General features: G+C 38.5%; 1 long non-coding RNA gene and 1 other non-coding gene across 2 annotated transcripts; one reads left to right on the top strand and one right to left on the bottom strand.

Moving 5' to 3' along the window:
- The first annotated feature begins 49,655 nt into the window (after nucleotides 1–49,655).
- Nucleotides 49,656–49,763, top strand: LOC121213036 (small nucleolar RNA R71). The gene has a single exon (XR_005908405.1). It is a non-coding gene; the product is annotated as a small nucleolar RNA R71 (small nucleolar RNA).
- Nucleotides 49,764–54,726: 4,963 nt separating this feature from the next.
- On the bottom strand, nucleotides 54,727–59,952 carry LOC121212740 (uncharacterized). Its single transcript, XR_005908117.1, has 3 exons — nucleotides 59,544–59,952; nucleotides 54,877–54,951; nucleotides 54,727–54,769 (listed from the first exon to the last, which is right to left on the bottom strand). It is a non-coding gene; the product is annotated as an uncharacterized lncRNA (long non-coding RNA).
- Between the last annotated feature and the right edge of the window lie 12,137 nt (nucleotides 59,953–72,089).

Here is a 72,089-nt window from a genome sequence, read left to right as displayed (position 1 = left end):
GTGTGCGATTTCTTCAATCCATGTTCAAGGCTGTTAAATAGGCATGGGCTTGTGGTCTACCAGTGTAAATCATGCTCGATTCTGCAAAAAAGACACGGGCGTGTGGTCTACCCGTGTAAGGAAGTCCAGGCCGTGTTGATTTCCCATGTTGGCCTATTTTCTCTGTTTTCGGCCCGTTTCTCGTTCCTTTTACTCTCCTGTGCTCACCTAAGTATAAAACATGAAATTAAAAAATTAGGAGCATCTGATTCACCAAATCTAGAGAGAAATCATCCATAAATGTGCTAAGCATGGGATAAAAATATGTATAAATTACGGTTTATCAGTGATTATGAACAATTGAGCTATATGAGAAATATGATCTTGCAATTGTGTTTTGCCACGATTCATATATATGAATTGGTCTATAATTGTTTATGTAATAAGTTTATTTGTATATGGCTTACTAAGCTTTGGAAAGCTTACTTTGTGTGTTTTTCAATTGTTTTATAGATTATCGAAGCTATCCTGAGCTCGAGGATAATCAAGGATCGTTGCCACACTATCAAACTATATTTTTGTACTTTTGATGTTGTAAATATTAATATATGGCATGTATAGGCTAGTGATGTTATGATAAGTTTTATTTGTATTTCTTACAATGTGATATGGCATGAATATGATTCAGACTATGGGATTTATTTTGGTATAGACTATGTGATGCAAAAATTATATAATTGATGTATATATATGGTCTTGTTTGAATGGCCATCATGGTATGATTTGGTAGTTGAAATGGTAAGGTTTTGATATGATTTTGAGTTTGGTTAAATGTTGTTTAAGACAAATGGATTGGTATGATTTTAGTACATGAAATTGATATGCTTTGATATGAAATTGATTGGTGATATCATGGATTGAATTATGCATGTTTGGGTATGGTTTTGGTTTCCATTTGGTCATGAATTATGCTTTGATTGTTACTTGTACGATGACTTTTTTGGGTGGCATATTGGCTTTATAAATGGCCTATTTTTGTCCACACGGGTAGAGACACCGGCGTGTGTCTTAGCCGTGTGTGACATACGGTCATGATACACGGTCGTGTGTCCCCTGGGGTACCCTTTCGAATTAAGTCAGTATACCCTACAAGTTTGACATAGCCTAGACACACGGGTGTGTCTACTGGCCGTGTGTGTCACACTAATTCACATATGGGCGTGTGACTGATCGTGTGACATAAATCAGTATACCCCCTAAATGGCACACGGCCTAGCACACGGGCATGTGGTTTGCTGTATGACCCAAGTCAGTATGTATGCCCTGTTTTCACCTGGCCTGCTCCACGGGCGTGTCTGGTAGCACATGGACGTGTGACCTGTGATTTCATGAAATTCTTCTAAGTGTTTGGAAATTTTGTATGTGCTCGATTTAGTCCCGACCCCTTCCTAAAGCATGTTTAAGGTCTCGTTGACCTAAATAAGAGACTTTGTGATGATGTTTGACTATGATGCTATAATGTGTGGATGATGTTTTTGAATTGATCATAAAATGTTTCGATATATCTGGTAATACCTCTTAACCCTAGTCCGGCGACGGATACGGGTTAGGGTTGTTATATTTAATTTGTATCAGAGCTATGGTTTAGTCGATTCTGGGACTAACGTAGCTAGTGAGAGTCTAGTTGTACATGGCATATATATTAAACTACGATAGTTTGATGAATCCTGATAATAAAAATGTGTTTTTATATAGTAAATGGATCTCGAAAGAGCCATAGCTGATAATGTAGAAAATAATGCACTCGCTCCCGCTCAAGGGGCAGTGCAATCTGATTCTAGACCTATTACGAGTCGCCACGAGGGAGAGCCTAAGAAAGCCTTCTTCTAGTTGATGAATGAATGGTTTACGTAATATATCCATACAAATTTGGCTTCTCAACAACCTCCACCCTTACCTAATCCTCCTCAAACACTTGTAATACCTCAAGTTATTGATCCAATGAGATTAAATAAGCCTTCCGACTGATAAAATCAGAAAACACAAGGCTAAATATTTCAGAGCCACTGTTGATGACGATGCTGAGCGAGCTGAATTCTGGCTTGATAATACTATTCATATGTTTGATGAGTTACCCTATACCCCTGACGAGTGTATTAAATGTGTTGTATCTTTGCTTCGAGATTCTGCGTATCACTGGTGGAATACACTAGTATTGGTGGTTCTGAAAGAGCGGGTTACCTAGGAGTTCTTTCAGACTGAATTCTAGAAGAAATATATCAGTTAGATATTTATAGATAAAAAACGCAAAGAATTTCTCGAGTTAAAATAGGGTCGCGTGACAGTTATAGAATATGAACGAGAATTTGTGAGACTCAGCAGATATGTCCGGAAATGTGTATCAACCGAAGTAATAAAGTGTAAAAGATTTGAAGATGGTTTGAATAAAGATATTAAGTTGTTAGTCGGGATTCTTGAAATAAAAGAGTTCGTGGTACTAGTTGAGCGAGCATGCAAAGCTGAAGAGCTTGGGAAAGAGAAAAGAAAGGCTGATTTTGAAGCTAGAAATTCAGGAAAGAGATCATCAAGTAAGTCATTTCAGTCAGCATCAAAGAAATTCCTAGATGACTTTAGTCGTTCAAAGGCTACTGCGGGCTATTCCAGAGATGATCGAGACAAACTGCTTGTGAGCTTGAAAGCTACCTCAGTAGCTGGTGTTGGTAACATCTGACCGAACCATCTAGAGTGCAAACATTGTGGTAAACGACATCCCGACAATTTTAGGTTGAATAATCGGGCTTGTTTTAAATGTGGATCATTAGATCATTTCATTCGTGAATGCCTTAAGTTGGTTGAGCAAGACACAATGCAGAATACGGCACCGAGTATCATGACAGCTCGAGGTAGACCACCCAGAAACATAGGTAATATGAGTGGTTGCCAGAGGGAAACTAAAGACACAGTTATTAAATCTGAGGCTCGCGCACCTACCAGAGCTTACGCTATCCACGCTCGTGAAGAAGCTTCGTCTCCAAATGTGATTACCGGTACTTTCACTCTCTATGATACTAGTGTTATTGCATTGATAGATCCTGGATCGACTCATTCTTATGTATGTGAGACTTTAGTATCCAGTAAGACTTTGCCTGTAGAGTCTACTGAATTTGTGATTAGAGTATCGAACCCTTTAGGCCGGTGTGTCTTGGTTGATAAATTATGCAAGAATTGTCCGTTGATGATTCAAAATTCATGTTTTCCAGCCAATTTGATGTTGTTGCCATTCGATGAGTTTGATATAATTCTGGGTATGGATTGGCTAACATTTCATGATGTTGTTGTAAATTGTAAACTGAAGACTATTGATTTGCAATGCCAGAATGGTGAAATAATTCGGATTGATTCCAATGATCTGAATGGTTTACCGGCTGTGATTTTTTCAATGAAAGCTTAGAGTTATGTGAAAAAGGGTTGCGAAGCTTATTTCACTTATGTGATCAATATGAAAGTAACAGAAAAGAAGATTGAATCAGTACCTATTGTGTGTGAATATTCAGATGTATTTTCAGATGAATTACCGGGATTATCACCGATTTGAGAAGTTGAGTTTGGCATTAAGTTAGTGCCGGGAATGACCCCTAATTCGATAGCTCTGTACAGAATGGCTTCGACAGAATTAAAAGTATTAAAGTCTCAGTTGCAACAGTTTTCCGATAGAGGTTTCGCACGATCGAGTTTTTCTCCTTGGGGTGCACTAGTTTTGTTTGTGAAAAAGAAAGACGAAACGATAAGAATGTGTATCAATTATAGACAGCTTAACAAAGTGACTATTAAGAACAAGTATCCTTTGCCCAGAATTGATGATCTATTCGATCAGTTGAAAGGAGCTACTGTGTTTTAAAAGATAGATTTGAGATCAGGTTACTATCAATTACGAGTAAAAGATTCAGACATTTCAAAAACTGCATTCAAAACACAGTACGTAAATTATGAGTTTTTAGTAATGCCTTTCGGATTAACGAATGCTCCTGCAATCTTTATAGATTTAATGAACAAAATTTTCAGACCTTATTTAGATCAATTTGTTGTTGTATTCATTGATGATATATTGATTTATTCACGTAATGAAAATGAACATGCTGAGCATTTGAAAACTGTGTTACAAACTCTGCGTGATAAGCAGCTATTTGCTAAGTTCAGTAAATGTTAATTCTGGTTATGCAAAGTTGGTTTTCTGGGGCATATTGTGTCAGCATCTATTATACGAATTGATTCAAGCAAAATTTTAGCTATCTTAGATTAGAAGCCTTCGAGAAATATGTCTGAAGTTCACAATTTTCTGGGACTTTCTGGTTATTACCGACTATTTGGAAAAGGCTTTTCAATGATTGTTACTCCATTGACGAGATTGTTACAGAAAGATGTTAAGTTCAAATTGTCCAAAAAGTGTTAGAAAAGCTTTAATCAGTTAAAAGCCTTATTGACTGAAGCTTTGGTGTTAGTATAACCAGAATCGGGTAAAGAATTTATGATTTATAGTGATACTTCGTTGAATGGCCTAAGTTGTGTTTTGATTCAAGAAGGCAAAGTTATAGCCTATGCTTCGAGACAGTTAAAGTCGCATGAAAAGAATTATCTGACACACGACCTTGAGTTAGCTGCGATTGTGTTTATTTTGAAGATTTGGCGTCACTATCTATTCGGTGAAAAATGTCATGTTTATTCAGATCATAAGAGTTTGAAATATCTGATGACTCAGAAAGATTTGAATTTGCATCAGAGAAGGTGGTTAGAACTGTTAAAAGATTATGAACTTATAATTGATTATCATCCAGGGAAAGCAAATGTGGTTGCTGATGCTTTGAGCCGAAAATCATTGTTTACTTTATGTGCAATGAATGCTCATTTAGTTTTGTCTGATGATGGTTTAGTTTTAGCCAAATTGAAAGTAAGATCATTGTTTTTACAGCAAATTTGTGATGCCCAGAGAGTTAATAATAAGATAATAACAAAACGAGCTCAGTGTTAATTGAATTCTGATTCAGAATTTAAAGTTGATGATAATGATTGTTTGAGATTCTGAGATAGAATTTGTATTTCGAGAAATCCAAAGTTGATTCGGATGATTTTGAATGAAGCACATAGCAGTAGGTTATCTGTACATCCAGAAAGTACGAAAATGTATAACGATCTGAAACATCTTTATTGGTGGCCTAGTATGAAGCGAGATATCTCAGAATTTGTTTCGAGATGTTTAATTTGTCAGCTAGTCAAAGCTGAACATCAGGTACCATCTGGGTTACTGCAGCTGATTATGATTCTCGAGTGGAAATGGGACAGAATCACGGTAGATTTTGTATTGGGTTTGTAACGCCCCAAAATCTAAGTATTTATTTTTGCATGTTGTGTTACACAAATGCATGTCTACTTCAGTGGTTAAGTGTTCTGGGAAGTGTCTGAGAAGTCTTGGGTTCAAGCCTTGGCTATTACAAAATTTTGTTTTTGCTTGAATAAACCCTATCTTTGCTCTATAGACTCTTTAAATAAATGTGGTTAAAACATGTCAAATAGAGCCTGCTAGTCTAGGGGTAAGTGGCGTGTGGAGTGCGCCTTGGGGTCTGAGGTTCGAGGTTTGGCGATGAAAAAGAAGTGATTATTTTGCTACTATGTCGTCAAGAGGTTGTACGCCAGTGGGATTCTGATGCTATAGACGGTTGGAGGGTTTGAGGGAGTGGGGAGTGTGTAGCCGAATTCTAGGAGGAGATTGTGGAGAGATTTTAGGAGAGAATTAAGGGATGTTGAAGGGTGAGTGAGTAGTGTGTCGAATGTGGAAACTCCATTGTACCAATTCGGTCATAAAACCTTTTACCCTTAGTGCCAAAATTGTGTTTTAGTTTTTGCTTTGCACTGTTTTCGTTTCATTTTTTTTTGTGTTGTTTGTGTGGTAGCCGAATATTACTTGTGACCATTCGGGTATTTTTGGGGTTGGCCTACTTTGGTTTTTTTCTCCAATATCGTGCTTTGGGTAGATTGACTTTCCTCTCTCCATCACTCTTCTTCTCTTAATTTTCTTTGCCTTAGCCAAACCTTCTTTCTCCCCCTCTCCCTATCGGTCATTGACATTCTCTTCTCCTTTTATCTTTGGCGGAATACTCCTCTCCTTCCCCTTTATCGATTCTTTCAGGTTTTAGCGGTTTCACCTTGGTACTGTTGCTGATTAGTTCCTCTCTCCTTCTCCCTCATTATTCTTTCAGTTTTCGACAGGTTCTTTTTCACAGCTTAAGCCGAATATCCTATTCTCTCCTTCTATACTTCCTGTTCTGGACTATTGGTATTCGACCAATCAGGTGTGAGGGTACGTGGTTATTCCTTCTCTCTCTTCTTCTGTTTTCTGTCACGCTAATAGTTTCATCTAACATCTCTCTATGTGGTCGTTGTTTGAAAGGTACAAGGGTTCCATTTTGCCTCTATCACTGTGTACTTCCGGCTCTTGTAGGTGTACGCCAAATATTCTTCCCTCCTAGTTTGGACATTACATTTTTGGTAAGTGATTGTTCAACTAGTTCAAAAGGTTCTGTTATCTATTGGTTGATAAGTTTTATTGAAGTGTAGGAAATCCCTAAGGCCTTGTGATTAGATCTTTTGCAACGGTTCCTGGGTGATCGATCAAAGCAAGTGATAGGTAATTTCTTGAGCAAGTGTTGGCTAAGGTTCTTTTCAATTAGTTTGATAAGTTTTCAACCAAAGTTCTGATTGTGGTAGGCTTGGAATACTTGTGGGCTAGTAGTATATCTTTACAATCAAGTGTGTAGACACTGCCCAATTGCAAATCGGCAAAAGCCGAGAAATATGACTATTATCGCTACATGAGCGTACGCTCGCTCGTGTGGTAAATTGAACGCAAAAATGTGGGCGTTTGATCGTAGAGGCCACCATGAGGGATTTCATGGGCTTAGGCCGTTCTGAGCACGTTGGGCCGAAATGGATTGTGTGGGCCCCACGGGCTTGTGGGCCCCACACAGTTAAACCACACATATGTATGGAGGTTAATGGGCCAAGCTATGTAGTTCACACGGCCAAGGCCATTTTTGGGCTTTATGGGCCACACGGGCGTGTGGACCCACATGGGCCTACATTATGAGCTTTGGGCCCATTTTCACTTTTTGACTGTTAAGGTTGCACAAGTCGCCTGAGACAACTGTAGACCTACTGTTGGGTTAGTAAGCATACTTAGACCCCAAAATTGATAAATGACTGTTATGCCCCTATGAGGTAAAATGACTATTATGCCCTTTTGAGATGTATGAATGTATTGAGCATGCCATTTTATATATGTTGCATACATACATGATATTATGATATGTTGCATGGGGATGGGTTATTAGGATTGGAAGAAGTGTACTGTACTAGCAGCTCTACTGAATTTCTGCTTAGTGCACAACCGGTGCTAATTATGGTGTGTAGGGATAGGTGGGTTGATTTTATCCCCACATGGTGTGTAGGGCTGGACGGAGTGGTGTGTAGAGGCTGGCTGGGTAGGATTTCTGATTGCGTATCTGTACTGTGACCGCTACTGGATTTGGACTAAAGCCCACACTGATTCTAATATAATAATGGGCTAAGGCTCTAACTGAAATTAATCTGTTACGGAAGCGAGCTTAGGACCAGATTGTAAATGGCTACTGTATGACTGACTATTGTTCAGAGATTACACACTGAGTTTTCATAAACTCACCCTTCTATTTTCTGCGCAGGTAATCCTTAGGCGGATCAGTACTGCGAGGGCCTCGAAGGTGGCCACACAACCACATTAGCTTCCATTTTTAACTTTTCATTTTTAAGTAATTTAATTTGGGTATTTGTTTTGTAATAAGGCCTCTTTAAGTTTTTATTTTAATTTGGGATCTATGACTTTGATTTACATCTGTTAATAGTAGGCCACGGGTTTTTAAAAGAAAAATAAACGCATTTCCAAAACACCTCGTTTACACAACATATTTTGAAAGCTTCCACAACAAACATTGTTTTAAAGTATAATAACAATCTATTCAACATTTTGCTAAAATGACTTGAGTCTTAACAATGAACAAGATGTCTTAAATTTTTGTTAAAATCACAAAGAGGTTTTAATATAGAATGGATTTTCAACGAAACTATGTTTTTCAGAAAACACTTCAATGTGACATCGCAGATTCAGCCATAACGTCTAGGCTAAGTTTGGGGTGTTACATTTAGTGGTATTAGAGCTAGGTTGCAAAACTTGGCTGTGGATTTGGGTTTTCCTAATCACTTGAAATTTTCAAAAAAGAACTGTTACAAATGATTAAAGGGTATTTTGAAATATTCTTACTGAATGTGTGGTACACCGAGTCTCCGGCGCCGACTCTGTAAGTTTTCTAAGACTACCATTTGTTTAAATTGAAATACTGAAACTACTATAGGCAATAGACTATACCAAAATAGCCTGTCTAGGTTAACCTAAAGCTGTAGTAAAGACTGTGATCTGCAAGAACAAAACTCTGAATTACTGATAATATTTTCATAAAATATCTTGTAATAACTCTAAAACTATAAATTGATACATAAAATTTCTAACTAAGATAATACACAAATCAATAATAAGCACTAGAGGTACTCGTGGAAGAGGTACAAGAGGCCGCGGAGGAGGCTGTAGAGGTGCTCGGGCTGGGTCTTCGTCATTGGGCCATATGCCTAACGTTGAAGCTAGAGAGGCACCAACTTCACCTTTGACTGAGATTGGGTCTCATGATCGTGTGGCTGAGGATGACGCATTATCCCAAGCTATGTTGTGAAGTCTAGAGAGGGTCGCTGGGCCCAACCCTGGTACTGTGGGCTGTGGGTCGGTTACGAAACGACTCAAGTCTAATGGGGCTAAGATTTTTAGGGGTTTTGTTGGAGTTGCCCCTAATGTGGCTGAATATTGGATTGAGGCTACAGAGAGGATCATGGATGTCCTCGACTGCACCTCCGAGCAGAAATTAAAAGGTGCAGTGTCATTGCTATGAGATAAAGCCTATCAGTGGTAGCTTACAGTTAAGGAGGGTACTCAGCCCGATCGATTGACCTGGGAATTTTTCAGGACTACATTCCAAAGAAAATATGTGGGTGCTAGTTATGTAGATGCCCGGAGGAGAGAGTTTTTGAATTTAATTCAAAGGGATAAATCTTTGGTTGAATACGAGGCTGAATTTTTGTGACTTAGCCGTTATGCGTGTGGGATAGTGGTTACTAAATTTGAGCATTGTGTTCGATTCGAGGACGGCTTCAGGGATGATTTAAGGGTTTTGATAGCTCCACAGAGGGAGCGAGATTTTGCTGCATTAGTGGAAAAGCTGAAGATCACCGAGGATGTGAAGCGCGTTGAGCGCTAGAACCGGGAGAAGGACAGAGGTAGGAACAAGAGGGTTTGAGAGCCCTCAAGTTCAGTTATGAGGCCGAATAAAAAGGCCAGAGTTGACGGGCCACTTAGAGTTGGGGCCCCTGTTGCTGCTACTGGACTGTAGCCCTGTACTGATTGTGGGAGACACCATTAGGGCGAGTGCTGAAGAAGGATTGGGGCATGTTTTAGATGTGGATCTTTGGAGCACTGTATCAAAGATTTTCCACAGAGGCCTAAGCAGAGGAAAGCTACTAGTTTTGGTAATGAACAACCGCTGATGGGTGTTTAGTATCACCGAGAGGCCGTAGCCAGGCCAGAGGTGGTAATAGTATCGGTCATGGTCAGAGGGCACTAGGCAGAGATGCTGGTAGTACTGAGGCGCCAGTTTTGGTTTATGCTGTATGTCGTTGAGAGGAAGGAGACGCCTCAGATGTTATTACAGGTACATTCTTTATTCATAATGTACCTTATATTGCAATGATTGATGTTGGGTCTACGCATTCTTATATAGCATGTACTGTATCTGAGACTTTGGGTATACTGGTTGAAAGTATCATGAGTGAGGTTACTGTGTTGAGTCCACTAGGGCAATCAGTAAGAGTAAATAAATTGTTCAGGGATGTACTTTTGGAAGTTCAAGGAACTATCTTTTTGGCGGATTTAATGGAACTCTCTTTTGGAGAATTTGACTTAATACTGGGTATGGACTGGCTGGTTAAACATCAAGTGAATTTAGATTGTACTGCTAAGTGGGTGGTACTAAAAACTGTGGTGGGTAATGAGATAGTGGTAATTGGGGAGCATCGAAATTACTTGTCAAATGTGATTTCTGCAGTAAGGGCCGAGAAGTTGGTTCGTAAGGGTTGTGAGGCGTATCTAGCCTACATCAGTATTTTTGATTCTGAGGTTTCTTCTGTTAAAGATATCAGAACAGCTAAGGACTTTTAGGACATGTTTCCTGATGAGCTACCAGGGTTACCTCCAAACCAAGAAGTTGAGTTTGGAATCGAGCTCCTGCCTGGTACAGCACCAGTGTTCATCGCCCCTTATAGGATGGCACTGAAGGAGCTAGTGGAGCTTAAGGCTCAGATTCAAGAATTACTAGATCGAGGGTTCATCCGACCTAGTGTATCTCCGTGGGGAGCATGATTTTATTTGTGAAAAAGAAGGATGGATCCATGCATATGTGCATCGACTATTGGCAACTAAATAAATTGACTATTAAGAATAAATACCCCTACTGAGGATTGTTGATCTATTTGACCAGTTTTGAGGAGCTTCAATCCTCTTTAAGATTGATCTCCGATTGGGGTACCATCAACTGAGAGTTAAAGAGGCTGATGTTTACAAGGCAGCGTTTAGGACTCGTTATGGTCATTACGAGTTCCTAGTGATACCGTTTGCTCTGACGAATACACCAGCAGCTTTTATGGATATGATGAACCGAGTGTTCTAGCCCTATCTGGATCGGTTCGTAGTAGTTTTTATAATGACATCTTGGTGTATTCGAGAACTAAAGATGAGCATGATGCACACCACTAAATTGTTCTGTAGAATCTGAGGGAGAAACAATTGTATGCAAAGTTCAATAAATGCAAGTTTTGGTTACGAGAGGTAACATTTTTCAGTCACGTGGTATCTACTGAAGGGATTAGAGTTGACCCTCGGGAAATTGAGACTGTTCCGGATTGGAAGTTGCCTAAAACGGTATCTGAGATTCGAAGTTTTCTAGGTCTGGTAGGGTATTATAGGTGGTTTGTTGAGGGGTTTTCATTGATTGTTGCACCTCTGACGAAGTTGTTGTGTAAGGGTGTGTCGTTTAATTGGACTGAAGCTCAGCAAAAGAGTTTTGAGAAACTTAAGAAAGTTCTAACTGAGGCTCCTGTCTTGATACAGCCAGAGTCTGGGAAAAAGTTTACTATCTATAGCGATGCATCACACATTGGATTGGGTTATGTATTGATGTAGGAGGGTAAGGTGGTGGCATATGGGTCTCACCAGCTGAAGACTCATAAGGCAAATAATCCAACGCATGACTTGGAATTGGCCGCGGTGGTATTCGCATTGAAAATTTAGAGGGACTACCTGTTTGGTGAAAAGTGTATCATTTACATGGATCACGAAATCCTCAAGTATCTCCTCAATCAGGAGTTAAATCTTAGGCAGTGTAGATAGATCGAGCTGCTTAAATACTATGACTATTCGACTGAATACCATCCTTGTAAAGCTAATGTGGTGGCTGACGCACTGAGCCGTAGGGCTATGACGGATCTGAAGGCAATGTTTGCCCTTCTCAGCTTATTTGATTATGGTAGTCTGTCAATCGAACTGCAGGTTAAACCAATGTGGATTGAGCAGATTAAGGGTAAATAGTTGGAGGATGAGTCATTGGGTCCTCGTTTTTGTCAAGTAGAGAGTAGGGGAACTTCAGATTTTGGATTGAATAGCTAAGGGCTATTGTGTTCCGTGGGAGAGTCTGTGTACCAAAGGATACTGATTTGAGGCAGTCTATACTGTAAGAAGCGCATAGTAGTCCTTATGCTATGCATACCAGGGGGAATAAGATGTACTAAGACCTTCGGGAGTTATATTGGTGGCCAAGTCTTAAGTGTGAAGTTACCGACTTTGTAAGTAAATGTTTAACTTGCCAACAGTTTAAGGCTGAACATCAGTTACCTTCAGGATTGCTTCAGCCAGTTAAGATTCCAGTTTGGAAGTGGGAGAGAGTAACTATGGATTTCATAAGTGGGCTACCCTTAATGCCTACTAAGAAGGATTCGGTATGGGTCATCGTGGATCGGCTGACCAAGTCTGCCTATTTTATACCAGTCCCTACTGATACAGAAGCTGGCTAAGTTGTATGTGTCAGAGATAGTGAGACTGCATGAGGTACCAGCTTCCATAATATCTGATAGAGATCCTCACTTCACATCTCAGTTCTGGAAAAGGCTGCATGAAACATTGGGTACAAAGTTAGACTTTAGTACTACATTCCATCCTCAGACAGATGGTCAGTCAGAGAGGGTTATTCAGATACTGGAGGACATGTTAAGGAGTTGTATTTTTGAGTTCTGTTAGCGGAGTTTGCATATAATAATAGCTATCAGTCTAGCATACATATGGCACCTTACGAGGAGTTATATGGTCGAAGGTGTCATACTCCTTATTGTTGGACTGAGTTGGGCGAGCGGCTTGTTTTGGGCCCTGAATTGGTTTTTGATATTGAGGATAAAGTTAGACTAATTCAGGATCGACTGAAGGCAGCATCAGATAGACAGAAGTCATATGCAGATCTGAAGCGTAAAAAGATTGAGTATTCTATGGAGGACTTCGTTTTTCTCAAGGTCTTGCCATGGAAGAAGGTACTGAGGTTTGGACGGAAAGGCAAGCTAAGCCCTAAGTTCGTTGGGCCTTACCACATACTGAAACGCGTGGGACCGGTTGCCTATCAACTTGAGTTACCTCCAGAGTTAGAATGGATTCACGATGTGTTCCACATCTCTATGTTGAGGCGCTACCGCTCTAATCTTATGCATGTTATTTCAACAGAGGAGATTGAGGTTAGACCAGATCTGACCTTTGAGGAGGAGCCAGTTCAGATTCTAGAGCATGAGGTAAAAGTGTTAAGGAAGAAGTCTATCCCGTTGGTTAAGGTACTTTGGTGTAATCACAGCTTTGAGGAAGCCACGTGGAACCAGAGGAGGCAATGCGACAACAATACCCTCATATGTTTTGACCAGGTAAATTTCAAGGCTAAAAATTTCTTTTGGGGGTAGAGTTGTAACGCCCCAAAATCTAAGTATCTCTTTTTGATGTTGTGTTACATAAATGCATATCTTCTTCAATGGTTAAGTGTTTTGGGAAGTGTCTGAGAAGTCTTGGGTTCAAGCCTTAGCTTGTACTAAATTTTGTTTTTGCTTGAATAAACCCTGTCTCTACTCTATAGACTCCTTAAATAAATGTCGTTAAAACATGTCAAAAAGAGTCTGCTAGTCTAGGGGTAAGTGAAGTGTTGAGTGTGTCTTGGGGACTGAGGTTCGAGGCTTGGCGATGAAAAAGGAGTGATTATTTTGCTACTGTGCCGTCTAAGAGGTTGTACGTCAATGGGATTCTGTTGCTATGGACAGTTGGAGTGTTTGAGGGAGTGGGGAGTGTGTAGCCAAATTCTAGTAGAAGATTGTGGAGAGATTTTAGGAGAGAATTAAGGGAGGTTGATGGGTGAGTGAGTAGTGTGCCGAATGTAGGAACTCTATTGTACCAATTCAGTCATAAGACCTTTTACCCTTAGTGCCAAAATTGGGTTTTAGTTTTTTCTCTCCACTATTTCTTTTGTGTGTTGTTTGTGTGGTAGCTAAATATTACTTGTGACCATTTAAGTATTTTTGGGGTTGGCCTACTTTGGTTTTGTTCTCCAATATTGTGCTTTGGGTTGAATGACTTTCCTCTCTCCATCACTCTTTTTCTTTTAATTTTCCTTGCCTTGGCCGAACCTTCTTTCTCCCCCTCTCCTCATCGGTCATTGACATTCTCTTCTCCTTTTATCATTGGCCGAATACTCCTCTCCTTCCCCTTTATCGATTCTTTCAGGTTTTAGCGGTTGCACCTTGGTACTGTTGCTGATTAGTTCCTCTCTCCTTCTCCCTCATTATTCTTTCGATTTTTAATAGGCTTTTTTTTCACAACTTAAGCCAAATACCCTATTCTCTTCTTCTATACTTCCGGTTCTGGACTATTGGTATTCGACCAATCAGGTGTGAGGGTACGTGGTTATTCCTTTTCTCTCTCCTTCTCTCTTCTGTCGCGCTAATAGTTTCATCTAACATCTCCCTATGCTTTCGTTGTCTGAAAGGTACAAGGGTTCCATTTTGCCTCTATCATTGTGTACTTTCGGCTCTTGTGGGTGTAGGCCGAATATTCTTCCCTCCTAGTCTAAACATTACGTTTTCAGTAAGTGATTGTTCAACTAGTTCAAACGGTTCTATTGTTTGTTGGTTGATAAGGTTTATTGGAGTGCAGGAAATCCTTAAGGCCTTGTGATTAGATCTCTTGCAACAATTCCAGGGTGATCGATCAAAGTAAGTGATAGGTAATTTCTTGAGCAAGTGTTGGCTAAGGTTCTTTTCAATTAGTTTGATAAGTGTTCAACTGAAGTTCTGATTGTGATAGGTTTGGAATACTCATGGGCAAGTAGCGTATCTTCGCAATCAGGTGTGTAAACACTACCCAATTGCAAATCGGCAAAAGCCGGCAAATTTGACTATTATCGCTACACGGGCATACGCTCGCTCGTGTGGTAATCTGATAAACCGTAATTTATACATATTTCTATCCCATGCTTAGCACATTTTATGAATGATTTCTCCTTAGGTTTGGTGAATTCGATGCTCCTAATGCCTTAATTTCATGTTTTATACTTAGGTGAGCATAGGAGAGTGAAAAGGACGAGAAACGGGCCAAAAACGGAGAAAACCTAAATTTAGACTCATATATCTATTTACTAAATTGTTTTTAGAATTTTTTGTTAGGCCAATTAGTACAGTTTATTAGTTAAAGTCTCCCCTGTTTCAGGGTTCGACTGCTCTAACCTATGTTTATTACGAATCAGATATCTCTCTATACAGAATTTCAATGACTCATTAAAATTAGACTCAATAAGGAATCTGTACATATAAATAAAACTTCTAATTATTTTTTTAAAATTTATTATGAATTTTTAAAGTCAGAACAGGGGATCCAGAAATCACTCTGGCCCTGTTTCACAAAAATTTAAATATCTCATAAAATATAATTTATATGCCTGTTTTGTTCAATCCACATGAAAATAGACTCATTAAGCTTCAATTTCATAACTTACTCATCATTTAGTTCCATTTATACTATTTTTAGTGATTTTTTTTAAATTCATGTCATTGCTGCAGCAATATTCTATTTTAAGGCAAGTTTCATCTTTTCATGAGTTGTTATGAACTAGATAACCTATTAAACTTCCATGATATCAAACATGATCTAAATTTAACCATCACCATGACTTATCAATATCAAACATTTTCTCAACCAATCATGGCTATATCATAAAATTATTTACACAAAATAAGTATATTGCTATACATGCCATACTTAAGTTTTACAAGCCATTTACCCAGATGAAAGTCCTTTGGATAGTGTGATTGAACCTTCGACCCGTCCCGATTCCCGAGCTGGCTTGTTCAAACTACAGTAAATAAAGAGGAGGGAGTAAGCATAAATGCTTAGTAAGTTCATATGTAAATAACAAGTAACATAACAATACAAATATACCAAACAACTTTAGCATGGTATCACCAAAACATATATCATATTTCTAAACATGATTCATCATCTTACCACCTTATCGTTGTTGTATCTATTATCAACCCGAGGGTTAAGAACATACCTGTCCAAAGTGTCCATTTCACAATACTTACCAAACGTCGCTTGCATCTTAAGTGTTCTTTCATTTCACTAGAAATTTCACCTGTTGAACACATCGGAATACAACTCGGATACACGGATAATTTGCACATAAGTGCCTCATATGTAATCAAGAAATCATGTAACCCGCCCCTAAGTGAACTCGGACTCAACTCAACGAGCTCGGGCATTCGCATCCATAAATGAACTCAGACTCAACTCAACGAGTTCGGTGCCTAGTTACATCTCACGAACTTGGACTCAACTCAACGAGTTCGGACATTCGCATCCATAAGTGACTCGGGCTCAACTCAACGAGTTCGGATGCTCAACCATCCTAGTGACATGTTACTTGTATCCTAATCTATTCCTAAGGTTCAAACGGGGTTTTTCCCTCGATCTCACATTTGTCGTCTTCCATGGAATATCGGAACCGATACTCGGTAACAATTCATATTTATCAAGTAGTAAACATAATTTGCATATTACTCAACATTAACCATAAAGCATAATATTTCACGATTAAAATTCAGCATATCATATAATTAACATCAATAACTTAAAAATAACAATTATGCTACATTATTTACACATGAACTTACCTTGGTACCATAATATAAAGATTTTGTAATTTAGTCCACAATCTTTTCTTTTCCTCGATCGTGACTTGAATCTCATTTCTCTTGATCTATAATACCAAATTAATCTTATTTAATACATACATTCATCAAAACAGCATTTAATACGAACTTTGAAAAAATTACACTTTTGCCCCTAAACTTTTGCATAATTACACTTTTGCCCCTAGGCTCGGGAATTAAACTTTATTCCTTATTCTTATGTTTTATAACATGCTGATCACTTTCCCTTCTATGGCAACATCAAATTCTCACTCTAACATATACTTGTGACTATTAGGTATTTTTGCCACTTAAGCCCTTTTACTCGTTTTCACTCAAAACCGAGTAGCACAAGTTGTCTAACATAATTTAAAACCCCATATTCTATCATAAAACATCAAAATACACAAATTTCACCTATGGGTATTTTTCCAAATATAAACCCTAGGTTGAATTATTGCTAGCATAAGCTTAATCGAGCTTCTGGGATTCCAAAAACGTAAAGAACATTAAAAACGGGGCTTGGAATCACTTACTATGGAGCTTGAAAGTTGAAGAAACCCTAGCTATGGAGAGAGGGAGAATTCGGCAGCAACTAAGGAGGATGATGACCAATTTTGTGTTATTTTTCCCAGTTTATTTCATTTAATATCCAAATGACCAAAATGCCCCTCCTTACTAAACTTTCAAAATTCCTTCCATGTCCTAATTTTGTCCATGAACTTAAAATTGGTCAAATTGCTATTTAAGATCTCCTAATTAATATTTCAATGAAATTTCATACTAAAAACTTCTAGAATGAAAATTTTGCAACTTATTCGCTTTAGTCCCTACTTTCAATTTAAGCACTTTAGGCATAGAATTTCATCACGAAATTTTCACACAATCATGCAATCATATCATAATCATCAAAATAATTATAAAATAATTATTTCTATCCCGAATTTGTGGTCACAAAACCACTATTCCGATTAAGCCCTAATTCAAGATATTACATCCCAGATTGATACCAATGCCATGTCCCAAACATGGTCTTACATGGGATCACAGATCGAAGCCGATAACTTAGCTATGGTCTTACACGATGGCTCATATCGATGCCATGTCCCAGACATGGTCTTATACGAAATCATACATTGATGCCAATGCCATAACCCAGATATGGTCTTACATGGGATCACAGATCGATGCTAATGCCATGTCCCAGACATGGCCTTACATGGGATCACACATAACCCTAATGTCATGACATTTGTATCCTAACTATTCCTAAGGTTCAATTAGGATTTCGAGGTATCAATTCTTTGTCAAATCATCATCGAGTCATCATTAATCAAATCCATAGAGATATTTCATGCAATATCAAAACATCAAATACATAATAACATGATGTTGAATTATTTACATACGAACTTACCTCGATACCAAAATATGGCTAACTATTCGATTTAGTCCACAACCTTGTTTTTTCCTCGGTTTAGGTCTAAACTGTATATTTCTTAATCTATAATAGAAAATTTCACTTATTTAATTATCAAATTGTTCAAAACAGTCCATAAATCATACTTTGGTAAAATTATAATTTTGCCCCTAAACTTTTACATATTTACAAATTAGTCCCTAGTCTCGTAAAATAAAATATACTCATTTTATTTGTTACCCAAACCTAGCTGAACCTATATCATACTTATAACAGCCCACATTTTCTTTCAAATCAGATTTTTATAGCCTATTTTACAACTTTTACAAAAAGGTCATTTTTAGGTGTTTTCATGAAAAATCACTTTGTAAAAGATGTTTACCACACATCAAACTTTCATATTCCTCTATTAAACCTCAAAATACATGCATGTCACACATGGGTAAGTTTTTGAACATGAACCTTAGCTTAAAATAATGGTAGAAATAGCTAGATCGATTGATAACAACTTTAAAAATGCAAAGAACATTAAAAACGGGGCTTGGATGCACTTACTATCAAGCTTGGAAGTTGAACAAAACCCTAGCTATGGCTCCTTGAGGTTTTCAGTCAAGTTAGGAGAAGATGGACAAGATTTTTGACTTATTTTCCCTTTTCATTCTTTTATTAACCAAATGACCAAAATGCCCTTAAGGCCTTTCTTTCAAATTTTTTCTATTCATGCCCATTTTTGTCCATAAAAATAGAAATTGGGAAAATTTATATTTAAGGACCCCTAATTAATAATCCAAATCTATTTCATACTTAAAGCTTTTAAAATCTTATATTTTGCAACATTTGCAATTTAGTCCTAAAAGTTAAATTGGACACTTATTCACAAAACTTCTTCATGAAATGTCCACACAAGCATGCTATCATATCATAGACCTTATAATAATCATAAAATAATTATTTTTACTTCAGATTTGTGGTTTGGAAACTACTGTTCTGACTGGGCCAAAAATTGGGATGTTACAGCCTTTACCCTTAGCTTTAGAAAATTCACCACCCTCTTTAACTAATAACCATGTAACACACAAGATTTCCCACAAAAAAATAAAAAACATAAGAGTTGATAGGATGTAAAAATACATACTTTAAATAAATAAACGAATAAAACATGAGAAGATGGGTAGAGACTTCCTCATATTCAAACCCTTCCAAACACCCAAAAACCTCAACCTTCATCTTTAATGAACATAGATATTTTTTTTTTCTTCCATGGGACTTTTTAAAAACAAATAGATCAAGACTTTTTATTTCATGGGACTTTTTTTTTAAAAAAAAATAGATCAAGACCCTTACCTTCTTTGAGAATTGGAAGATGAAAAAAAATGGTGAGAACTCACTCAAATCTCTCTCCCTCTACATAACTTGCTAAGGAAAAATAGATGGAGAAAAGAATAAAAAATGAAGAAATGTAAAAAAAAACAATAGGTTGATTATAATATAGGGAAAAATAGGGACAAATCCACTTTATCTCACCAACCTATCTTTTCTCATTAAGTGGGAGAAGATTTTTATTCAAAAATGGTAAAATCACCATATTAGCCATCCATCTTCCCCCTACTTCACACAAGCTTCCCAACATCCTTAATTTCTTATAAAAAGGTCTAAAATTCACCCAAATTAATTCCAACAAAACCCAATTCCAAAATAAATTTATCCATCGCCAACCCAGGTCAACACTTGAACGTTGACTCGATAATTTGGGGCCGTTACACATAGTCTAGGCAAGTTCATCAAATTATTAAATATAGTTATATGTTTATAAATTATGTTGTTTTCTAATTGTTTAAATTGAGTTATGATCGAATATTTAGTAATGAAATTTAATTATGATTTGTATATGATTAAGTATAAATTAAAAATTTACTATTCAAAAAATGAGAAATGGTTGTGAAATGTGAATGATATTATCTCAGAATGGATGGAATAAATATATGGTATGTGTACTGATATTATGGAAGTGCCTATGATTTTATTAATATAATTAATTCGCTTTAGATGCCCATTTGAATGCAGTAGCCGATTAGGATACAATTGGCATGCCAATAGGTTTAGAACGTGAGCTTGTACGGGATTGCACTTTGGTGTCTCTGTTTGTACTTTGGTGCCTCTGTTTGCACATTTCTTCCTCTATCTGCATTTTTATGCCTCTGTTACGCATCTTCGATACCTCTGGTGTAGTGTAGTTACTTGAGTATCCGAGTCAAGTTACTATAGTTCATCGGTTCTATGTATTAATTGACTTAAAACTTATTTATTTGCTCAATCTATGTGATAAATGGCACTATAAAATGCTTGTGTATAAATGTTGATAAGTACATTGAGCTATGGTAATTGATAGAATTTCATTAGTTCTTTTGTAAAGTATCATTTATGTTATATATAATTATATACTAATACAATGTGATTTTGCATTTGGTTATCAGGAATTAGACATTTATCCTTTTGATTATCTACTTTGTTAAGGTAAGTTGATATTTAATTCATGAAATTTGGTGGTGATGTATTTAGATGAATATGGAGATGTTAAGTGGCGAAATTGAATAATTAATGGTTATGTGTTTAAAAGTTGTTTGTAACAATATCGAAACGAAGGGAAAGTTTATAGTTATATGCATGAAACACATGCTCTGTAAATGCAATATTAGTGACAGAGTTATGTGTTTAAATATCAAAGAGTGATTTGTTTTGATTTGAACTATCATGGTTTAGGAATTGCTCAATTGAATGCGATATTAGTGACAGAGTTATGTATTTAAATATCAAAGAGTGATTTGTTTTGATTTGAACTATCATGGTTTATAAATTGCTCAATTGAAAGTTTTAGTACTAACAATATATAAATTTTGAAAATGATTGTTAGGTTTAGAAATTTAATGCTATTTTAGTATTCATTTATAGATGGAGGTAAGTTGAATTGAATCTTGAGCTATGAACTTACTAAGCTTCTTAAGCTTACCTAGTTTGTTTCTGTAGTTAACGTTTTTGTGAAATTGATCGAGCGGATCAACTTCAGAGCTCACACTATCCAAACTCTTTCGGTAGCTATTATTATGAGTTGTTATAATTTGTGACATATATATAGGGTTTGATGTTATTAAAATTAGTGTCTTGGTTGAAGTTTGTATTGAACCGTATATAGTAATGAATATATGAGTTGTGCCTCATATTAATTCTTTTTGATATAGCTTATTTTAAGTATTTATTTGATAGGCTTTGTTTTGGTTCTAGTAATTCTTATGGAGATTAAAAATATGGAATGGTCAATTTGGTGGGTAACTTAAGGTAATGGAAATGTTTGAACTATATTAGGTTAAGTTAATTCTTAATGTCATATATAATGTAGTAATGCTTTGAAATGGTAATTTGTTGTGAATAACCATATCTTTGGTCAATTTTGGTTGATGGTTTTAAGAAAGAATGATTAACTATTAATGAAGGTTCTTTCTTAGTTATGTTACTAAATGTGGTGCCAATGAGGGCATATTGGTTTGGTTTATAAGTGTTGTGTTTTGACATGTTTTAGATTTATTTATATGTGATTTTGAGTGGTCAAATATGTTGGTAAATGGTTTGGCTTGGTGTCTAAGAAAGGGATGAAAGTTTGGCTTGAAAATGAAGTCATTTAGTTGCATACGGCTTGGGACACAGGTTGTCACACGGCCGTGTGCCACACATAGTCTCACCATATGGTCGTGTATTAAATGATTTTTGGTACAAGTTTAACACGGTCTGGCATACGGCCTGCGACATGATCGTGTGACCCAAGTTAATAAGCAGCATAGGCGGACACACGGGCTTGGACACAGTTGTGTGTCCATACTTCGAAAGCTCACCCGATTTGGGCTATGTCATACGGCTTGACCACACGGCCATGTGACCCCTGTTTCTTAAATTTTCAAGTTTTCCAAAATTTTTTGCTTTGTTTCAAATTGATCCTTAAATGTGTCTAAGCTATTTTTAGGCCCCGTAGGCTAGGTTTGAGGCCCGTAAGAGTATTTTTACCATCATTAAATTGAGGTATTACATGTTGATATTAAGTTGCATAATTGTTTCAGTTATGGAGTTAAATGTTCTATTTTGTACAGTAATACTATGTAACCCTAAACTAATGACGGAGACGAGTTAGAAATGTTACAACTATTGATTATTATTAGGTAAAATTGTATAATTAAAGTTCATTTATAGATTTAAAAAGTAATTAGAGCTTTTTAGTGAAGAGTGGACGGTTGTATGTGTAAATAGGTGAAAAACTAGTTTAATATAATATTGATTTAATAATAAAATAAGTAAGAGATAATGAAACCAAAAGAAGACATCATCTTCATTAGGTCATAGCACCGAAAGTTGAAGTGAAAAATCCATTGAAAGAGCTTGAGGTTCGGCCAAACAAAAATTTTCATAGAATGGCATGTATATAACATGACATGTATATATATTCTTTTACTATTTAAAAATTTTTATAGTATTCGAATTAATAATCAAATTTTTATAGTATTCAAATTTATTATTTTTATATAGTTTCAATGGACACCATACGAGGATCCGGCAATTCGGGCAGTAATTCCGGATGAATACTTACAAAATCCGAACGCTTGGCACGTGAAGGTTCCATTGGTCAACTTTGCTATTGTGGAGATGCACCAATCAGACAGAGTATTATGGCAATTTGGATTCCGACAACCGATTCCTATGGCACCTGAGGTGTTGGATAATCATCACAAAATCGACTTACGGCAATTGCATACAGATTGGCCGAGATTCTGGTCACACTATATCAAAATGTGGGAAGATCGGTATGATTATATACCTACTCGAGAACCGATCATCGTTCCAGAGTTGGCGTGCGTGCCGGAATACATGCCATGGTTTAGAATCCATGGCAAGCCATATTTACTTTCAGAAGAGGAGAGGCAGTGGCAATTGCGTGTCCAAAGGGAATGACGTGGCCCTTTAAATCCTAGAAGAAGGGACGACGATGCAGGCCCATCAACAGCGCCCACACAATCACCTGGCCCAGCAACATGACCTACACAGTCACCGGGCCCAACAGTTCAACCGTCGACACCCACAGCACAGCCTCTTTAGATGATGCCAGGTACGTATCCTAGCCCTTATATGTTTCCTTTTTCTAGTCCTATGGCAGGTTGGAATGCATGGACCGGTTCATCTCCATTTCCGATTACTCCGAGTGGACCGCTGATCTATAGGCTGCCGTCACACGAGGGATCGCAAGAGGGGCCATCGGGGAGCTCCTCTTTTTACCAATCCCCATCACCTTATGGGTTTCAAACACCTCCACAGTCACTATTCTATCAAGGCGGGTCATCCTCCCAACACCTACAACCAGAATCCTCGTCGGAGCAAGCACAACCCCCGCCGGAAGCTGGACAAAGGAGGAATCCAACGCGTAACCGTCGACGACCTCTATGTGGCACTGAATCCGACCGGTACGGACATTGATTTTTATTGTAATATATTTGTACAAACATTTTGAATCTTTTTATATTATTTCATGTAATTAGATAAAAGGTTGTTTTAAATAAAGTAATTATAATTTACTTTTATATTTTTAATAAAATGGAAATTATTTTAAATAAGGCAACATTTTGAATGTTTTTATATTATTTCATGTAATTAGATAAAATGTTGTTTTAAATAAAGTAATTGTAATTTACTTTTATATTTTTAATAAAATGGAAATTATTTTAAATAAGGCAACATTTTGAATATTTTATATTATTTCATGTGATAATATAAAAGGTTATTTTAAATAAAGTAATTATAATTTACTTTTATATTTTTAATAAAATGAAAATTATTTTAAATAAAGAAATGTTTTGAATATTTTTATATTATTTCATGTAATAAAATATAAATAATACAACATATTGACAATTACAACAATTATCAACTATTGCGATTTGGACATGATCTACTTGTACGGCCTGGGTTCCTACACCATCCACATAACTTCTGTTGATTGGTTGTTTCTTGGATATCCATATTGTTGCGTATTCTAGTCAAGCAAGGTCAACCTTTTGGTTTACGCCGCAACGTCTATCTGGTAACAGCTTAAACGGAGCAAGCGATACAGAGGGCCACTTACGCTCATCTAGGACTGATGGGAATATGTGTCTCCACACGTTGTACATGTATTCCAATTTGTACACATCGTCGACATAGCTCATGGGATCCAGATGAAGATTTTGACAAGCTGCAATTACATGAGCGCATGTGTAACACCCCGTACCTGAGTCCGTCGCCGGAGTCGGACACGAGGGGTTTGCAGACTTAAATCACTTCTTTGCACAATCCATTTTAAATTTTCCAGGCAAGCTGGCTAACTGTGTCACTGTCACCTTAAAAATCATATCTTGAGTTTCACAACTCAAAAATCAGCTTCGTGATTTTTCCCTGAAACTAGACTCATATATACATCTACAAATTTTTTCTAGAATTTTTGGTCGGGCCAATTAGTACAGTTTATTAGTCAAAGTCTCCCATGTTACAGGGATCGACTACACTGACCTTTGCGCATTACGACTTGGATATCTCCCTGTACAGGGCTTCAATATTGATACCGTTTGTTTCTATAGAAACTAGACTCAAAGAGGAATCTATACATATATGGCATGACTTCTAAATGTCTCTGGTTAATTTATAATGAATTTCCAAAGTCAGATAAGGGGATCCAGAAACCGTTCTGGCCCTGTCTCACGAGAACTTTAACATCTCATAATATACTATTCATATGAATGTTTTGTTACTTTCCTATGAAAATAGATTCATCAAGGTTCAATTACATAATTTATTCACTATTTAATTCCATTCCTAATATTTTTAGTGATTTTTCACATCCACATCACTACTGCTGCCAGTATCTATTTTTAAGGTAAACTTTACCTATTTCATGATCCTCCATGGATCAACTAGAGTTTGTCATACATATTCCAAAAGTGATCAAGAAAAACCATTCCCATGGCTAACCGTTACCAACATTTCCATACCTCTCGACGGACAACATACAAAACGATTATAAAGCTATGATCAAAGTAAATTTAAGCCATTTTCGCATGGCTATCCAAATTTACACAAAACCGAAGGGTACATGACCAACAACAAAAGGGTAGTCCTATACATGCCATTTCAAAGTTCAACCAAAAGTATACCAAAAGGAGCTTTGATAGTGTGGGCGACTTCGACTTCAAAATCCTGAGTCCGATAGCTGAAGAACCAAAATCTATAAAACAGAGAATCAAAGAAACGGAGTAAGCATTAAATGCTTAGTAAGTTTTGAGCAAAGAATTTAGACACAACCAAAGTATAGCATTCATGTAGCTAAACGGATAATTTCATATGCACAAATTTTCAATATCATACTTACTTCACATTACCAACCCTTTTATTCATACACAAAGATCAACTTAGCCAAAGGCCGGTAGCTAATTTATCAACTGAGCGAATACTTATTTGTAAGGGCTCAACTAATTCAAAGCACATACGAAACATACCTCAATGTTGGGATGTTACAAGTGTATTAACTGAAATTTTTACAGCAAGATCATTCATTCCCAAATCACGTACCTTCGGAATTTAACCGGATATAGCTACTAGTTCAAATGCCTTCGGGACATAGCCCGGTTATAGTAACTCACACAAATGCCTTCGGGACTTAACCCGGATTTAGTAACTCGCACCAATGCCTTCGGGCTTAGCCCGGAATTAGTATCTCGCACAAATGCCTTTGGATCTTAGTCCGGATATGGTCACTTAGCACAAAGCCTTCGGGACTTAGCCCGGACATCATTCGAATAACCATGCACATTTAACAATAAATCATGACACATTCGTATTTCATTTTCGTTAGCAAAACTCAAACACAAGACACTTATCACTCTTGCAATTTCGGCTCAATAGCCACACACAAAGAGCATGATTTTGATTTGCTTAAAACATGATCTAATCAAATCATAATTTAAGCTCTATTACTCAAGAACTTACCTCGGATGTGGTCGAGCGATTTCGACAGCTATTCGATCACTTTTCCTTTCCCTTATCCAACTATGGTCCTCTAAGCTCTTGAGCTAATTCAAACAAATTTAACTCATTAAAGTCTCATTTTGCTAGCTTATGGCCAAATATGATAAGGAGTTTGATAGGTCATATGGCCACCTTTTAGCTCAAATACACAATGGTCATATGCATTTTTAATCACATCAAGCAATTTAATACAATTCATTCGAACATCAAAAGAGAAGCTCAAGGTACTTAGCCCATATATACATTAGACACTAGAGTCACATATGTACGAAATCACGAATCGAATTCAACATACTAGCTATTATTTCCCCTTAGCCGAATTTTCTAAGTCAAGCTAAAGCCATCAATAGGCTACCTATGGCCAAACATACACATAACTTATGTACTTATTCATGTGGCCGAACATACATGTCTATGTTGGGGCCAATTGCAACACTTAATACATTCTACAAGTATGGTCACTTGTATTGACTAAACACCATTTTGTTTCAAGTTCAAAACTTGGCTAATACACACATCTACACTAGTAAATCAAGCACTAACATTTGCACTTTACCTTACTACCATTTCTCATCCAATAACGTGAACAACAACCATACCATTTCAATTTTTGGTCATGGTTGAACGAGGAACTTAATGTCTCACTCAAAGATGTTAAAAAGAAGATTCAAGAGTCATCAATCCACCATCACATGCATCATTACAAGCTTCACTTTTAGCATGCAAATAACATCAACACAAATCCACCTTAGCCGAATATCATCTCCATGACATAGTAAGGATTTGAACCATGGGCTAGTTAGAACTCAAGCTAACAAAAAAAAAAACATGCATGAATCTCAAGGCACAACATCAAACTTACCTTAATCTAGATACAAGTATGGCCGAACCTCCTCCTAATCCTCTTCCAAACCAAACATGAAGCAAGAACTCCTTCCTTCTTCCTTAAAATTTTCAGCCAAGGATGAACCAAAGGATGAACATTTTTTTTTGTTTTTCTTTCCTTCCACTCACGGCAATGGGGGACAATCACACACATCCTTTCTTTTTTTTTGTTTCTCATCCTACTAACACTAATATTTTATTGCCCATGCTCTTTATTTTATTAATCCTTACATAATGCATTACCCCAACATGTTTATGGCATGTTTTTAGCCATAACATCTTGTCCACCCATGCTCATGGCCGGCCACTACATATTAGGGGGGGAAATTGACATGCAAGTCCTCCCTTTTGATTACATGCACTATTAGGTCCTTGTAGATTAGCCTATCACATTTCAAAAATGTCACCCATAAGTCCTTTTGACTAAATTTACATGTAATTTACTAAATCGAAGCCTAAAACTTTCACACCTTCATAATCACATATTTTAGACAATAAATATCACATTCAAATAATTTGGTGACTCGGTTTAGCGGTCCCGAAACCGCTTTCCGACTAGGGTCACTTTAGGGCTGTCACAACTCTCCCCCACTTAAGAAATTTTCGTCCCCAAAAATCTTACCGGTAAATAGGTTTGGGTATCGCTCTTTCATAGAGTTCTCGGGTTCCCAAGTAGCTTCTTCGATCCCGTGTTTGAACCATAACACTTTCACTATCGGAACCCTTTTGTTTCGCAACTCTTTCACTTCACGAGCTAGGATACGAATCGATTCTTCCTCATAACTCATATCGGCTTGAATTTCGACCTCGGAGGGGTTTATTACGTGCGAAGGATCGGATCTGTAACGTCGAAGCATCGAAACATGAAAAACGTTGTGGATTCTTTCGAGTTCAGGGGGTAAAAGCAACCTATATGCAACTGGGCCAACTCGTTTGGAGATCTCATACAGCCCAATGAATCTCGGACTCAATTTGCCCTTACGGCCAAATCTGAGTATCTTTTTCCAAGGCGAGACCTTAAGAAACACTTTGTCTCCCACTTGATACTCAATATCTCTTCGTTTTAAATCCGTATACGACTTCTGATGATCTGATGCTGCCTTCAGACTTTCACAAATTATTATTACTTTCTGTTCAGCATCTTTAATCAAATCCACTCCGAAAATTTTACTTTCACCGAGATCGGTCCAAAACAATGGGGTACGGCATTTACGTCCGTACAAGGCCTCGTAAGGTGCCATCTTAATACTTGATTGAAAACTATTGTTGTAAGCAAATTCAATCAAAGGTAAATACCGTTCCCATGAACCACTAAACTCGAGGATGCAACATCTCAACATATCCTCAAGTATCTGAATTATCCGCTCGGATTGACCATCGGTTTGTGGATGAAAAGCGGTGCTAAAATGCAGCTTGGTACCCAAAGCTTCTTGCAATTTCTTCCAAAATCGCGAGGTGAATCTCGGATCTCTATCCGACACGATAGAAATAGGTACCCCGTGTAATCTCACAATCTGAGAAATATACAATTCAGCTAGTTTATCTAATGAAAAATCTGTACGTACGGGGATAAAGTGAGCCGACTTAGTCAGTCTATCCACAATAACCCAAATCGCATCTTTCTTACTTGCCGATACTGGCAACCCAGATACGAAATCCATCGTGACTTGATCCTATTTCCATTCAGGTACCATGATTGGCTGGAGTAAACCCGTAGGCACTTGATGTTCTGCCTTTACTTGCTGACATATTAAACACTTCGAAACAAAATCGGAAATGTCTTGTTTCATACCATGCCACCAAAACTGGCGTCTCAGATCGTTGTACATTTTCGTACTCCCCGGGTGAATTGACATTCGGCTACAATGGGCTTCGTTAAGAATCATCGAAATGAGTTCCGAATTCCTTGGAACACACAAACGACTTCTGAACCTCAAACAATCATCATCATCAATTTGAAACTCCGATTCCTTGTTCGGAACACACTCAGCCCGTTTTGCAACCAATTCATCGTCGACTTTCTAAGCTTCACGAATTTGATGAATCAATAATGGTTCGGACTTTAATTCAGCTACTAACACATTGTCGGGTAGAACAGACAAGAGTACATTCATCGCTCGTAAAGCAAATAGTGATTTCCGGCTTAAGGCGTCCGCAACCACATTAGCCTTTCCCGGGTGATAGTCAATGACAAGCTCATAATCCTTTAACAACTCGAGCCAACGTCTTTGTCGCAGATTTAAGTCTCTTTGAGTCATGAAATATTTGAGACTTTTGTGATCCGAAAATACATGGCACTTTTCACCAAATAAGTAATGTCGCCATATTTTTAAAGCGAATACGATGGCAGCTAGTTCGAGATCATGGGTCGGATAATTTTTCTCATGTGGCTTTAATTGTCTCGACGCATAGGCCACAACTCGACCTTCTTGCATCAATACGCAACCTAACCCAAGTAGGGAGGCGTCACTATAGATGACAAACTCTTTGCCTGATTCGGGCTGCATTAAAATTGGAGCTTCGGTCAAATAAGTTTTCAGTTGATCAAAACTTTTCTGACATTTTTCCGTCCATTCGAACTTAACATCTTTTTGAAGTAGCTTCATCATGGGTGTGGCTATCATCGAGAAACCTTTTACAAACCGTCGGTAGTAACCGGCAAGTCCCAAAAAGCTCCGAACCTCAGTAATATTTCTCGGAGGCTTCTAGTTAAGCATGGCTGAAATTTTGTTCGGGTCAACTCGAATACCCGATGCGGATACCACGTGGCCCAAGAAGCTAACCTCTCTTAACCAGAACTCACACTTATTGAACTTAGCATATAACTGCTTATCCCGTAAAATTTGCAACACTAATCTCAGGTGCTCAGCATGTTCGGTCTCATCTCTTGAATAGACCAAGATGTCATCAATAAACACAACTACGAACCGGTCCAAATACTGTCTGAAGATCCGATTCATCAAATCCATAAATACCGCAGGGGCATTAGTGAGCCCAAACGGCATCACTAAGAACTCGTAGTGGCCGTATCTCGTTCTGAAAGTAGTTTTGGGTATATCCGAATCTCGAATTCGCAATGAATAATAACCTGATCTTAAATCTATCTTTGAAAACATTGAGGCTCCCTTTAGTTGATCAAACAAATCATCAATACGCGGTAACGGATATTTATTCTTTATCGTCACTTTATTCAGCTGACGATAGTCAATGCACAACCTCATGGTTCCGTCCTTCTTTTTCACGAACAATACCGGTGCACCCCAAGGTGAGAAACTTGGTCGAGCGAAACCTCTATCCGTCAACTCTTGCAACTGAGCTTTCAATTCTTTTAACTCGGTTGGTGCCATACGATACGGAGCTATCGAAATTGGCGTAGTTCCAGGTACAAGCTCAATACCAAACTCTACCTCCCGAACAGGTGGTAAACCCGGTAATTCTTCAGGAAAAACATCCGGGTATTCACAAACCACCGGCATAGATTCGGGTTTCTTTTCTAATTCTTTGTCATCAAGTACATACACAAGGTATGCTTCGCACCCTTTTCTTACATATTTCTGGGCCAACATTGCTGATATTACAGCTGGCAACCCCTTTAAGTCCGTAGACTCAACTCGGATTATCTCGTTATTTGCGCACCTCAAATCAATAGTCTTGCTTTTGCAATTCACAACCGCATCATGCACGGTCGACCAATCCAATCCAAGAATAACATCAAATTCATCAAACGGCAAAAGCATCAAGTCCGCCGGAAAACAGGAATCTCGAATTACTAGGGGGCATTTCTTACACACTTTGTCGACAAGCACGTAACGACCCAAGGGATTTGACACCCGAATTACGAACTCAGTAGACTCAATAGGTAAAGTCTTACTGGATGCTAAGGTTTCGCATATATAAGAATGAGTAGAACCAGGGTCAATCAAAGCAATCACATTAGTATCGAAGAGAGTAAAAGTACCGCTAATAACATCTGGCGAGGAAGCATCCTCGCGTGTGCGTATAGCATAAGCCCTAGCAGGAGCACGAGCCTCAGATCTGGTCGCAGCATCTCTAGATCCTCTCTGACCACCACTAGCATTTCACGTGTTTCTAGATGGTCTACCTCGAGCAGTGGTAGCACTCGGTTTCCCACTCTGATTTTCATTCTGTTCAGACAATCTCGGGCAATCTTTGTTAAAGTGGTCAACTGACCCGCACTTGTAGCAGGAGCGGTCATGGAATCTACAACTTCCAGAATGCCATTTTCCACAATATTGGCACTCCGTTCTATCTCGACGATCATTTCCCACACTGGCGACCGAAGTGACTCGTGCACTCGAAAGGGGTCGATCGCGATCTCGTCTAGAAAAGCCCGAAGTGTCTCTAGACCGGCCTAAGCCATCTCTAAATTTCTTCGATGACTGTGGGAAGGGCTTCCCCGAAGACCTCTTACGAAACTCCCTTGTTCCCGCCTCAGCTTTTCTTTTCTCCATACTGAGCTCCTCGGCTTTGCAAGCTCGCTTGACAAGTGCCACAAATTCTCGGATTTCCAAAATGCCAACATACAGCTTTATATCATCATTCAATCCATCCTCGAAACGTTTACACATTACGGCTTCTAAGGAAATGCATTCTCGTGCGTACCGGCTAAGCCTTACAAACTTTCGTTCATAGTTAACCGACATGGAACCTTGTTTAAGTTCAAGAATTTCCTTTCGTTTTTGGTCAATGAATCTCTGATTGATATACTTCTTTCGAAACTCAGTTTGGAAGAATTCCCAAGTTACTTGCTCTCTAGGCACAACAGAAGTCAATGTATTCCACCAATAGTAGGCAGAATCATGTAGCAAGGAGATAGTACACTTTAGGCACTCATCGGGTGTGCAAGATAGCTCGTCGAGTACCCGGATAGTGTTGTCCAACCAAAATTCAGCTTGCTCGGCATCATCGCTGTCCGTAGCTTTAAATTCAGTAGCCCCATGTTTTCAGATTCTGTCAATTGGGGGCTTATTTGACCTTATTTGGTCAGTTTTCGGAGGTATTGTAGGTGCGGGGGTGGCATTAGTCGGGAATGGAGGTTGTGGAACAGCCGTATTAGTTCGAATGTATTAGTTGAACCAATCATTCATCACGCTATAGAAAGCTTGTCTAGCTTCATCATTCGGGTTACTAGCATTAGGTTGAGAGTCCGCCGGCGCTGTCCCTTGCGCGGGAGCAGGCGCTACACTCTCAAGATCATCAGCTACCGCTCGGTCGGGATCGGGATCCATTACTATAAATAAACACATTTGCAAATGTCAGAAATCACCACACTATCAAATAATCACATAAAATGGCATGTATAGCTAGACCCAACGCATTACGGTAGTCCTAGAATCGACTAAACCGTAGCTCTGATACCAATAAAATTGTAACACCCCGTACCCGAGTCCGTCGCCGAAGTCGGACCCGAGGGGTTTGCAGACTTAAATCACTTCTTTGCACAATCCATTTTAAATTTTCTAGGCAAGCTGGCTAACTACGTCACTGTCACCTTAAAAATCATATCTTGAGTTTCACAACTCAAAAATCAGCTTCGTGATTTTTCCCTGAAACTAGACTCATATATACATCTACAAATTTTTTCTAGAATTTTTGGTCGGGCCAATTAGTACAGTTTATTAGTCAAAGTCTCCCATGTTACAGGGATCGACTACACTGACCTTTGCGCATTACGACTTGGATATCTCCCTGTACAGGGCTTCAATATTGATACCGTTTGTTTCTATAGAAACTAGACTCAAAGAGGAATCTATACATATATGGCATGACTTCTAAATGTCTCTGGTTAATTTATAATGAATTTCCAAAGTCAGATAAGGGGATCCAGAAACCGTTCTGGCCCTGTCTCACGAGAACTTTAACATCTCATAATATACTATTCATATGAATGTTTTGTTACTTTCCTATGAAAATAGATTCATCAAGGTTCGATTACATAATTTATTCACTATTTAATTCCATTCCTAATATTTTTAGTGATTTTTCACATCCACATCACTACTGCTGCCAGTATCTATTTTTAAGGTAAACTTTACCTATTTCATGATCCTCCATGGATCAACTAGAGTTTGTCATACATATTCCAAAAGTGATCAAGAATAACCATTCCCATGGCTAACCGTTACCAACATTTCCATACCTCTCGACGGACAACATACAAAACGATTATAAAGCTATGATCAAAGTAAATTTAAGCCATTTTCGCATGGCTATCCAAATTTACACAAAACCGAAGGGTACATGACCAACAACAAAAGGGTAGTCCTATACATGCCATTTCAAAGTTCAACCAAAAGTATACCAAAAGGAGCTTTGATAGTGTGGGCGACTTCGACTTCAAAATCCTGAGTCCGATAGCTGAAGAACCAAAATCTATAAAACAGAGAATCAAAGAAACGGAGTAAGCATTAAATGCTTAGTAAGTTTTGAGCAAAGAATTTAGACACAACCAAAGTATAGCATTCATGTAGCTAAACGGATAATTTCATATGCACAAATTTTCAATATCATACTTACTTCACATTACCAACCCTTTTATTCATACACAAAGATCAACATGGCCAAAGGCCGGTAGCTCATTTATTAACTGAGCGAATACTTATTTGTAAGGGCTCAACTAATTCAAAGCACATACGAAACATACCTCAATGTTGGGATGTTACAAGCGTATTAACTGAAATTTTTACAGCAAGATTATTCATTCCCAAATCACGTACCTTCGGAATTTAACCGGATATAGCTACTCGTTCAAATGCCTTCGGGACATAGCCCGGTTATAGTAACTCGCACAAATACCTTCGGGACTTAACCCGGATTTAGTAACTCGCACCAATGCCTTCGGGCTTAGCCCGGAATTAGTATCTCGCACAAATGCCTTCGGATCTTAGTCCGGATATGGTCACTTAGCACAAAGCCTTCGGGACTTAGCCCGGACATCATTCGAATAACCATGCACATTTAACAATAAATCGTGACACATTCGTATTTCATTTTCATTAGCAAAACTCAAACACAAGACACTTATCACTCTTGCAATTTCAGCTCAATAGCCACACACAAAGAGCATGATTTTGATTTGCTTAAAACATGATCTAATCAAATCATAATTTAAGCTCTATTACTCAAGAACTTACCTCAGATGTGGTCGAGCGATTTCGACAGCTATTCGATCACTTTTTCCTTTCCCTTATCCAACGGTGGTCCTCTAAGCTCTTGAGCTAATTCAAACAAATTTAACTCATTAAAGTCTCATTTTGCTAGCTTATGGCCGAATATGACAAGGAGTTTGATAGGTCATATGGCCACCTTTTAGCTCAAATACACAATGGTCATACGCATTTTTAATCACATCAAGCAATTTAATACAATTCATTCGAACATCAAAAGAGAAGCTCAAGGTACTTAGCCCATATATACATTAGACACTAGAGTCACATATGTACGAAATCACGAATCGAATTCAACATACTAGCTATTATTTCCCCTTAGCCGAATTTTCTAAGTCAAGCTAAAGCCATCAATTGGCTACCTATGGCCGAACATACACATAACTTATGTACTTATTCATGTGGCCGAACATACATGTCTATGTTGGGGCCAATTGCAACACTTAATACATTCTACAAGTATGGTCACTTGTATTGACTAAACACCATTTTGTTTCAAGTTCAAAACTTGGCTAATACACACATATACACTAGTAAATCAAGCACTAACATTTGCACTTCACCTTACTACCATTTCTCATCCAATAACGTGAACAACAACCATACCATTTCAATTTTTGGTCATGGTTGAACGAGGAACTTAATGTCTCACTCAAAGATGCTAAAAAGAAGATTCAAGAGTCATCAATCCACCATCACATGCATCATTACAAGCTTCACTTTTAGCATGCAAATAACATCAACACAAATCCACCTTAGCCGAATATCATCTCCATGACATAGTAAGGATTTGAACCATGGGCTAGTTAGAACTCAAGCTAACAAAAAAAAAACATGCATGAATCTCATGGCACAACATCAAACTTACCTTAATCTAGATACAAGTATGGCCGAACCTCCTCCTAATCCTCTTCCAAACCAAACATGAAGCAAGAACTCCTTCCTTCTTCCTTAAAATTTTCGGCCAAGGATGAACCAAAGGATGAACATTTTTTTTGTTTTTCTTTCCTTCCACTCACGGCAATGGGGGGACAATCACACACATCCTTTCTTTTTTTTTGTTTCTCATCCTACTAACACTAATATTTTATTGCCCATGCTCTTTATTTTATTAATCCTTACATAATGCATTACCCCAACATGTTTATGACATGTTTTTAGCCATAACATCTTGTCCACCCATGCTCATGGCCGGCCACTACATATTAGGGGGGAAATTGACATGCAAGTCCTCCCTTTTGATTACATGCACTATTAGGTCCTTGTAGATTAGCCTATCACATTTCAAAAATGTCACCCATAAGTCCTTTTGACTAAATTCACATGCAATTTACTAAATCGAAGCCTAAAACTTTCACACCTTCATAATCACATATTTTAGACAATAAATATCACATTCAAATAATTTGGTGACTCGGTTTAGCGGTCCCGAAACCGCTTTCCGACTAGGGTCACTTTAGGGCTGTCACAGCATGGATAACGAAGTGCGTCAAACCTCCCACAATCGCAAGTCCTATTTCTTAAGTGTACACGATATTACCCGCCAGTAATACCTTGGTGCGGTTTGTCAAACTCTGTCACACGAAACTATAAGTTGTCTCGATCGTGACACACTGTGTACATAATGTTCGCCCGTGCCTTCGCCTTGTTAGTTTCTTGCAATACCTTTGCGCACCATACATGGCCTCCCTGCATTTGGCCTGCATAACTCACTGCTCGTTTCGAAAATAGTGCCGTTAAACGAAAATATCTCTCACACAACTGATTTTATCGGTAAATGACGTGTTCCTTTCAGAACAGAATTTATACATTCGGCCAGGTTTGAGGTCATGTGACCATATCGTAAGCCGTCGTCGTATGCTTGTGTCCACTATTCGAAAGGTATATTACATAGGTAGTCATGGCCCTCTTTGTTAACTGAATGGAAAACTGCCAACATCTCATGAAAACGGTCCTTACTTATCTCATACCCTGCCAATATAAGTTGATAGCGAAAATTAATACCACTTTTCCATTTAAAATAAATTCAATATTCTAAATGAAATTATATTAATAGAGATAAAGTTAAATACCCATGTTGGCCACTTGCCATTGTTCACCTTTAGATGGATATTGTCTGTAGTAGTTGGAAGCAATGTGCCCTAGGCAATACCGATGGTATGTGCGATGCCATAGGCTTCCCTGTCTCTCAATTGCAGCTAGTATCCCGGTGCCTCAATCCGATATAATGCATATATCAGGTTGGGGGCAAACATGCATCCTTAACCTAGAAAGAAAGAATCCCAGTCATCAGCTGACTCCCCGATGTTATTGCAAACGCAATTGGAAGGATTCTTCCACTACCATCCTATGCGACTGCTAGCAATAGCCGATGGGTATATCTACCGTACATAAAGGTACCGTCAATTTGTACCAATGGCTTACAATATGCAAATGCGTCTCGGCATTGCTTAAAGCTCCAGATTTAGCATCCACGGAGCAATCGGTCGTTGTAGTATGCAGGTTCTGTTTGAAGGTTTGTTATGCAACCTGGGACGTATCTCTCTAGCACTTGACACCACTGCCGTATTTCATTATATGAAGCGTCCCACCCACTATGCATCTTCTCCAAAGCCTTCTGCTTAGCTATCCAAGCCTTGTGGTAAGAGGGCGTGTACCCCGTTTGGTTACGAATATTGGCAATTAAGACCGGCACTGAAGTCTTAGGATCTGCCTTCACCGTGGGTAGTATTAAGCTAGCTAACATGGCTGAATCCATCTTGGGCTTATCTTGTGAAATACCTGTCAACGAAATATGTTAAATAATGTAACATTACATAATAATAGTATTATTCAAAAACCTTAAATATTGTACCTGCAGCACATGTATGTGGACCTTTATACTTTTTTATCTCCCACAACCCTGTCCTTTTCCTCAACGAGGCGTAGATTTTCCAAGAACAACTTTTCTCTTGCACTGCACACTTTGCCTCAAAGTTATCGAATTTAGATTTAACCACGTGGTAGTTAACACCGTTATTGATGCTATGTTGTTTCAATGCACCAAGAAAACTATCCTTATTGGAAAACTCCTTACCAACTTCAAATTCACTCGAATCTAATAACGAACTTGTATGATCACGAGTTCTGTGTGGTAGATCTGGAAACTCTAATGCATCATCTACAGATAGATTAACATTATGCATGTGGGCTGGAGGCGAGTATGCCCTGAATTGTGGATCTTCTTCTTCATCTGAACCCCCTTCAACATCTTCAGGTTCAGTTGGAATAGGCTACGGTTCAGAAAATAATCCAACTTCTATACCATTGCGGCCGGGCTCTCAAAGTGGATCCACATCGGACTCATCATCTAACCCACCATCATCTGCAACGTATGAGGTCCCATCACCGATGGACGTCATGGGGAGTACATCATCCCTTCTTCTAGGCGTTTCATAACATCCCTAATTGGATGTAGATTGCCAAGCACTATAAGTTGATGTCGTTCCGCAGTACGTATTTCCAGCGTCAAACATTGACCCACCTAGGTGCATGTCCCATCCACTAACAGAGTGTCGTGCAGGGGTTGTGTATTCCATACCGCTACCAAAAACGGCGATTCGTGTTATGTAACTCACTAATGGAGTGTCGGGCAGGGGTCGTGTATTCCTCTCGAACAGCAGCCGCAAATGTATCATTTGGTGATGCGAATTGTACATATAACTCAATATATGGTGCTCCACTAGCAAGATGAGTCTGCACCATTGCCTCCAAACTACAAGCACCTTTGATGTCGAACGAGTCATATGTTATTGGATCAATAGAAGCACAAAATCGATACCTAATAGACAACACTTTCATTGGCGTTGTTCCGAATATTTTACGCCTAATCCTTTTACGAAGTTCTGTCAAATCTATGTTCTGGTTAAAAACCAGCCGTATTGTATTCTCCGAAAAAAACAACACCGTTCTCGGTGTGACGAACCTCACCATCATAGTAAATAACAGCACTAATGCGTTCACCCATCTTTAATTTTTATCCTTCTTAGCCTCTCTATTTTTTTTTTTTGCTATAAGTTATGCAACCTGAGAACAAAATTTGGCTAATTTATAGCCCAAGTTATTTTAGAAACCACTATAGCAAAAGAGCGTCCACGTGGGAGCTTCTTTCAGTACTTTTGCTGAAAATGCATCCTGCTTGAAGTATTTTTGACACTATTTATGCAGACACGTCTTCTCAAAATTATTTTTTCAGAGACCACTGTAGTAAAAGAGCATCCACGTGGGAGCTTCTTCCAGTAATTTTGCTGAAAATGCATCCTGCTTGAAGTGTTTTTACCACTATTTGTGCAGACACGTCTTTTCAAAATTATTTTTTCAGAGACTACTGTAGCAAAAAAGCGTCTACGTGGAAGCTTCTTTCAGTACTTTTGCTGACAATGCATCTTGCTTGAAGCGTTTTTTACACTATTTGCACAGACACGTCTTTTCAAAGTTATTTTTTTAGATACTACTGTAGCAAAAGAGCATCCACGTGGGAGCTTCTTTCAGTACTTTTGCTGACAATGCATCCTGATTGAAGCGTTTTTGACACTATTTGCACAGACACGTCTTCTCAAATTTATTTTTTCAGAGACTAATGTAGCAAAAGAGCGTTCACGTAGAAGCTTTTTTAGATTAACAAATAATTTATTTAAGTTACCCTAAACCCCAAACCCTAATTTATTTGATTTTTTCTTAAATACCCTAAAACCCTAAGCCCTAAAATCTTAATCTAATTTTTTTAAAATTTATAATTAATTTACTCAAGTAACCCTAAACCCTAATTTATTTGATTTTTTCCTTAAAAACCATAAACACTAAACCATAATCTAATTTTTTAAAATTAGTAATTAATTTAATTAACAAACACTAAACCCTAATTTATTTAATTTTTTTTCTTAAAACCCTAAAATTTAAAAACCCAAAATTCCCAAAACCCTAACCCTAATTACAGAAAACCCTAATAAAATCACGGGGAAAACGCTTCCTCAAGGAAGCGTTTTCCTGCTTTTTCCCCTGACAACGCGCTGACGTGGACACTCTTTGTAAAAACCGTCCTATTCCAGTAAATAATTTCTGACATGGCCCATTTCGGTAAATTTAAAAAAAAAGGGGCTTTTATTGGTAATTTGCCCAAAGAATTATGTTATAGACGTAAAATAATTTCTAAAAGATCTATTAAATAGGTTGCAGCTCATGGTTCGGTGAATCTATTTTGAAAATGGGATGAACCGAAATAGTTGCCCAATTTCATCCTCAATGGTCACTGTAGTCATTTTTCTTTCACACCTAAAAAGAAGGTCGTCGTACCTGATGAAGTGTTAGTAACTGTAACATTCCGAACCTAGCATAAACGTTATGACAAATTTGAAGGAATTACATCAACTTCTTTAAAAACTTTTGTCTTAGTTAAACTTAGGGTGTGTTTCGAAAAACGTAAAATTTGGCAACACATTCTTGCAAACGTATAAAATTACTTAAGTACAAAATCGCTTGCTTCAAACCCAAAATGTGAATGCAAAGTTGGGTTTTGAAAGTAATTATTTTTGGCAAAATCCTTTCTAGATTGAAGGTAAAGAAAAGTTAAAAAATATTTGATTATTTTTAGAAAAACACTTAAGAGGTCACTTAATTTTTCAGAGGAAAATTTGCAGACTTTTAATTTTGAAAACTGAATTTTTAGTTATTAACCCGTGTACTTTCACATTGTCATGTTAAAACACCAGAAGACAAACAAACAGAACAAAAACCAAAAACGAAAGTCTAAACAAGTTCAAAAATTTGATGGGCGTCGAAACCACCAAAAATAATTCCTACAAAAATAACTTTAAATAGTAATAAGAGTGGTAGTAATGTCGAGTCCACAGGGATTGGATGTTATAATCAACTTCTGTGTTTAACTTGTGATCAAAATTTTTGTTGTGTCAAAAGTCATGGCAAAAGTCGTGCCCACAATTCTAAACGGACCTACCCAAAAAAAATAAACAAATAAATCAGGAGGATTTGAAAATGTTTAGAAAGTAAATAATAGAATCAGTGTAAATAATTAATTAATTAATATTGGAAATAAATTTAAATCAAGAAATAAATTTGAATTTTTGTAAACAGAGATAATAAGCCTTAGCCCTAGACTCGGTAGATTCCAGATTAAGAATTGATCCTCGAAAATTAATCTTCTCCCTCAAATGATAAGCTGGTTATAGCAATTAAGAACGTCCTAACCACCAATTTTTCCTTTCGTAGTTAGTCCCAGTACGACCTACAAACCAACCCTTATCGATTATCTAACCAAGATACACGTGTTCCCAATTCAAGACTCCGGTAGCCTTGCGCTCTGAAGAATCCACATCAAAATAACAGCATCAACCGCGTGGGTCATTTAAAACTAATCCTTTCTTCCTTGATTTGTTCTTAAAGAACTGAATACAGCATGACCGATTCGTCTCTCCAACTGTCAGCAAACATGACTCCAACCCAACGTGTACTTTTTGACTTGAAATCGAGTTAACTTTAAGGGATGATTGTCAATCCCGATACTTAGGAAAAATGTGAATAGCGATTGGAAGGATTTTTAGCACGAATATGTATCTCATGATTCTCAATCGGATAGAATACTTGTAACAGCCCAGTTTAGACCCTAGTAAGAATAGTGGTTTCGGGACCACGAATCCAAGTTAGAAAAATATTTTAATATTATTTTCTGTGTTTAAAGCATGATATATGATATGTGTGAAAATTTCGTGTGAAAATTTTATCGTTTGTGTGCTCGATTTTATAAAAGGACTTAATCACGTAAAATGTAAAAGTGGCTAGCTATTTGTTAAAGTGCCAACTTGCTATGGCTTATTAATTGGGAAGTCCTTATGATGTTATTAAACCATTGAATTAATGGATGGACATATATGCCTATAGTTAATGGAATTTTAATATTAAATCATTAAGGTTAATAATGTCATTTTGTAATTTAAGTTAAATTAAATAAAAAAGGTTAAAATTGATTCATTCATCCTTGCTACAACCAAAAATGGAGAAGAAATATTACGGCATGAAGCTTAAAAAGTTCGGCACTTGCAAGACTCAATTGGTATGTGATTTTTGTTCCGATTTCGATGATTTCTATGTTTTTGTGATTGTTGCTTAGTACTCTAGCTAGCCCATGCTTGAATTTTTGAATTTGATGATGATTTTGAGATATGCCATGGATGAATCCATGAGTTTTGTGTTGTTAATTGATGAAAAATGAAAGATATGTGTTGGGTTAATATGTTTTGTATTAGGATTTTTGATGAATTTGATTATTATGGGTTAATTTGTGAAAATAAGAAATTGAAGGGTTAAAATGTGAAATAAGTGAAAGTTATGGACTGCTAAAGACTATATAAAAATTCGGCTAAGCATGAGAAATGTGAAATTATGTGTATTTTGTGATTTTATGAAATAAGGACTAAAATGTCAAAATGTGAAATTTCATGGGCTAAAGTGTAAAATGCCCTAATTATGTGTTTTTGGATTGAAATGAATAAATGTGTGATTAAATTAGTGAAATTTGAATTTATATAGATCAAAAATGTAAGAATTCGAAATTAGATTGGGAAAAGTCAAAGGTTGTAGAATAATCGACTTGTTTAGTCGTTCTCATTTTCGACGTAAGTTCATATGCAAATAAACGTATTTCAATTGAATAATATATGTTTTATTTTTGTGGAAATGTATTGAATAGCTATGAGAGCTGAATAATTGAATCCGAGAAAGTATCAACAAAGTTACAACATCCGAAAGCCCCGTACGAACCATAGGAATAATATAGGATACATATGTCATGACATAGGATTTCAAGGTGTGATATCGTGTCAGACCACGTTTGGGACGTTGGCATCGACTTGAGATTTAAGTGTAAGACCATGTCTAGGACATCGGCATCGTATATGATTTCGTGTAAGACTCTATCTAGGATAGTGGTAATGATATTTGATTACATGTAAGACCACTTCTGGGACGTTGGCACTGTACGAGCTTTCTGAGTTATCCGAGTATCCTTATTGCTTCTGAACGGTTCAACGAGCATTATCGAGGAAGAAAATAATATGTGAATGAATATCTGATTCAAGTACGTATGAAATTTACATGTTATTCAAGAATGAAATGTGAGTATGTTATAACTGATGATATGTGAACTATATAAAAATGTGATGTGTTTATAAGCAAGTGATTGATATGCTCATCGCGATAAGTTTTAAAAATTTATAATTGACCGTTCTTGAAACTAACTATTATCACGATGAAGGCAAGTGTACCTATCGAACAGTAGTATAGCTTTAGCAAGACCGGATTGTCGAACCCAAAAGAACCAAGAGTACTAGTAATTACTTTCATTTTATTATCTAGCCTAAAAATTAATGGATTCGTTTATCTAAACTAATTAACTAAACTAAGGGTGCATAGAGAGAAAATTGGGGAAAAGCTTTTAGGAAAACTCGATTGATTAAGACAATACCCAAGGAAAAATCCACCTAGACTTCACTTGTTATTTGACTCTACATCAGACGATTTATTCATTTGACTTGATCCGTAGAAATCCCTAAGTTATATTATTATCTCTCTCGAGACTAAAAACATCTAACCCTAGGTTGATTAATTGAAATCTCTTTCTAATTAAAACCCTGGTGTTGCATTAACTCTATCTATAGACTCCCTTATTAGGTTTCACCCTAATCTGGGAAAATCTTGTCACCCTATTCTAGGTGTGCAATGACCTCCACTTAATTACGACAAATTTACTTTTAGACAGGAAATTTTTCTCCTCTGAATAAGCGCATTAACTTGAATCAATATCCTGGAATATTAAAACAAGAATTAAGAACACATAATTAAGAACAAGCCAAATATTTATCATACAATTCAAATAATAATAACAAGATCCGTCTTAGGTTTCATTCCCCTTAAGTTTTAGGGGGTTTAGTTCATAATTATGGAAGAAAACATCTCAAAAGAATAAAGATAACAAAACATAAAGAAAACCCAAAAGTCCTGAAGGAAATTGAAGGGAGATCTTCAGTCTTGATGATGAATCCGGCTTCTGAGATGGATCAATTGGCTTTCCTTGAGTAATTTCTTGCCTCCTACTCTGTGTGTGTCTTCTAATCCTCCTCTCGTGTGTTTAAATAGGCTTTAGAATGCCTAAAAGCCCTAAAGAATGCCCTTTTCCTAATAGAATTAGACTTAGGCTCGACAGGGACATGCCCGTATGACACGCCCGTGTGTGATTTATTCAGTCCGTGTTCAAGGCTATTAATAGGCATGGGCACGTGGTCTACCCATGAAAGTCGTGCTCGATTCTGCCAAAAAGACACGGGCATGTGGTCTACCCGTTTAAGGAAGTCCAGGCCGTGTTGATTTCCCACGTTGGCCCATTTTCTCCATTTTCGGCCCGTTTCTCGTTCCTTTTACTCTCCTGTGCTCACCTAAGTATAAAACATGACAATAAAGAATTAGGAGCATCAAATTCACCAAATCTAAGTAGAAATCATCCATAAATGTGCTAAGCATGGGATAAAAATATGTATAAATTACGGTTTATCAAATACCCCCACACTTAAGCGTTTGTTTAACCTCAAGTAAAATCCTCAACTCACAATCTAAATAAATTCTTCTCAACTTATAATCCCTATCAATAATATCTCAAAATAAACCATAAGTAATCATACATTGAGAATTCAACTAGAAGAACATCAAAGTTTCAAACATTCCAAGTTGAGCATTTTATCACGAAAACATATGTGTCTCCCCTCATCTAAGTGATTACCTTTGATTCAAAATATCACAAAGTTTAACATCCTCACTAAAGATTTACTCAAATCACTCGAGGTGTTTAAGGACAATAAATGAAGCACTCATTAGTCAATATGAAAAGTTATTACCATAGGCTTGCATGAAAATCAAATCTCCACCACTATATATTGAGATGATACATCAATCAAAAGGTCTTTAGAGGGTTGTACCGTGGCTTTGGTTAAGGGGTGTGGTCACAATTTGAAAGAAAATGTTAGAATCGAGATTGAATTGAAAATTTTCCTAACTAGAAAAATAACTAGTTATCAATCGAATACAAGTGAGCTTTTTCTCAGAATATAGAATTAAACACTTAAGATGAAAAACAACGAATTACTACTAATATATATGTATGTATTGTATTTGTTTTTAAGAACAAGTCAAATAACATAGGCTATCTATCAAAAATAAAATATAGTTAAGCAATTTATTCAAATCAAATCTCGACAAAAATAGGGATCAAATTAATTTAGGGGATTTCAACAATAATGGGTTATGGGTTAATATTACGGGTAAATCAATGAATGGGTGATTGGGCTCAAGGGGGTTCACTAAGGGTTAATTGTGAAGGTAGGCTTTTATGGAGTGAGTGGCTTAAACCTAAGTGCCTTTATCATCTTGTCATATCAAATCAAATGGTGTGGTCTTGACATGCATAATCAAGCAAGTTCTAGAATAACAAATCAAGATTGACGCACTCAAAGCAACAATAAAAGTGAGCATGAAAGAAATAATAGATGCTCTTAAAGGTTCAAGATCTCACAAAAATTATGGCTTTTTGTTGTTAAACCTGTGAATTTCAACTCAAGATAATACCTGAACTTGGGGAACCTACCTAAAAATTTTTAAAACTCAAAAATCAACTTATCATGCTTGATTCTCTAATTCCTTAAAGTTTAAACCATCAATGCATGAATGCCTATGTTTTAATTCAAGACATATCAATAAAGATCATAAATTAATCAGAATTCATTCTAATACTGATATAAGAAGATCACATGAGAATAAGACAAAATTTAGGGATTTTTCTAATAAAGATGTAAACAACCCCCCCACACTTAAGATGTACATTGCCCTCAATGTACAAAGTTAGATTTACGACGATATAGATATAAGATCGTAAGAAAGGGAGAGAAATGAAACTTCCTGAATGATGAATGGACTCCATGAATTGGAGTTATGGAGAATAATCGACCAAGGCAATGATAAGATTGGAGGAGGATACTCCGGTGGTGGTAGAGGTTGGGTTCCACAACCACAGTGTCCAGCGAAGAGGTTATCGTGGTGGTCAGGTAGGACTTGATAGTTGTGGAGAACCTTTTTTAGTGGAGTTTTAAGTTCCTAAGTGATGATGAGCTTTGGAGCTCTTAATAACTGTGATAAAATCAAGAACTCTTTAGGAAATATAAAGAAGCATCATTACTTGAAAAGAAATAGCTGAAAGCATAAATTGTTCAATATAAATTATAAAACCTAAGGATGAAATAAAAAGAAAATTAAAGAAAAATAAAATAAAAAGTAGTTTTAAAATGATAAAAGTAAAAACATAAAAATAATAAAAAGTCTTTAAGTATTGTCATCACCAGATGGTTCGCGAGGTGTTAGTAGCAATGAGATGTGAAGGTGCTGACAAATCTGATGTAGAGTAGCATCAATGTGATCAAAGCGCTGAAAGCACTGCTACTCAAATCGAGTAAGGCGCTCAGTGATGTCAGAGTATGAAGTCGCCGCATGAACTGGACGATGGGTGGTTGGTGGCTGAGACGGTGGGTCCTCGTGTCGTGGAGGGACATCTTCAGTAATGTCCTCGGAGTCCTCCTGCTCGACTGACTGGATGAGGCGGTACTGGGGAGGATCAACTCCACATCGTCACTCTATCATCCTCATGTGTAGCATACTTGAGATGCCCTGTAGGGACATCTGATCGATGAGAGTGGGGGAGGATGCTTGCGCCACCGTCTTAAGGAGCCCGAAGTGCCGTGCATCACATAGGGGCCAATGGAGATGACCCCCTTCCTATGCCGCTCCGTTTGATGGCGAATGGCAAGGGCGATGAAATAGGAAAAGTCGAAGACGTGCCCATGCGCCATACTCCATAAATAGTAGGCGTCATGAGTGTTGACGACGTCGGTATTCTCTCGCCGTCCTGTCAGAGTGTGGGCCAAGATGGGGTGTAAATACCTCAGGGATATGTCGTAGGTGGCCGAGGCAGGGACTAAGGCTTTCCAGCATTTCAAATGAGAGTGGTGGATGTGGCGATGGAGGGTGTTGAGTTTGTTGTCGTCCATGAATTCCTCCGTATATAGCCCCAGTGCAATTCCAAACTCAGGTACACTCAACTGGCGAACCAAGCCACCGAGGCGGAACTGGACAGTTCCTGGATCATCAAACTCTGTCATAACGGTTTGAAAGTGGAATGTTGAATAGAGTTCCAGTGTGAGCTCGAAGTACGTCGGCTTGATGATATTAAAGAAGAGCTCCCACAGATCAGTCATCAGAAGAGCTCGGACCACGTCAGCCTGTTGGATTTGTTAGTGTGCGGTCCAATCAATGCAGCGGCCCGCACCTAAGGGTCGGGCCTGAAATATCTGGAAAAGTTCCTCCTGGGGTCCCAAGGGAAACTAGAGGAATGGGTGTCTAATTTCTGCGGTAGGGCCCAATGATGATGCTGCTCCTTTCCTCTTCTTCAAGGCGGGGTCAACAATTTTCTTACCACGATGTGACATGATATCTACAATGGCAAGACGAAATAAAAATAAAATTACTCCCCAACAATAGCATGGACAAATATGCAATGCATGTTAGAACTAAATAGAGATACTTCATAAGAGTCATGTACTAAAAACAATTATACTGAAAGATAGCCCAATCAGATATTTTAAGTCATTACTAAAAATAAGAATATTAGAATAATGCCTAGTGAATGGATGCATATGGGAATGATAATATGGGAAATAGATTGAAGCCCATGGCAACACAAGAATGAATTTACCATAATTCATCAACTAGATTAGCAAGAAACAAAGGGTATAAGCATTGCTATTATTAGAAATATAAAGATTACCAGTCAAAATAAAACAAGAAAAATCAAATTAGTAAACGAAATGAAGAGAAAAGAACGAACAAATGCAAGAGATTCATAGAGGGAGGAGCTTGGGTCGTCGATGGTGGTGTTGTAGTCGGTGCACGGGCGTGGTAGGAAGGGCGTGTGAAGGAGTTACAGCGGCTAGGGTTAGGGATTTTGAGGAAGGGGATGATGAATAGTGAGGAGTTTATATAGATTTTGGGGCACACGGCCGTGCCTTATTGTAGCCCATGTTTATCGTGATTTTGAAATTTGGGTGCGTCTAAAATTCGTCCCACGCCCGTGTCCTTTAGGCGTGTTGGTGCACACGACCATGTCCTACTTCGTTCACTTCTTCCCGTGTGTATAGGCGCACGCCCGTGTTGTTTTATTAGTCTTGAGCACGGGCGGTGGGCACGGGCATGTCGAACACCTGTGCTAAATTTTCAGTTTCAACCACAGTTTCTAAACAACACACCAGTGTTGTTTTGACAGACTCACCCACGACCACGTCGCACGTTCGTGGCAACTTATCGCATCCCGTGTTGGGGAAAAATTCTGTCTTATTTTCACACGGCCATATCGCACGGCCGTGTCTCTGCTTGTGGTGTGAGCACGGCCTAAGACACTCCTGTGTGCCTGGCTGTATGGATTAGAAAACCTGTGTTTCAAGGACTCAGTTAGTGATTAGATGTTAAAAACTAAAATTTTAAAGAAATCAATACTGTTAGTGCTCGGGGTTGCCTCCCGAGATGCACTTATTTAGAGTCTAAGCTCGACTTACCTCTCTTTTTGCGTGATCATAGTGGTGCGAAGAGTTTACACTCATCATCCCTACTATCAATTTCATCAAAATAAGGTTTTAAATGAGTACTATTTACCTTAAAAGTGCCAAATTTGGGATGAATTACCTCGATTGTACCGTATGGAAAAATGCTGAGTACCATAAGAAGGATTGCTCCGTTACGTTCATGAGTGGCAATACGAGGGTTAGCTGTATCTAGTGGTACTTTTTCTCCAACCTTTAGTTGATTTGGTGAAATATTGAGCTCGTCATGGCGTGGTTTTGGTTCATCGTGTGTCCTTGGTTTATGTGTTCGTCATTCATCTAGTTCCTTGATTTGTAGCCTTCGTTCTTTATAGATGGGTTCTTTATTGGTACTTGAACAAGGCTCATGTGTGCTCTTCGAACGTGTTTCCTGTAAAGAAGGTTACACCACATGGTCAGTATTAATAGGATTACGAGCTTGAGGAGTAACTGAGTCATCACCCACATGAAGTGTGAGTTCACCTGTACCAACATCAATAATGGTTCTAGCAGTTGCTAAAAAGGGCCTTCCTAGAATTAGAGGTGTGTCACTACCCTCTTCTATGTCTAGAACAACAAAATCGATCGGGAATATAAATTCATCAATTATTACAAGTACATCTTCAATGATACCTCTAGGAAATCTGATAGTTTTATCGGCTAACTGAATACTCATCCTAGTTTGTTTGGGTTTCCCAAGACCTAGTTGTTTAAACATTTTGTAAGGCATGACATTAATATTAGCCCCTAAATCAGCCAAAGCATTTTTAACATTTAAGCTACCAATTAAACAAGGAATCGTAAAACTCCCTGAATCTTTCAATTTGTTGACAAGCTTGTTCTTAGAATGGCTTAGCAAACAACATTTAACTCCACATGCGACACCTCATCCAACTTTCATTTATTTGCTAAAAGCTCCTTTAAGAATTTGACTGCGTTTGGCATTTACGAAAGAGCTTCAATAAATGGTAAGTTAACGTGTAATTTCTTTAATAGTTTAAGGAATTTACCAAATTGTTCATCTGTGCGGTCTTTCCTTGTCGCATTGGGGTATGGCACTCATGGTTTGTACTCTTTACTTACCGATTTCTGCTCACTGTGGTCTACCTCACTTTTACCTTTACTTACCACAATTCCTTGCCTCGGTTCTGGTTCAGGTTCAACTAACCCTTCCTTGTCTTGGATGGTAATTGCGTTGAGTTGTTCCCTTGGGTTAGATTTAGTGTTACTCGGTAGGCTACCTTGTGGTCGTTCAGAAATCAATTTGGCGATTTGGCCTATGTGAGTTTCAAGCCCTTGGATTGACGCCTATTGATTCTTAAGTGTTGTTTCAGTATTTTGGAAGCTAGTTTCCGACACCGAGATAAACTTTTATAGCATCTCCTCAAGGCTCGGCTTCTTTTCCTGTTGGTAAGGTGGTTGTTGAAAAGCCGTATGATGTTGTGGCATTTGATTTCCTTGACCACTCCACGAGAAATTGGGATGGTTCCTCCAACCTGCATTATAGGTATTACTGTATGGGTTATTTTAAGATCTAGAATTATTGTTACCCATGTATGGACTTGTTCCTCATTGGTGTTGGGGCTGAAGGATTGATATTTCGTGTGTGTTTCTCCTCCATTTGAATCGCACCTCATAACTGGATGTACCTGAGTAGAACCACACAAACCGTCAATCTTTTTATTCAAGAGTTCTACCTGGTTAGATAGCATAGTAACCGCATCGAGGTTGAAAACACCGGCCGCTTTCGTCGACTTTGTCCTCGAAACTTGCCACTAATAGTTATTCAGTGACATCTCTTCAATAAATTCGTAAGCTGCTTCAGGTGTTTTGTTGTTCAAAGTTCCATCGGAGGCGGCATCGATGAGTTGCCTCGTTGAAGGGTTCACACCGGTGTAGAACATCTGAACCTGTAGCTAAAGTGGTAACCCATGGTGAGGGCACCTTCTCAAAAGATCCTTGTATCTCTCCCATGCATCATAGAGCGTTTCTATATCCATCTGCACAAAAACAAGAGATGTCATTCCTCAACTTAGCCGTTTTAGCCGGCGGAAAATATTTAAGTAAAAATTTTTCAGTTATTTATTCCCAAGTAGTGATTGACCCTCGTGGTAACGAGTTCAACCACTATTTAGCTTTGTTCCTCAGTGGAAAGGGAAACAAACGAAGGGTATGGCGTCGTCAGAAACGCCATTGATTTTAAATGTGTTGCAAAACTCTAGAAAATTCGCCAAGTGATTATTTGGATCCTCATCCTGCAAACCATCAAACTAAACAAATTGCTGTATCATTTGAATCGTGTTAGGTTTCAGTTCAAAATTATTTGCAGCAATATTAGGCCTAACTATACTTGACTCATTTCTTGTTAAATTTGGTTTAGCATAATCATACATAGTGCGCAGAGCAGGATTTTGATTTATTGGACCAGCAACAATCGCAAGAGGTAGCAGATTTTCTTAATTTTCAGCCATCTCCTCAGTTATGGTTTGAATATCGTCCTCTTGCCCTTCCTCTGTGTATCTTAAGCTTCGCCTTATTTCTCTTCGATTTTTACGAGCTGTGTGATCGATCTCACTATCAAAAAGTAATGGTCCCTACGAGTTTCTTCTAGTCTAAACTATTAAAACCTGCCAGAAGCGAATAAAAGAGAAAATTAGAAATTAAAATAAAAATTTAAATTGCAAATAAAGTAAAATGGCTAAAGAAATAAAAATTGAGTGTTCCTAATATCTTAGTTCCCTGGCAGCAGTGCCAAAAACTTGATATACTAGTCGCGATAAGTTTTAAAAATTTATAATTGACCGTTCTTGAAACTAACTATTATCATGATGAAGGCAAGTGTACCTATCGAATAGTAGTATAGCATTAGCAAGACCAGATTTTCGAACCCAAAGGAACCAAGAGTACTAGTAATTACTTTCTTTTTATTATCTAGCCTAAAAATTAAGTGATTTGTTTATCTAAACTAATTAACTAAACTAAGGATGCACAGAGAGAAAATTAGGGAAAAGCTTTTGGGAAAACTTGATCTATGGACTCCCTAATTGAAATCTCTTTCTAATTAACACCCTAGTGTTGCATTAACTCAATCTATGGACTCCCTTATTAGGTTTCAGCCTAATCCAGCAAAATCTTGTCACCCTATCTTTAGGCGTGCAATCAACTTCGCTTAATTACGACAAATTTACTCTTAGACAGGGACTTTCTCTCCTCTGAATAAGCGCATTAACTTGAATCAATATCCTGGAATATTAAAACAAAAATTAAGAACACATAATTAAGAACAAGCCAAATATTTATCATTCCCCTTAGGTATTTAGGGGTTTAGTTCATAATTATGGAAGAAAACATCTCAAAAGAATAAGGATAACAAAACATAAAGAAAACCCAAAACTCCTAAAGGAAATTGAAGGGAGATCTTCAGTCTTGACAATGAATCTGGCTTTTGAGATAGATCAATTAGCTTTCCTTGAGTAATTCCTTACCTCCTACTCTGTGTGTGTCTTCTAGTCCTCCTCTCGTGTGTTTAAATAGGCTTTAGAATGCCTAAAAGCCCTAAAGACTGCCCTTTTCTAAATAGAATTAGACTTGGGCTCGACAGGGACACGCCCGTGTGACACGCCCGTGTGCGATTTCTTCAATCTGTGTTCAAGGTTGTTAAATAGGCATGGGCGTGTGGTCTACCAGTGTAAGTCGTGCTCGATTCTGCCAAAAAGACACGGGTGTGTAGTCTACCCGTGTAAGGAAGTCCAGGCCGTGTTGATTTCCCATGTTGGCCTATTTTCTCTGTTTTCAGCTCGTTTCTCGTTCCTTTTACTCTCCTGTGCTCACCTAAGTATAAAACATGAAATTAAAGAATTAGAAGTATCTAATTCACCAAATCTAGGGAGAAATCATCCATAAATGTGCTAAGCATGGGATAAAAATATGTATAAATTACGGCTTATCAGTGATTATGAACAATTGAGCTATATATCGAAGCTATCTTGAGCTCGGGGATAATCAAGGATCGTTGCCACACTAATAAACTATATTTTTGTACTTTTGATGTTGTAAATATTAATATATGGCATGTATAGGCTAGTGATGTTATGATAAGTGTTATTTGTATTTCTTGCAATGTGATATGGCATGAATATGATTCAGACTATGGGATTTGTTTTGGTATAGACTATGTGATGCAAAAATTATATAATTTATGTATATATATGGTCTTGTTTGAATGGTCATCTTGGTATGTTTTGGTAGTTGAAATGGTAAGGTTTTGATATGATTTTGAGTTTGGTTAAATTTTGTTTAAGACAAATGGACTGGTATGATTTTAGCACATGAAATTGATATGCTTTGATATGAAATTGATTGGTGATATCATGGATTGAATTATGCATGTTTAGGTATGGTTTTGGTTTCCATTTGGTCATGAATTATGCTTTGATTGTTACTTGTAGGATGACCTTTTTGGGTGGCATATTGGCTTTATAAATGGCCTATTTTTGTCCACACGGGTAGAGACACGGGCGTGTGTTTAGCCGTGTGTGACATACGGTCATGATACACGGTCGTGTGTCCCTTGGGGTACCCTTTCGAATTAAGTCAGTATACCCTACAGGTTTGACATAGCCTAAACACACGGGTGTGTCTACTGGCCGCGTGTGTCACACTGATTCACATATGGGCGTGTGACTGACCGTGTGACATAAATCAGTATACCCCCTAAATGGCACACGGCCTAGCACACGGGTATGTGGTTTGCTGTATGACCCAAGTCAGCATGTATGCCCTGTTTTCACCCAGCCTGCTCCACGGGCGTGTCTGGTAGCACATGGACGTGTGACCTGTGATTTCATGAAATTCTTCTAAGTGTTTGGAAATTTTATATGTGCTTGATTTAGTCCCGACCCCTTCCTAAAGCATGTTTAAGGTCTCGTTGACCTAAATAAGAGACTTTGTGATGATGTTTGACTATGATGCTATAATATGTGGATGATGTTTCTGAATTGATCATAAAATGTTTCGATATGTCCGGTAATACCTCTTAACCCTAGTCCGGCGATGGATACGGGTTAGGGGTGTTATATTTAATTTGTATCAGAGCTATGGTTTAGTCGATTCTAGGACTAACGTAGCTAGTGAGAGTCTAGTTGTACATGCCATATATATTAAACTGCAATAGTGTGATGAATCCTGATAATAAAAATGTGTTTTTATATAGTAAATGGATCCCGAAAGAGCCATAGCTGATGATGTAGAAAATAATGCACCCGCTCCCGCTCAAGGGGCAGTGCAATCTGATTCTAGACCTATTACGAGTCGCCAAGAGGGAGAGCCTAAGAAAGCCTTCTTCTAGATTATGAATGAATGGTTCACGTAATATATCCGTACAAATTCGGCTGCTCAACAACCTCCACCCTCGCCTAATCCTCCTCAAACACTTGTAATACCTTAAGTTATTGATCCGATGATATTAAATAAGCCCTCCGACTGATAAAATCAGAAAACATAATGTAACACCCCAAACCCGGCCTAGACGTTATGACCGGATCTGATGCGCCACATCGAAGCGTTCAAAACATTCCGTATTACTTAGTTTGGAAAAATTTAGTTGGTGTTGTAAAAGACACTTTTAAAAGTAGGCTAAAGTGAACGGAAGCTGTGCACCAGGTAGGAAACCAGAAAGAAGAGGAGGTGAGTCCGCCGGACTGCTTAAGTACCAAGCTCTCTTCGGATCAATCCTAGACATGCACACCGCCATTGCCACACTCTAACATCTCGTATAATTTTGAGAAAACCGTTTGATTATGTCCATCTTAAGAAAGTGATTAAGGTTGAAAAACGTTTGCTTAAAATATTTATTTTCTTGGAAAAACATTTACTTTGCGGAAACTTTGCGCGTCATCGTGATCTTTTAAAAACAAGTAGTTTTTATAAAACGAACCCTAGTGCTAACCAGTTTAATAATCCCCAAAATAAAATTAATTAAAAAGAGCGGCCTTATTACAACTTTAAGCACAATAAAAATAATCCAAATTAAATGCTAAACTTATTTAAAATCAGCAATCAATCTTCATGGCCACTCTGAATCCCGCCCAGCTCCAAGTCCACCAACTAGGGCTCACCTACAAGGATGGAAGAGGAAGGGGTGAGTTTGGGAAAACTCAGTGTATACAGAAACCCATCCAAAGCCCAAATCAGCTCGAGCCCATTGGGCCTAAGCCTTATTCAGATAACAGTACACAGTGGACCGAAGCCCTTTTCAGAACACAGTAGCAAGGCCTTAGCCCTTTTTTTACATAACAGTGTGGCCCATAGGCCCAGTTCAGTAACATAGGTAACAATAGTAGTAATGCATGCAAACCCATCTGGGGAGACTACTCAACCCACCAACCGCTACACTGCCCCGTACCAGCCCTACACTCCATGTGGGGAATATCTCAACCCACCCAGCCCTACACTCCACAGTTGCAGCAACGCTGCTCAAATATCAGTAAGTTGAGGCAAAGCCTCCAGTACGTGGATGAACCACTTTCAATATTTCCTCCATCAATAACCCAATCCCATGCAACAGATATTAATAAAGCATATCATGTACAATATAGTATTAATCAATCATGCAGTTTAGCCAATTTAAACCCTAGGGGTATTTCGGTATTTATGCCCTGAGGAGTAATTTCGTACTTACGCAACTACACACGTTATTTCAGTAAATTTTTTTAGCCGTTTTATGCAATTTGGTTCCACCATCTAACTAACATGCTACTTTGCCCATATCTTACCCATATTGGTCCGTAAGCCCATTGGGCCCAGTTTTGGCCTATCTGGCCCCTTTTTTTCCGATGTACGCTAAAATGTCACATGAACTTACTTACCACTTTGCGGTGCTAGATCTAACAATTACTCTATGTCTTGAGAGCATTCGCATACCCACAAGCCTATGAAATGCCGGAATTTCGGCATTTCGGCTTTTACCGAATTGAACTAAGAAAGGGTGTTCGGTACACACCTGTTTCACGACGACTGCTACTGAGATCCCTTACGATGTCCTACAATTATTCATCACCATTTTTAGCATACAAGTTATGCTTAACAAACTCAAAATCCACCCTACCTTATTCGGCCAAAGAACCCTTATTGACCATAAGTTGCTTACCTTCATAGGGTCCAATAATACGATTCAAGCTTATCCAAGTCGATACTCCAAGCCTCACTGCTCCTCCAAAGTTGTCTATATCACACAGTCCAAGTCAGTCACTTGCCCACAAGGGCAAAATAGTCATTTAACACCCTAGGGGAAAAATGGTAATTCTACCCTACAAGGGTATTTCGGTAATTTTACCCTACAGGGGTATTTTAGTAATTTTGCAAACCATGGGTATTTTGGTAATTTTACAAACCAGGGGTATTTTGGTAATTTTGTAAATCGAGGGTAAAATGATAATTCTATAAATCGAGGGTAAAATGATAATTCTATAAATCGAGGGTAAAATAATAATTCTGTAAACTGAGGGTAAAATGGTAATTCTGTAAATCGAGGGTAAAATGGTAATTCTGTAAACTGAGGGTAAAACAGTAATTCTGCAAATCGGGAGTACTTTGGTAATTTTACAAGTCGAGGGCATTTCAGTAATTGGTAAACTAAAGTATTCTAAACATGGATAACAATACGAATGGGCCTAAAGCCTATTCTCGGCCCAAATGGGCCCACACGCTCGTGTGGCCCTTTTAGCCCAAACCTAGCCATAGATATTCGATTCACCTAGCCTAGTCCAATATTTACTACACAATCAAACAACTTATCCAATTGGGCCTGTAGGCCAATTGGGCCCACATGGCCCCTTTCGGCCCATCGCGGCCCGAAGTAGCCATCCAACAACAAGAGTAGTGATAAATACACACCTGATAGGAGACTGGAGTTAATCCGCGCTCTGAGCACTTCTAGCCGATGCCCAACCCAAACGAGCACGCCATAACGCGAAAGGGATCAGCCAAGAAAGGTACATTTGCTCTCCTCATAGTTCTCTCTATTTAAAGCCAGCTTCGCATCCACTCCTATGTTAGCTTACCGATGTGGGATCCCTCCATCATCAGAGTTTAAATTCAACACCAACTCTTGCCATCCCAACATAGCAAAATAATCAACCTTTGCATGCCAAGGGATTCGAACCAAAGTCCTTCTATATGCCAACTCACGCCATCACCACTAGGCCACCAACTCATTTGTGTCATAAATCCAACACATTAAACTTTAAAGCGCACCTACTTGCTTCTAGATTTATTGAAAAGAAAAACCAAAATATATTGCAAGAGCCAAGACTTGAACCTTGGACCCGTTGTTTCCTCTATGGCGTCACTTCCTTGTCCCCTAAGTGGCGTCACCTTGCCACTACACCACACTCCTTTTTGTGTCACAATTTCTCCAATAATATTCTTAAGGCCTACCTACTACACCCAGGGTTTGATCTACCTTAAATTTTTACTAGAGTCCAGGTTTGAACCCAAGACTTCTCCAACACTTCTCGGCACACTTAACTACTAAAACAAGCCTTCATTAACAAAATTTACATGCACAACAAAATATTAAAAGCTGCCTTCAACCGCTCCCATGCTCAAGGCCCAAACTTCTAGGCCCAAATTCAGGGTGTTACAACTCTACCTCCCTTAAAGAAATTTCGTCTTCGAAATTTCCATTTAATAGGGTAGTCATCTAACATCTACCCCACTACGCTACCGCTGCGCACTCTGATCCTACTATCACTATCCCGGTGCTAGCTCCAGCAACCCTTTCCAAAATCCTTAACATCGCTTGAGACAAAGCGTCATCCCCTGCGGCCCGATTATACGGCCCATTTTCATTAACCGGTGGTGGTCGTGCCCCGCCAGCTGGTATATGTTCAGAGGACGCAGATCCAGCTTGAGTACTACCTCGACCTCGACCATGGCCTCTTTCTCGGGCAGCCCTCGAACTCATATCGATTTATCTGATTATGAATTTTATGACGTTAGTTTACTGTTTCCACTGTTTATTACAGAATGTCTTATGAACAGATAAAGTTTTAGAGTTATTTTCGCGCAATCACAATTTAGCTACAGTCTCAGTTTTGTAGCCCTAATACTACCTTATCAATAGCACTATCTCTAAGGCTCAGTACTATCTATAGTATTATTTCCAGTCCAGTTCTATATAAATATTTAAAGCAGAAAAAGAACACTTACAGACTTGATGCCGGGGATTTAGTGTGCCACTTCTTTATCAGTCCATAAAAATCCATGTTTTTGTTTACCGAAAATAAAAAGATTTCATTTGAAAACACTTTTATTTTAAAACTATTGATTTAACCTCGTTCAATAGAAAAACTTTGAACATCTTTGAAAAACCTATAGAAAAAAACTTTTTTTTAAGTTTTTCGGACCCGATCCACAGCCGAGTTGTTGTAACCAGGCTCTGATACCACTAAATGTAACATCCCAAACCCGGCCTAGACGTTATCACTGGATCTGATGCGCCACATCGAAGCATTCAAAACATTCCGTATTACTTAGTTTGGAAAAATTTAGTTGGTGTTGTAAAAGACACTTTTAAAAGTAGGTTAAAGTGAACGGAAGCTGTGCACCAGGTAGGAAACCAGGAAGAAGAGGAGGTTAGTCCGTCGGACTGCTTAAGTACCAAGCTCCCTTCAAATCCAATCCTAGACATGCACACCGCCATTGCCACACTCTAACATCTCGTATAATTTTGAGAAAACCGTTTGATTATGTCCATCTTAAGAAAGTGATTAAGGTTGAAAAACATTTTCTTAAAATATTTATTTTCTTGGAAAAACATTTACTTTGCGGAAACTTTGTGCGTCATCGTGATCTTTTAAAAACAAGTAGTTTTTATAAAACGAACCCTAGTGCTAACCAGTTTAATAATCCCCAAAATAAAATTAATTAAAAAGAGAGGCCTTATTACAACTTTAAGAACAATAAAAATAATCCAAATTAAATGCTAAACTTATTTAAAATCGGCAATCAATCTTCATGGCCACTCTGAATCCCGCCCAGCTCTAAGTCCACCAACTAGGGCTCACCTGGAAGGATGGAAGAGGAAGGGGTGAGTTTGGGAAAACTCAGTGTATACAGAAACCCATCGAAAGCCCAAATCAGCTCGAGCCCATTGGGCCTAAGCCCTATTCAGATAACAGTACACAGTGGACCAAAGCCCTTTTCAGAACACAGTAGTAAGGCCTTAGCCCTTTTTGTTACATAACAGTGTGGCCCATAGGCCCAGTTCAGTAACATAGGTAACAATAGTAGTAATGCATGCAAACCCATCTGGGGAGACTACTCAACCCACCAACCGCTACACTGCCCCGTACCAGCCCTACACTCCATGTGGGGAATATCTCAACCCCCCAGCCCTACACTCCACAGTTGCAGCAACGCTGCTCAAATATCAGTAAGTTGAGGCAAAGCCTCCAGTACGTGGATGAACCACTTTCAATACTTCCTCCATCAATAACCTAATCCCATGCAATAGATATTAATAAAGCATATCATGTACAATATAGTATTACTCAATCATGCAGTTTAGCCAATTTAAACCCTAGGGGTATTTCGGTATTTATGCCCTGAGGGGTAATTTCGTACTTATGCAACTACACATGTTATTTCAGTAAATTTTTTTAGCCGTTTTATGCAATTTGGTTCCACCATCTAACTAACATGCTACTTTGCCCATATCTTACCCATATTGGTTCGTAAGCCCATTGGGCCCAGTTTTGGCCTATCTGGCCCCTTTTTCCGAAGTACGCTAAAATGTCACACGAACTTACTTACCACTTTGCGGTGTTAGATCTAACAATTACTCTATGTCTTGAGAGCATTCGCATACCCACAAGCCTATGAAATGCCAGAATTTCGGCATTTCGGCTTTTGTCGAATTGAACTAAGAAAGGGTGTTCGGTACACACCTGTTTCGCGACGACTGCTACTGAGATCCCTTACGATGTCCTACAATTATTCATCACCATTTTTAGCATACAAGTTATGCTTAACAAACTCAAAATCCACCCTACCTTATTCGGCCAAAGAACCCTTATTGACCATAAGTTGCTTACCTTCATAGGGTCCAATAATACGATTCAACCTTATCCAAGTCGACACTTCAAGCCTCGCTGCTCCTCCAAAGTTGTCTATATCACACAGTCCAAGTCAGTCACTTTCCCACAAGGGCAAAATAGTCATTTAACACCCTAGGGGCAAAATAGTAATTCTATCCTACAAGGGTATTTCGGTAATTTTACCCTACAGGGGTATTTTAGTAATTTTGCATACCATGGGTATTTTGGTAATTTTATAAACCAGGGGTATTTTGGTAATTTTGTAAATCGAGGGTAAAACGATAATTCTATAAATCGAGGGTAAAATAGTAATTCTGTAAACTGAGGGTAAAATGGTAATTCTGTAAATTGAGGGTAAAATGGTAATTCTGTAAACTGAGGGTAAAATGGTAATTCTGTAAATCGGGAGTACTTTGGTAATTTTACAAGTCGAGGGCATTTCAGTAATTGGTAAACTAAAGTATTCTAAACATGGATAACAATATGAATGGGCCTAAGCCTATTCTCGGCCCAAATGGGCCCACACGCTCGTGTGGCCCTTTTAGCCCAAACCTAGCCACAGATATTCGATTCACCTAGCCTAGTCCAATATTTACTACACAATCAAACAACTTATCCAATTGGGCCCGTAGGCCCATTGGGCCCACATGGCCCCTTTCGGCCCATCGCGGCCCGAAGTAGCCATCCAACAACAAGAGTAGTGATAAATACACACCTGATAGGAGACTGGAGTTAATCCGCGCTCTGAGCACTTCTAGCCGATGCCCAACCCAAACGAGCACGCCATAACGCGAAAGGGATCAGCCAAGAAAGGTACCTTTGCTCTCCTCATAATTCTCTCTATTTAAAGCCAGCTTCGCATCCACTCCTATGTTAGCTTACCGATGTGGGATGCCTCTATCATCAGAGTTTAAATTCAACACCAACTCTTGCCATCCCAACATAGCAAAATAATCAACCTTTGCATGCCAAGGGATTCGAACCAAAGTCCTCCTATATGCCAACTCACGCCATCACCACTAGGCCACCAACTCATTTGTGTCATAAATCCAACACATTAAACTTTAAAGCGCACCTACTTGCTTCTAGATTTATTGAAAAGAAAAACCAAAATATATTGCAAGAGCCAAGACTTGAACCTTGGACCCCTTGCTTCCTCTATGGCGTCACTTCCTTGTCCCCTAAGTGGCGTCACCTTGCCACTACACCACACTCCTTTTTGTGTCACAATTTCTCCAACAATATTCTTAAGGCCTACCTACTACACCCAGGGTTTGATCTACCTTAAATTTTTACTAGAGTCCAGGTTTGAACCCAAGACTTCTCCAACACTTCTCAGCACACTTAACCACTAAAACAAGCCTTCATTAACAAAATTTACATGCACAACAAAATATTAAAAGCTGCCTTCAACCGCTCCCATGCTCAAGGCCCAAACTTCTAGGCCCAAATTCAGGGTGTTACAACTCTACCTCCCTTAAAGAAATTTCGTCTTCGAAATTTCCATTTAATAGGGTAGTCATCTAACATCTACCCCACTACGCTACCGCTGCGCACTCTGATCCTACTATCACTATCCCGGTGCTAGCTCCAGCAACCCTTTCCAAAATCCTTAACATCGCTTGAGACAAAGCGTCATCCCCTGCGGCCCGGTCATACGGCCCATTTTCATTAACCGGTGGTGGTCGTGCCCCGCCAGCTGGTATATGTTCGGAGGACGCAGATCTAGCTTGAGTACTACCTCGGCCTCGACCATGGCCTCTTTCTCGGGTAGCCCTCGAACTCATATCGATTTATCTGATTATGAATTTTATGACGTTAGTTTACTGTTTCCACTGTTTATTACAGAATGTCTTATGAACAGATAAAGTTTCAGAGTTATTTTCGCGCAATCATAATTTAGCTACAGTCTCAGTTTTGTAGCCCTAATACTACCTTATCAATAGCACTATCTCTAAGGCTCAGTACTATCTATAGTATTATTTCCAGTCCAGTTCCATATAAATATTTAAAGCAGAAAAAGAACACTTACAGACTTGATGCCGGGGATTCAGTGTGCCACTTCTTTATCAGTCCATAAAAACCCATGTTTTTGTTTACCCAAAATAAAAAGATTTCATTTGAACACACTTTTTTTTTAAAACTATTGATTTAACCTCGTTCAATAGAAAAACTTTGAACATCTTTGAAAAACCTATAGAAAAAACTTTTTTTCTAAGATTTTCAGACCCGATCCACAGCCAAGTTGTTGTAACCAGGCTCTGATACCACTAAATGTAACACCCCAAACCCAGCCTAGACGTTATGACCGGATCTGATGCGCCACATCGAAGCGTTCAAAACATTCCGTATTACTTAGTTTGGAAAATTTTAGTTGGTGTTGTAAAAGACACTTTTAAAAGTAGGTTAAAGTGAACGGAAGCTGTGCACCAGGTAGGAAACTAGGAAGAAGAGGAGGTTAGTCCGTCAGACTGCTTAAGTACCAAGCTCCCTTCGGATCCAATCCTAGACATGCACACCGCCATTGCCACACTCTAACATCTTGTATAATTTTGAGAAAACCGTTTGATTATGTCCATCTTAAGAAAGTGATTAAGGTTGAAAAACGTTTGCTTAAAATATTTATTTTCTTGGAAAAACATTTACTTTGCGGAAACTTTGCGCGTCATCGTGATCTTTTAAAAACAAGTAGTTTTTATAAAACGAACCCTAGTGCTAACCAGTTTAATAATCCCCAAAATAAAATTAATTAAAAAGAACGGCCTTATTACAACTTTAAGCACAATAAAAATAATCCAAATTAAATGCTAAACTTATTTAAAATTGGTAATCAATCTTCATGGCCACTCTGAATCCCGCCCAGCTCCAAGTCCAACAACTAGGGCTCACCTGCAAGGATGGAAGAGGAAGGGGTGAGTTTGGGAAAACTCAGTGTATACAGAAACCCATCCAAAGCCCAAATCAGCTCGAGCCCATTGGGCCTAAACCCTATTCAGATAACAGTACACAGTGGACCGAAGCCCTTTTCAGAACACAGTAGCAAGGCCTTAGCCCTTTTTTTACATAACAGTGTGGCCCATAGGCCCAGTTCAGTAACATAGGTAACAATAGTAGTAATGCATGCAAACCCATCTGGGGAGACTACTCAACCCACCAACCGCTACACTGCCCCGTACCAGCCCTACACTCCATGTGGGGAATATCTCAACCCACCCAGCCCTACACTCCACAGTTGCAGCAACACTGCTCAAATATCAGTAAGTTGAGGCAAAGCCTCCAGTACGTGGATAAACCACTTTCAATACTTCCTCCATCAATAACCCAATCCCATGCAACAGATATTAATAAAGCATATCATGTACAATATAGTATTAATCAATCATGCAGTTTAGCCAATTTAAACCCTAGGGGTATTTCGGTATTTATGCCCTGAGGGGTAATTTCGTACTTACGCAACTACACACGTTATTTCAGTAAACTTTTTTTAGCCATTTTATGCAATTTGGTTCCACCATCTAACTAACATGCTACTTTGCCCATATCTTACCCATATTGGTCCGTAAGCCCATTGGGCCCAATTTTGGCCCATCTGGCCCCTTTATTCGAAGTACGCTAAAATGTCACACGAACTTACTTACCACTTTGCAGTGTTAGATCTAACAATTACTCTATGTCTTGAGAGCATTCGCATACCCACAAGCCTATGAAATGCCGGAATTTCAGCATTTCGGCTTTTGCCGAATTGAACTAAGAAAAGGTGTTCGGTACACACCTGTTTCGCGACGACTGCTACTGAGATCCCTTACGATGTCTTACAATTATTCATCACCATTTTTAGCTTACAAGTTATGCTTAACAAACTCAAAATCCACCCTACCTTATTCGGCCAAAGAACCCTTATTGACCATAAGTTGCTTACCTTCACAGGGTCCAATAATACGATTCAAGCTTATCCAAGTCGATACTTCAAGCCTCGCTGCTCCTCCAAAGTTGTCTATATCACACAGTCCAAGTCAGTCACTTTCCCACAAGGGCAAAATAGTCATTTAACACCCTAGGGGCAAAATAGTAATTCTATCCTACAAGGGTATTTCGGTAATTTTACCCTACAGGGGTATTTTAGTAATTTCGCAAACCATGGGTATTTTTGTAATTTTATAAACCAGGGGTATTTTGGTAATTTTGTAAATCGAGGGTAAAATAGTAATTCTGTAAACTGAGGGTAAAATGGTAATTCTGTAAATTGAGGGTAAAATGGTAATTCTGTAAACTGAGGGTAAAAAGGTAATTCTGTAAATCGGGAGTACTTTGGTAATTTTACAAGTCGAGGGCACTTCAGTAATTGGTAAACTAAAGTATTCTAAACATGGATAACAATACGAATGGGCCTAAAGCCTATTCTCGGCCCAAATGGGCCCACACGCTCGTGTGGCCCTTTTAGCCCAAACCTAGCCACAGATATTCGATTCACCTAGCCTAGTCCAATATTTACTACACAATCAAACAACTTATCCAATTGGGCCAGTAGGCCCATTGGGCCCACATGGCCCCTTTCGGCCCATCGCGGCCCGAAGTAGCCATCCAACAACAATAGTAGTGATAAATACACACTTGATAGGAGACTGGAGTTAATCCGCGCTCTGAGCACTTCTAGCCGATGCCCAACCCAAACGAGCACGCCATAACGCGAAAGGGATCAGCCAAGAAAGGTACTTTTGCTCTCCTCATAGTTCTCTCTATTTAAAGCCAGCTTCGCATCCACTCCTATGTTAGCTTACCGATGTGGGATCCCTCCATCATCAGAGTTTAAATTCAACACCAACTCTTGCCATCCCAACATAGTAAAATAATCAACCTTTGCATGCCAAGGGATTCGAACCAAAGTCCTCCTATATGCCAACTCACGCCATCACCACTAGGCCACCAACTCATTTGTGTCATAAATCCAACACATTAAACTTTAAAGCGCACCTACTTGCTTCTAGATTTATTGAAAAGAAAAACCAAAATATATTGCAAGAGCCAAGACTTGAACCTTGGACCCCTTGTTTCCTCTATGGCGTCACTTCCTTGTCCCCTAAGTGGCGTCACCTTGCCACTACACCACACTCCTTTTTGTGTCACAATTTCTCCAACAATATTCTTAAGGCCTACCTACTACACCCAGGGTTTGATCTACCTTAAATTTTTACTAGAGTCCAGGTTTGAACCCAAGACTTCTCCAACACTTCTCAGCACACTTAACCACTAAAATAAGCCTTCATTAACAAAATTTACATGCACAACAAAATATTAAAAGATGCCTTCAACCGCTCCCATGCTCAAGGCCCAAACTTCTAGGCCCAAATTCAGGGTGTTACACATAAGGCTAAATATTTCAGAGCCACTGTTGATGATGATGCTGAGCGAGCTAAATTCTGGCTTGATATTACTATTTATGTGTTTGATGAGTTACCATATACCCCTGATGAGTGTATTAAATGTGTTGTATCTTTGCTTCAAGATTCTGCGTATCACTGGTGGAATACACTAGTATCGATGGTTCTAAAAGAGCAGGTTACCTAGGAGTTCTTTCAGACTGAATTCTAGAAGAAATATATCAGTCAGATATTTATAGATAAAAAACGCAAAGAATTTCTTGAGTTAAAATAGGGTCGCGTGACAGTTATAGAATATGAACGGAAATTTGTGAGACTCAGCAGATATGTCCGGGAATGTGTATCAACCGAAGTAATAATGTGTAAAAGATTTGAAGATGGTTTGAATAAAGATATTAAGTTGTTAGTTGGGATTCTTGAAATAAAAGAGTTCGTGGTACTAGTTGAGCAAGCATGCAAAGCTGAAGAGCTTGGGAAAGAGAAAAGAAAGGCTGATTTTGAAGCTAGAAATTCAAGAAAGAGATCATCAAGTAAGAGAAAAGAAAGGCTGATTTTGAAGCTAGAAATTCAGGAAAGAGATCATCAAGTAAGTCATTTCAGTCAGCATCAAAGAAATTATTAGATGACTTTAGTCGTTCAAAGGCTACTGCGGGCTATTCTAGACGTGATCGAGACAAACTACTTGTGTGCTTGAAAGCTACCTCAGTAGCTAGTGTTGGTAACATCCGACTGAACCATCCAGAGTGCAAACATTGTGGTAAACGACATCCCGACAATTTTAGGTTGATTAATCGAGCTTGTTTTAAATGTGGATCATTAGATCATTTCATTCGTGAATGCCTTAAGTTGGTTGAGCAAGACCCAATACAGAATACGACGCCGAGTATCATGACAACTCGAGGTAGACCACCCAGAAACACAGGTAATATGAGTGGTTGCCAGAGGGGAACTAAAGACACAATTATTAAATCTGAAGCTCGCGCACCTGACAGAGCTTATGCTATCCACGCTCGTGAAGAAGCTTCGTCTCCAAATGTGATTACCGGTACTTTCACTCTCTATGATACTAGTGTTATTGCATTGATAGATCCTGGATTGACTCATTCTTATGTATGTGAGACTTCAGTATCCAGTAAGACTTTGCCTGTAGAGTCTACTGAATTTGTGATTAGAGTATCGAACCCCTTAGGACGGTGTGTCTTGGTTGATAAATTATGCAAGAATTTTCCGTTGATGATTCAAAATTCATGTTTTCCAGCCAATTTCATGTTGTTGCCATTCGACAAGTTTGATATAATTCTGGGTTTGGATTGGCTAACATTTCATGATGCTGTTGTAAATTGTAAACTGAAGACTATTGATTTGCAATGCCAGAATGGTGAAATAATTCGGATTGATTCCAATGATCTGAATGGTTTACCGACTGTGATTTTGTTGATGAAAGCTTAGAGTTTTGTGAAAAAGGGTTGCGAAGCTTATTTCACTTATGTGATCAATATGAAAGTAACAGATGTATTTCCAGAAGAATTACTGGGATTATCACCGATTTGAGAAGTTGAGTTTGGCATTAAGTTAGTGCCGAGAATGACCCCTAATTCGATAGCTCTGTACAGAATGGCTTCGACAGAATTAAAAGTATTAAAGTCTCTGTTGCAACAATTTTCCGATAGAGGTTTCGTACAATCGAGTTTTTCTCCTTGGGGTGCACTAGTTTTGTTTGTGAAAAAGAAAGACGAAACGATAAGAATGTGTATTAATTATAGAAAGCTTAACAAAGTGACTATTAAGAACAAGTATCCTCTGCCCAAAATTGATGATCTATTCGATCAGTTGAAAGGAGCTACTGTGTTTTCAAAGATAGATTTGAGATCAGGTTACTATCAATTACGAGTAAAAGATTCAGACATTTCGAAAACTGCATTCAAAACACAGTACGTACATTATGAGTTTTTAGTAATGCCTTTCGGATTAACGAATGCTCCTACAATCTTTATGGATTTAATGAACAAAATTTTCAGACCTTATTTAGATCAATTTGTTGTTGTATTCATTGATGATATATTGATTTATTCACGTAATGAAAATAAACATGCCGAGCATTTGAAAACTGTGTTACAAACTCTGCGTGATAAGCAAGTTATTTGCTAAGTTCAGTAAATGTTAATTCTGGTTATGCAAAGTTGGTTTTCTGGGGCATATTGTGTCAGCATCTATTATACGAATTGACTCAAGCAAAATTTTAGCTATCTTAGATCAGAAGCCTCCGAGAAATATGTCTAAAATTCGCAATTTTCTGGGACTTTTCGGTTATTACCGACTATTTGTAAAAGGCTTTTCAATGATTGCTACTCCATTGGCGAGATTGTTACAGAAAGATGTTAAGTTCAAATTGTCCAAAAAGTGTCAGAAAAGCTTTAATCAGTTAAAAGCCTTATTGACTGAAGCTCCGGTGTTAGTATAACCAGAATCGGGTAAAGAATTTATGATTTATAGTGATACTTCGTTGAATGGCCTAAGTTGTGTTTTGATGCAAGAAGGCAAAGTTATAGGCTATGCTTCGAGACAGTTAAAGCCGTATGAAAAGAATTATCTGACACACGACCTTGAGTTAGCTGCGATTGTGTTCATTTTGAAGATTTGGTGTCACTATCTATTCGGTGAAAAATGTCATGTTTATTCAGATCATAAGAGTTTGAAATATCTGATGACTCAGAAAGATTTGAATTTGCATCAGAGAAGGTGGTTAGAACTGTTAAAAGATTATGAACTAATAATTGATTATCATCCAGGGAAAGCAAATGTGGTTGCTGATGCTTTGAGCCGAAAATCATTGTTTGCTTTATGTGCAATGAATGCTCATTTAGTTTTGTCTGATGATGGTTTAGTTTTAGCCAAATTGAAAGCAAGATCGTTGTTTTTACAGCAAATTTGTGATGCCCAGAGAGTTAATAATAAGATAATAGCAAAACGAGCTCAGTGTTAATTGAATTCTGATTCAGAATTTAAAGTTGATGATAATGATTGTTTGAGATTCTGAGATAGAATTTGTATTCCAAGAAATCCAAAGTTGATTCAGATATTTTGAACGAAGCCCATAGCAGTAGGTTATCTGTACATTCGAGAAGTACAAAAATGTATAACGATTTGAAACATCTTTATTGGTGGCCTGGTATGAAGCGAGATATCTCAGAATTTGTTTCGAGATGTTTAATTTGTCAGCTAGTCAAAGCTGAACATCAGGTACCATCTGGGTTACTGCAGCTGATTATGATTCCCAAGTGGAAATGAGACAGAATCATGATAGATTTTGTATCGGGTTTGTAACGCCCCAAAATCTAAGTATTTATTTTTGCATGTTGTGTTACACAAATGCATGTCTACTTCAGTGGTTAAGTATTCTGGGAAGTGTCTGAGAAGTCTTGGGTTCAAGCCTTGGCTAGTACAAAATTTTGTTTTTGCTTGAATAAACCCTATCTTTGCTCTATAGACTCTTTAAATAAATGTGGTTAAAACATGTCAAATAGAGCCTGCTAGTCTAGGGGTAAGTGGCGTATGGAGTGCGCTTTGGGGTCTGAGGTTCGAGGCTTGGCGATGAAAAAGAAGTGATTATTTTGCTACTGTGTCGTCTAAGAGGTTGTACGTCAGTGGGATTCTGTTGCTATAGACGGTTGGAGGGTTTGAGGGAGTGGGGAGTGTGTAGCCGAATTTTAGGAGGAGATTATGGAGAGATTTTAGGAGAGAATTAAGGGATGTTGAAGGGTGAGTGAGTAGTGTGCCAAATGTGGAAACTCCATTGTACCAATTCGGTCATAAAACCTTTTACCCTTAGTGCCAAAATTGTGTTTTAGTTTTTGCTTTGCACTGTTTTCGTTTCATTTTTTTATGTGTTGTTTGTGTGGTAGCCGAATATTACTTGTGACCATTCAGGTATTTTTGGGGTTGGCCTACTTTGGTTTTTTTCTCCAATATCGTGCTTTGGGTAGATCGACTTTCCTCTCTCCATCACTCCTCTTCTCTTAATTTTCTTTGCCTTAGCCGAACCTTCTTTCTCCCCTTCTCCCTATCGGTCATTGACATTCTCTTCTCCTTTTATCTTTGGCCGAATACTCCTCTCCTTCCCCTTTATCGATTCTTTCAGGTTTTAGCGGTTGCACCTTGGTACTGTTGCTGATTAGTTCCTCTCTCCTTCTCCCTCATTATTCTTTCAGTTTTCGACAGGCTTCTTTTTCACAGCTTAAGCCGAATATCCTATTCTCTCCTTCTATACTTCCTGTTCTGGACTATTGGTATTCGACCAATCAGGTGTGAGGGTACGTGGTTATTCCTTCTCTTTTCTGTCACGCTAATAGTTTCATCTAACATCTCTCTATGTGGTCGTTGTTTGAAAGGTACAAGGGTTCCATTTTGCCTCTATCATTGTGTACTTCTGGCTCTTGTAGGTGTAGGCCAAATATTCTTCCCTCCTAGTCTGGACATTACATTTTCAGTAAGTGATTGTTCAACTAGTTCAAAAGGTTCTGTTATCTGTTGGTTGATAAGTTTTATTGGAGTGTAGGAAATCCCTAAGGCCTTGTGATTAGATCTTTTGCAACGGTTCCAGGGTGATCGATCAAAGCAAGTGATAGGTAATTTCTTGAGCAAGTGTTGTCTAAGGTTCTTTTCAATTAGTTTGATAAGTTTTCAACCAAAGTTCTGATTGTGATAGGCTTGGAATACTTGTGGGCTAGTAGCATATCTTCACAATCAAGTGTGTAGACACTGCCCAATTGCAAATCAGAAAAAGCCGAGAAATATGACTATTATCGCTACATGGGCGTAGGCTCGCTCGTGTGGTAAATTGAACGCATAAATGTGGGCATTTGATCGTAGAGGCCACCATGAGCAATTTCATGGGCTTAGGCCGTTCTGGGCACTTTGGGCCGAAATGGATTGTGTGGGCCCCACGGGCTCGTGGGCCCCACACAAGTAAACCACACGTATGTATGGAGGTTAATGGGCCAAGCAATGTAGTTCACACGGCCAAGGCCATTTTTGGGCTTTTTAGGCCACACGGGCGTGTGGACCTACATGGGCCTACATTATGAGCTTTGGGCCCATTTTCACTATTTGACTGTTAAGGTTGCACAAGTCGCCTGAGACAACTGTAGACCTACTATTGGGTTAGTAAGCATACTTAGACCCCAAAATTGATAAATGATTGTTATGCCCCTATGAGGTAAAATGACTATTATGCCCTTTTGAGATGTATGAATGTATTGAGCATGCCATTTTATATATGTTGCATACATGCATGATATTATGATATGTTGCATGGGGATGGGTTATTAGGATTGGAGGAAGTGTACTGTACTGGCAGCTCTACTGGAATTTCTGTTTAGTGCCGCAACTGGTGCTAATTATGGTGTGTAGGGATAGGTGGGTTGATTTTATCCCCACATGGTGTGTAGGGCTGGACGGAGTGGTGTGTAAAGGCTGGCTGGGTAGGATTTCTGATTGCATATCTGTACTGTGACCACTACTGGATTGGGCTAAAGCCCACACTAATTCTAATACTATAATGGGCTAAGGCTCTAACTGAAATTAATCTGTTACGGAAGCGAGCTTAGGACCAGATTGTAAATGGCTACTGTATGACTGACTATTGTTAAGGGATTACACACTGAGTTTTCATAAACTCACCCTTCTATTTTCTGCGCAGGTAATCCTTAGGCAGATCAGTACTGCGAGGGCCTCGAAGGTGGCCACACAACCACATTAGCTTCCATTTTTAACTTTTTGTTTTTAAGTAATTTAATTTGGGTATTTGTTTTGTAATAAGGCCTCTTTAAGTTTTTATTTTAATTTGGGATCTATGACTTTGATTTACATCTGTTAATAGTAGGCCACGGGTTTTTAAAAGAAAATAAACGCATTTCCAAAACACTTCGTTTACACAACATATTTTGAAAGCTTCCACAACAAACATTGTTTTAAAGTGTAATAACAATCTATTCAACATTTTGCTAAAACGACTTGAGTCTTAACAATGAACAAGATGTCTTAAATTTTCGTTAAAATCACAAAGAGGTTTTAATATAGAACAGATTTTCAACGAAACTATGTTTTTCGGAAAACACTTCAATGTGACATCGCAGATTCAGCCATAACGTCTAGGCTAAGTTTGGGGTGTTACATTTAGTGGTATTAGAGCCAGGTTGCAAAACTTGGCTATGGATTTGGGTTTTCCTAATCACTTGAAATTTTCAAAAAAGAACTGTTACAAATAATTAAAGGGTATTTTGAAATATTCTTACTGAATGTGTGGTACACCGAGTCTTCGGTGCCGACTCTGTAAGTTTTCTAAGACTACTGTTTGTTTAAATTGAAGTACTGAAACTACTATAGGCAATAGACTGTACCAAAATACCCTGTCTAGGTTAACCTAAAGCTGTAGTAAAGACTGTGATCTGGGAGAACAAAACTCTGAATTACTGATAATATTTTCATAAAATATCTCGTAATAACTCTGAAACTATAAATTGATACATAAAATTTCTAATTAAGATAATACACAAATCAATAATAAGCACTAGAGGTACTCGTGGAAGAGGTACAAGAGGCCGCGGAGGAGGCTGTAGAGGTGCCCGGGCCGGTCTTGTCATCGGCCCATAGGCCTAACATTGAAGCTAGAGAGGCACCAATTTCACCTTTGACTGAGACTGGGTCTCATGATCGTGTGGCTGGGGACGACGCATTATCCCAAGCTATGTTGTGAATTCTAGAGAGGGTCGTTGGGCCCAACCCTGGTACTGTGGGCTGTAGGTCGGTTACGAAACGACTCAAGTCTAATGGGGCTAAGATTTTTAGGGGTTTTGTTGGAGTTACCCCTAATGTGGCTAAATATTGGATTGAAGCCATAGAGAGGATCATGGATGTCCTCGACTGCACCTCCGAGCAGAAATTAAAAGGTGCAGTGTCATTGCTATGAGATAAAGCCTATTAGTGGTAGCTTACAGTTAATGAGGGTACTCAGCCCGATCGATTGACCTGGGAATTTTTCAAGACTACATTCCAAGGAAAATATGTGGGTGCTAGTTATGTGGATGCCCGAAGGAGAGAGTTTTTGAATTTAATTCAAAGGGATAAATCTGTGGTTGAATACGAGGCTGAATTTTTGTAACTTAGCCATTATGCGTGTGGGATAGTGGTTACTAAATTTGAGGATTGTGTTCGATTCGAGGATGGCTTCAGGGATGATTTAAGGGTTTTGATAGCTCCACAAAGGGAGCGCGATTTTGCTGTATTAGTGGAAAAGCTGAAGATTGCCGAGGATGTGAAGCGCGTTGAGTGCTAGAATCATGAGAAGGACAGAGGTTGGAACAAGAGGGTTTGAGAGCCCTCAAGTTTAGTTATGAGGCCGAAGAAAAAGGCCAGAGTTGATGGGCCACTTAGAGTTGGGGCCTCTGTTGCTGCTACTGGACTGTAGCCCTGTACTGATTGTGGGAGACACTATTAGGGCGAGTGCTGAAGAAGGATTGGGGCATGTTTTAGATGTGGATCTTTGGAGCACTGTATCAAAGATTGTCCACAGAGGCCTAAGCAGAGGAAAGCTACTAGTTTTGGTAATGAACAGCCGCTGATGGGTGTTTAGCATCACCGAGAGGCCGTAGCCAGGCCAGAGGTGGTAATAGTATCGGTCGTGGTCAGAGGGCACTAGGCAGAGATGCTGGTCGTACTGAGGCGCCAGTTCTGGTTTATGCTGCATGTCGTCGAGAGGAAGGAGGCACCCCAAATGTTATTACAGGTACATTCTTTATTCATAATGTACCTTATATTGCAATGATTGATGTTGGGTCTACGCATTCTTATATAGCATGTACTGTATTTGAGACTTTGGGTATAAT

This window comes from Gossypium hirsutum, chromosome A13 (genome assembly GCF_007990345.1).
Source record: "Gossypium hirsutum isolate 1008001.06 chromosome A13, Gossypium_hirsutum_v2.1, whole genome shotgun sequence".
Lineage (NCBI taxonomy): Eukaryota > Viridiplantae > Streptophyta > Magnoliopsida > Malvales > Malvaceae > Gossypium > Gossypium hirsutum.
The sequence above is the reverse complement of the archived record's forward strand: the minus strand, read 5'-3'. Positions and strand labels throughout refer to the sequence as shown.